At 48.9% G+C, this 60,948-nt stretch overlaps 3 protein-coding genes across 3 annotated transcripts; 1 reads left to right on the forward strand and 2 right to left on the reverse strand.

Annotated features, from left to right (window-relative positions):
• Window positions 1-36,548: 36,548 nt before the first annotated feature.
• LOC100844498 (40S ribosomal protein S18) lies at window positions 36,549-38,635 on the reverse strand. The gene is made up of 4 exons (XM_003557468.4): window positions 38,476-38,635; window positions 38,225-38,385; window positions 37,155-37,343; window positions 36,549-36,903 (listed from the first exon to the last, which is right to left on the reverse strand). Exons 1-4 carry the CDS (start codon window positions 38,476-38,478, stop codon window positions 36,798-36,800), a joined length of 459 nt encoding a protein of 152 aa, XP_003557516.1. The 5' UTR covers window positions 38,479-38,635; the 3' UTR covers window positions 36,549-36,797.
• A 958-nt stretch (window positions 38,636-39,593) lies between these two features.
• LOC100845556 lies at window positions 39,594-50,559 on the reverse strand. Its single transcript, XM_010230006.3, has 11 exons — window positions 50,353-50,559; window positions 47,307-50,163; window positions 46,896-47,010; window positions 46,706-46,800; window positions 44,488-44,726; window positions 44,099-44,185; window positions 43,267-43,366; window positions 42,726-42,939; window positions 41,598-42,624; window positions 40,889-41,098; window positions 39,594-39,986 (listed from the first exon to the last, which is right to left on the reverse strand). The coding sequence occupies exons 2-9, from the start codon at window positions 50,064-50,066 to the stop codon at window positions 41,624-41,626; spliced, it is 4,611 nt and encodes a 1,536-aa protein (XP_010228308.1). The 5' UTR covers window positions 50,067-50,163; window positions 50,353-50,559; the 3' UTR covers window positions 39,594-39,986; window positions 40,889-41,098; window positions 41,598-41,623.
• A 5,979-nt stretch (window positions 50,560-56,538) lies between these two features.
• On the forward strand, window positions 56,539-59,809 carry LOC100845864 (FRIGIDA-like protein 4a). Its single transcript, XM_010230007.3, has 3 exons — window positions 56,539-57,567; window positions 58,562-58,740; window positions 58,808-59,809. The coding sequence occupies exons 1-3, from the start codon at window positions 56,670-56,672 to the stop codon at window positions 59,438-59,440; spliced, it is 1,710 nt and encodes a 569-aa protein (XP_010228309.1). The 5' UTR covers window positions 56,539-56,669; the 3' UTR covers window positions 59,441-59,809.
• The last annotated feature ends 1,139 nt before the right edge of the window (window positions 59,810-60,948 follow it).

The following is a 60,948-nucleotide window of genomic DNA, read 5'->3' on the forward strand; positions in this document are numbered from 1 at the left end:
CACCGATCAGTGAGAGCGGGCGGCTCGGGCTGGGCGGAGCCGTTCCGGTTCGGTCCGGTTTGACTGGGTCGGTCCGGTTCGGCCGGTTCGGTCCGGTTCGGCTGGTTTGGCCGGTTTTTCCTTTTCTTTTATCTATTTTCTGTTTTTGAACCTCAAAAATGATTCGGAGCTCCAAATCACTCCAAATAAAATGCAACAAAATTTTTAAAATCATATTTTGATATGATCTAACTTTTGGAGCAAGAATTTTCTCAAAATAAAATATTTAAGAATACCTTTGCCTATAAAATGGCTTTTAGGGCCCTTAGGCTATCGAATCAAATTATTTTTTTCAAAATACTTTCAAAAGCCAATTATGGGATAGCTTTATATATGCATTAAATCCCTTTTTACCACAATACCCTCATGGGTTAAAAATTCAAATACTCAAGAGCAAGATCAAAGCCCAAAATCAAATAAAAGCATTTTTGCAAAAGGGTTTTCTGGGCAAACTTTAGGGTTTTGAAAGTGATCAAATGCAAGGGTGACATGCTGCTTATGATATGCAATGCATATGAAGAATTTTGAAAATTGGGATGTTACAAACCCCAAGTAAGGACACTAGACGAGCAATCTAAGCAAGACTTCTAATGACCAACTAGGGCAAAAATAACATGTGACATGGTAATAGGACATGGAACAAGACAACAGGCATTTGAGTAGAGCTGACTAAAGCTATGCAATCCTAGAGGCACCGTGACAAGAACTAAGAACGTAACTTAATGCAAGAATGAGAGAGAGGCATTGGCATAAACAACATGTTCAAGGAATGGCTGCTTGCCTGGATCCTCGGTCGCTGGACACCGAGAGAGGGGATCCGAAGAAGTGTAGGAGCCCAGATCGTCGACGGAGTAAGACGGAGTCGCTATCGTAAAGATCCAAATCATACAATATGCGAGTAAGTAACACTTCATAGGTGCAATGCACAATACAACATGAGATGGCATGTGACAACATGATGCGACCATATGCAAGTGAAAAGGTTCTATTTAGTAACAAAGTTAACCATTAGGTGATTAGATCATGGTAAACAGCAGCTTTAAAATACACAAATGGCCTAACCAAGTATGCTACTGTGTTCTACTAGTTACAGGGATCAACTTTGATGTTTACATTATCCACAGAAGAGTTACCAATTTGAAGCTAGAGACTAAACAAGTTCATACGTTTGAATTTCAAATCTGGATCAGATTTGAAATTTGAAACCTCAAAATGTAATTCTAATTGCACAGTTAAATTCCCTGCATTTTTTTGATTCCAAAACATATATGGATTGCCCAAATTGGATATAGCATGCATCTCCTAGGATTTAAACAAGATTAACTTCATTTATGCAATTAAATAAAACCAAAAAGAAAACCGCTCGGAACCGGCGCATGGACTCGGTCCATCGGGCGCATCGGTGCACCAGGCGACTGACAGGTGGGTCCAATGGGCCCACTTGTCAGTGGTCGGTTTCAAGCACAAAAATTTGGGGGTTTTACCCCTGCGGCCACGGGGATTCAAACGCAGTTCGCGCTGACCGAGCGAACGGACGAGGGAGCTAGCCAGGCGGGCAGTGGAACGGATCTTACTAGCTACAGGGCGCAAACCATTTTGAACAAAGACAAGACGGCTGCTTGGGGCACGCGCGGCGGCCACGGCAGGGCGCGTCGCCGGCGACCAAGCTAGCGGCGGAGGGGCTCCCTAACACTGAAAAACGGAAGCGGCGTGCGGAGATGAACTAGGTGACACGATGGTCACCACACAACTCCTAGCGAGGAGGCGGCGCGGCGGAGCTCAGAAGTTCGCCAGCAGCACAGCGGGGCGCGTGCTCACGGCTACGACAAAAAGATGCACCAAATCGAGCGCGGAAAGAAGAGGGAGGCAGAGGAGCTCACCCCGGTGACGTGTGAGGAAGCTAGCGAGGACTCGTGGACGGGCTCGCCGGAATTTGGCCGGAGACGAGCGGCGGTCGGAGTTGGGGAAGACGACCTAGGCGTCGGTGTAGACGTCCGCGCTCCAATTCCTTGCACCCACGCGTAGAGGAAGGAGAGGCGCGCTTGACGACGCAGTTGGCTTGCCGCCGTTTTGCCGGAGACGGCGACGCGATGCGGTGGTGTCCACGGCCGAAGGAGCGGGCGACGGCGCTGCGCAGAAGGGAAGGGGGAAAACCCTAACTAGGGTTTCCTAGAGGCGGCGCGGCCAGGAGGAGGTGCGGTGCGGCTTATGTAGGCGAGGGGGGAGGCGCGGCTGTCGCTGTCGAAGAGGACGTGGCCGGGGGGGCTCACCGGTCGGGACGGAGAAAAAGCAGAGGAAGAAGAAGGCTTGTGAGAGAACGCGCACTTTGGAGTTTACGCTTTCGTCGCGGGAAAACGGGAAGCGGGGCGGTGCACTGGCGGTTGGGCCGAGCTGGGCCGCGTGACGCGCACGGGACGCTGGGGCGAGGCCTCCGCTGCTGGGCTGCCTGCTCGCGCGCGCGGGAGGAAGGCGGGCCGAGGCGGCTGGGCCGGCTCAGCCAAGTGACCAGGTAAGGTTTTCTTCTCCCTTTTTTTCTGTTTTTGCAAATAGTTTTTGGATTCAAATTTCAAACACCTTTTTGAATAGCTGAGAAGTAGGAGAGATCAAATATGTTACTAGTATTTGTAAAATATTCAAATGAGTTAAAGGTTTGAAACATACCCATTTGACTCTCATTTGAAAAATAGAGGGAAAAGAATTCAAACTCGAAGGAGGGTGATTCATATTTGAATCTTCTAGCCAAATTACACAACAAGCATTTAAACCACAAGTTGAGATGCAAATTTAAAACTCATGTGACACAAATAAGTAGACATGGCATGGCATGGATGCAAATCTAACATGTTATGCAACAAAATAAATTACAACCAGGTCCACGCAGGGGCTTAAATGTAAAAGTTGCTCTTGGGCTGTTACAAGGAGTAATATTGATCTCGCCAAAAGGAGATAGGATGCGCTATGTTTTTTAGATGCACTTCCGCAATGCCTCCAACAATGAAGCCGAGTACGAAGCTATGTTGCATGGCATGCGGATGGCAAAAGCATGCGGCGTCACTCGACTAATGATCTATGGTGACTCTAACTTGGTTGTGCAGCAAACAATGAAGACCTGTGACGCAGTATCAAACACCATGATTGCTACTGAGATATGTACAACACACTGGAGGGTAATTTCGACGGTTGTGAGCTCGCGCATGTCAGCCGAGCCAGTAATGAAGAGGCTGATCATTTGGCTAACTTGGGATCCACGCGGGCAGCAGTTCCGCCCGACGTTTTCCTAGAAATCATCCAGCAACGAAGCATCAAAGAGAAGAGCGTCAGAGTTTCAATCAAGAAGGCACCCAACTCAGATACCACAGCCGATTCAGCAGTCTCACCTGACAACCCCGCAAATGAGCAAGCAGCGGCCGACGCAGTCGAAGTCTTGGCCATTGAACCAACATGGATGAAGCTTTTACTCGCATACATGCTCCGGCAGGAGTTGCCAGAGGATACAACCGAACCTAGAAGGGTTATGCGGCGATCGAAAGCTTTCACAGTAATCAACGGCGAGTTATACAAGCGTAGCGTCTCCGGTATTTTTCAGAGGTGTATCTCACCAGAAGAGGACCTGATATCCTCCTTGATATCCATCAGGGCACGTGCGGGCACCACGCCGGGAGCAAGAAAATCGCAGCCAAAGCATTCAGAACTGGGTTCTACTGGCCCACGGCATTACTCGAAGCCCAGGCTATCGACAGCAAATGCGAGGCATGTCAAATGTTCGCCACGAAACCGCATGCCCCAGCGTCCGAACTCAAGACAATTCCCATCGCCTGGCCTTTTGCGCAATGGGGACTCGACATGGTAGGCCCGTTGAGGAAGTCGCGTCATGGAGGACATCATTTTCTGCTAGTCTCGGTAGACAAATTTTCGAAGTGGATTGAGGCCATGCGAATCGCAAGTGCCACATCTGCAACGGCCACATCTTCAGGTCTATCGTCTTCGGTTTTGGCATTCCTCACAGTATCATCACGGACAATGGGAGCAACTTCAAAGCAGCCGACCTTCAAGACTTCTACGCGCAGATGGGGATCCGAATCAACTATGCTGCAGTAGCACACCCGCAGACAAATGGCCAAGTCGAAAAGGTCAACGGTCTGCTTACCGAAGGCATGCGGAAAAGGTTGATGACACACCTGCGGAGAGCAGCTGGTGCATGGGTTGAAGAACTCCCTTCAGTACTCTGGAGCCTGAGGACTACACCCAATTCTTCAACGCAGTTTACTCCTTTCTTCATGGTGTACGGAGCAGAAGCAATGCTGCCATCCGAAGTAAGGTACAACGCAGCTCGGGTCACAGCATACGCTGGACCAGATTGCACAGAAGGTATGAAAGATGCACTCGACGCAACAGATGAGGCACGCGACATCGCCCTGGCTCGGTCAGCAGTCTACCAACAGAGTCTCCGCAATTATCACGACCGTCGACTACGCCGTCGTTCTTTCGTTGAAGGTGACCTAGTCCTTCGGCTGAAACAAAAAGGTCACCACAAATTGGCATCGCCCTGGGAAGGACCCTACATCGTATCCAAAGTGATTCCCGGTGGAGCCTACATCCTGAAGGATCCAGCCACCAGCGTCGATTTCAGCATGTCGTGGAACGCCGCACAGTTACGCTATTTTTACGCTTAGTTTTTTCTGCAAACAGACTCAGTTTTTGTCGTCTTCAGTTTCTATTCAATAATATTATGTTCGTCGGTACGTCATTGAATAAAGAGTAGTTTTTCCCTCGCACATGAGCTGAATTACTACATTAAATATCTCCGTCTTTTCAAAGACCTGAGGGATGCATCTATATGACACCGCTCGAGTACGGCAACTCCAGTGTCGCAATTAAAACTCCGCGGGTGGCACTCACCCGACAATCAATCAGGACTTGGGGGCTGCGCGAGGCACCCGCGAAAACAAACATCGTACAAATCATATTTACACACCTCCAGGAGGAAACTCCAAACCACCAGCTCGACACCTTCATCAACGGACGGCACTCAGGCGCACGTCTATCACCCTTCGTCACGATACAAGATACTCAACATCCGCAAACAAGATCAGTCGATAAAGGTACGTATTCAAACTATTTAACTAATAGAATTTTGGTTGCAGAACACGACAAAGAAGAGGAAACACAAGCTGTTCAACACCTAATGACAAGAAAGGACTCGAGGGCTATTCCCCCCCAAAAAGAAAAAACCAGTGCTAAAGCTCATCAACACAGCGGAAGTCTATATCATCTCGACAAGGTTAACCAGTTCTACGGCGTCATAATAGTACTCCATGTTGACTTCGCCATCTTCAAAAAACGGCACCACATGCAGTCCCCCCAGATCGAGGCCGGGATATTGAAGCCTAACGAAAGCCAGGCCAACGGTGGCGCCAGTTACAAGCTGCTCATGTATATAGCTCTTGATGACAGCCGAATCCGTGAACAAGCGGACCAAGCCCCAAAGACCGTCAAGAACCGGCGTATTCGAAAACAGAGCTCGGTGAATATCAGTCATAATCTGGCGACACGAGCTCAAACAAGCTTTGGCTCGCGCAGCTCGATCCTGCAGAAGCGCCAGTACATACCCCCTATCGGAATCAAACTAGAAGGAAGGAACAGTCGGCCCTGCCCGTTGAAGCGTGTTCAGGCGATGACGAACACGACCAGCCTCTTCGTGGGACTCGGGGATAATCTCTGCAAACACAAAACAGCTTGTTCAAGATGGAAAGCAGTACATAACACGCAGTCACAACGGACAATGCTTACCACACAAATCAGAGCTTATCGAAACTAGCTTCCTATCGTACCAGTGGCCCACGGGGTCCCACTGCTACTGGTCGCGTCGGTCGCCTTTGACGGGGCCACATCAAGAAGGACTCCCAAGAAGAAACGAACCCGGGAAGCCTGCCTCAAGGGGACGGCCCCCAGTGAAGACAAAACTAGGAGCCAAGTACGGAGCGCTCCCGGGGACCCCGACCCCGGGAAGTCATAGGAACACCACCCGGCAACTAGCGGATGCGCTAGCCGGGAGGGTGCACCCCGGCAACCCGTGCTCGGGCATGCAGGCGGGACCCGCAGAACAGCGAAGACAGGACAAGACTGCGGACACAGTGCATTTAATGCACCGACAGGAGTCTTATCAGCAGGCCTAGTCTTGTTTAGCAAGCCTAGAACGGTCGCCCTAAGAGCTACTTTTTCTATCGTATACAGTAGGACGGGCGCTGCATGGCGTCCAGCGTGGATGAACAAATTTGTATTTCGTGTGGGCGTGACAGGCGCCCCTAATCATCAAACTCCAGGCAAAATCTTGTATTCCTGTGCCGCCACGAAATTTCTGCATCACAGCTTCGAGTCCAGCAGGCGGTCGACGCAGATGAAACAAGGATTGGTACACATGCTCCAACGTCGATCGACAGGAGTCGGCGAAATCCCCTATCTGGTCAACACGGTCTTGAATCAATGCCAGAGCTCGGCCCCTGTCTCTTTCATACCAGAAGGATGATCTGTTAGACGTGTTAAGCCTGCTCAGTCGGGCGTTCACCCGTTCGGCCTCCATTTGGGAATCAATTTGAAGGCCTGGAGCATCAGAGTCAATACCGACAACAGTTCCAAAGAAGACAGTCAATCGAAGGAAAGAAATTCAGTTACCCGCCAGTTTCTCGCACATCGTCAACAACTCTTTCATCAGAAACTCTTCGCAATCAGTGGCGGCGTTGACTTTGGTTCGCTGCACGGCCACCTCCCCAGTTATCACCTGAAGTTTCTGCTCGAGACCCTTTAGCTAGTCTCTCAATATCGTCGGGTCCAGAAGAGAAGCGGGGGAGGGCCCTGGAGTCACCATGGTAGCGGGCACTGGCTGCAACTACGCAGGAACGGCTTGGGCAACTGGTGTTTCACGCATTTCATCATCATCGCTCTACAGCGCCAAACAAGACAAAAATGAAAATACATCCTCAAAAAAAAAGACCAGGAGGGGTTCATGTTGCATCAAAAGAAGATATTACGGGCACCATAGTACGGAGTCATCTTAAATGAAATCCTGGCGAAGTTAACACTACCAACTATTACAGTAAAACAAAAAACAAACTTCACGATGAAGGACCAGCTCCCACCTCATCCGTAGCCTCCTGCGCGGATCGGACAGTCGCCGCGTTCAGCTGCTCGATCACGGTGGTGAACTTCTTCGCCAATTTGCGTCCTCGCTTAACAAAGCGCTTTAACTCGACGACTTGTCCATCAGGAGTCATGGTGGCGCCATCAGCAACCTTCTACAGCAGCGCTTGGTCGAGTCCATGCGCGAGCAAAAGGATGAATGCAGCCTCAGCACCTGCCTGGGTCTGCGCCCGAGTGAAGTCTTCAAGTGGGTCTTCACCATCGAAGAAGCTCAGCAACCCGTCGAGTGAGCTTGGTGCCTCGACGTCTAGATACATGCTTGTAAATAATGGCCTCAGCAAGGAAGTCACCTTCCCGAGCATGTCACCCGTGTGATTGCAAAACTCCTCGACGGAGCCCACCACACCACTCAATTCAGTGACTTGGTGTTTGCCACGAAGAGAGGACAGTGAGCCGAGGGAATCTGCGCAAAAATCATATCAGTCAAAGAAATCAAAGGGGCAAGGAAACAACGTCAGTTACAATTAAACTCACCGGATAGCGTGTCGTGGGCAGACGACAGTCGCGTCTTCAACTCATCATCTCGAGAGGCCATTTCCTTCTTCTCGACTGCCAAGCCCTCCTGCGCTTCCAGCTTGGCCTGCTTGACAGCCACCTCCACCTCGGCGCGAGCAGCAGCCAATTCTTTGGCAGAGTCAGCAACCAGCTGCTCGTACTTCGACCGCACTCTTGACTATTACCAACCGCCACGTCACGTAGTTGGTTGGCTTGTTCAGTCAATCCTGTAAAAATAGGCAAGGTTATCAGGAGCCAAGTTCGTACAAACATTATAGACAGGGATTCAGTACAAGTTCAAATTCATACCATGGGCATCAGCAGCGGCCTCTTTCGCCTGGGTTAGCTCCAGGCGCAGTTGCTGGTTTTCCTCCTCCAGTACTAGGTAGCGGTCGCCAAGGTCCACCAACCTTTCAACAAAAGGCTGCAGTGGAAAGAAATATGAGAAACAGTTATGAGCACGAAACGATGTTTCACTCAACACTCCAATCGGGAGAATACTCACATGGTTTTCCAGGGCCAAAGCCCCAATACGAAGATGGGATGCTGAAGTCGACGGTTGAGCAGCAGTCGGAGTCGGTGCCGTCTCGAGAAGCTTGGCAGGTGAGTTCCTCGCCGGTGAAGGATCTCGCGCCTCGCACCGAGCCAAGGAGGCACTCGTTTTTGAGGGACTCCGGGCTGGAGAAACGGCACGAGAGTTCTTGGCCACGGCGTCACCATCACTGTGGATTTCAGCTGCTTATTAACTTGGAAAGAAGAATTCTTAACCAACAAAGGAACTGGTCTCTGAACTTACCTGGAGAATCCACTCGAGGACACGTCAAATATGCGAAGGTGTCCTTTCGGCTTGACAGTGACCTTGGCCTTCTTGGTCAGGGGAGCCGACGGTGACGGTGATTGGAGCTTCAGTTCGTAAGATGCGGCCGTGGCACTCAACGGAATCGACTCCTCAGGCACCTCGTGCTGATGAGAGTCTCCAGTAGAATGCTCCACTTCACTCGACTGACCACGCTTCCGCGACTGATGATCATATTCCTCCTCATCCGCGTCGTCCTCATAAAGGGCGTCGGAGTTGGAGCAGTCGACCGGCTCATCATCATCAACTGGCACCCCTTCGTCCAGTGGAGGCTGGCTCATAAGCTCTGGGTGGCCCTGCAACAACACTTTTTCAATATAGACTAACTCGGAAGTTGTGGAGTAGTAAGTGGTGAGTGAGCAAGGAAAAGTCACCTCTTCACGCGATCGGTCGGGTCCATAAGGCGGCAGAGGCGACTCCAGATCTTCCAGGGTGATCTCTTTTCGGGTGACCACCCCTACTCGAGTCAGAAGGTCCTCGTCCGACAAATCTTGAGCACAGACGCGAGTGGGGTCTGACGACCCCGAGTACTCCCGCATGGAGTGGGCTCTGGCCTGGATCGGCTGAATCCGCCTCTTCACGAAAAGGGCAATGAGTTGCAGACCACTCACTTCTTTCTCTGGAGTTTGTTGAAGCCCAGCCACTTGCTTTAGAAGAACGGTAGCCTCGGCATCCTCTTCAGCTATCAGCTCGTGATTCAAAGACTTCAACTTTCTCACCTGAGCAGAGGCGGAGAACTCGGGCAGACTGAGGTCCTTGCCGTCGACTGGCTCATCTTGGAGATAAAACCATCGACTCCTCCACTGCTGCACTGACTCGATTTGGTGAAGGGAGAAGTACCGGACATCTCCGCGCACTTGGATGTTGGCGCCGCTGGTCTTATAGATCCAGTCGCCCTTACCCAGCTGCTTGATGAGGAACAGTTTCTTCCACAAACCCCAGTGATGAAGCACGCAATGTGAAGATAACTATTGGGCGTCAGATCGTGCATCTGAAGCCCATACGCTAGCAGCAGCGCATGGAAGAAGACGTGCACGGGAAGAGAGAGACCGCGAATCACGAAGTCATAGAAGACAACTCTCTCCCGAGGCTTGGGACGGGGAGTTACCTCGTTGCCCGGGACGCGGACCTTGCCGGAATCTTCGTCGGGAATGAGCCCGTGCTTCCGCATCACCGAGAGATGACGCGCCATGATCTCGGAGCGTTTCCATTCCCCAGTCTTCTTGTCGCCGCCAGGCGCGCCGTCAGTAGCTTTCTTGGATTTCTTGTCCAAGGCGAGGGGAGCGTCGCGAGACACCCTCTTGCCGTCAACAGCGGCACTAGCACCGGCAGCGGAGGAGATCTTCTTTCTGCCCATGGCAGGGATCGTGCAATGGCAGTGATGGAGGAAGTGGAGAGCAAGTGCGACAGAGTGGAAGCTAGGTTTCAGGCAAGAGAGCAGAGCACAGAAGGAGAATGCAGCGAAATGAGGGAGATAAGGGGGTGATTTGAGGAAGGAAGAAGACGATTGGTAACGGCACAAAGCGGAATCACCGCCGCACGATTTAGGATGGTGCCACGTGTATCACATCCTTGTATGACGCGTGGCCCCAACGGAAATGAACCATTCCCCCTTCCGTTGGTTCAAGAACCCACTACAGCTATCATTGCACCTAAAATCTCGCGCACGTCGTATGGTCAAATCAAACTGACCACATCCACAGTACTCAATTCAGTCTGTGCATAAAGCATAAGGTATGTCCCATCGACTGCCCATATTATTTCTTTAAATCACAACATCAGCTGAGACATCAAGCCAAGTTCTAGAAAACTCAGGATTGTCACCCGACGGGACAGGCACTCGAAGTGTACCCCATTCATGGGCACTCGACAGCAATATCCGGGTCGCACAGACTGCGAACCCGAAGCCACGTTCAAAACGTGAAGGTAAGACCCGATGGTTTTTCATTGGGCCTGGAAATCAGCATCATCAGGCGATTCCAGACTATCCATGCGCTTGCATGAAGAAAAGATGCCAACGGACGCGTTGGTTGATCGCCTTACAGTACTAGATTTCGAGTCTGTAAAACCCTCGGCAGGTTTGACTCGAATACCGCCAGTTATCCAGGCTCGAGCCTGGGGACTCGACTGCTGATGTATGCTAACAGAGTTTTTGCCCTGGTGCAATTAACTGGACTCGACCAATCGAGTATTCCAAGCGCGTTATGCAACCATCCCACACAGTATCAGTGCAAAACACAAAAATGCTCTGTGGCTTCTGAGTCACAAGTTAGGGATTCCCTTAACTCCGGGCTGGTAAACGTTCGAATCAATCGAATGGGGAACAGTTAAAACCAGAAGACTATCTGCATCTTGACATGTGATCAAGTTACTGAAACAAAAAACTCTTGAGTCCCTACCCGAGGATGCACCTCAAACAGGGATTAACTGACGAGGGAATAACTCTTCGAGTCCTCAACCTTCATATACCTGATGTAGCCCATCAGGGGGTCCACTTGAAGGCCCACCAGGTATATGCAGATTGAGTCCCTCAAAGTGCGGTTCAAGTCAAGGAACGTGATCTTGTCGTACCAGAATAAATTGATTTGATTTTAACCTTCCCGATTATCACGCTCGAGACCTAGCCGCCAATATATAAGGCTAGGAGGAGGAGTCGGGAAGGGTAACCTCTAGACACATGCCAGATCCATCTCGCATCATAGCTTCCCAGCTACTCTGTAATCTCGATTAATACAATACACCAAAAGCAGGAGGTAGGGGTTTTACCTTCCGAGGGCCCTGAACCTGGGTAAACCTTGCGACTCCCCTAGTCTTTGTTAGTCGATGAGATCGCTGGTGCACCCCGTGCTCTCCTTCAGTCGAAAACCCTCGAATCAGGGTATTGCCGAGGTAGCCCCTCGTCATTGACAAATTTATGCTTTCATTATTGTCATCAAGGGTTGCGCATTGTGGAAGATTTTCTCCAATGTGTGTAAACACATATTACCAATATGGATGCGCTTTTCTACACAAGTTTTAGTCCAAGATTGCCACCATCTGTGGAGAGAGTTCATATTCAAAATATTATGTCATTACATGGTAATAACCCCTGTACAGTCGTGTACACTCAGGCATTTTTATTTTCTCTATATTTGTAGTTTATACCATTATACTAAGGATTAATATCTGAGAAATTGAAGGTGCTCCCAAATCATTATGAGCCATTAGTTTTCCAAGATAGTATGTCGCACCAGTGGCACCCAGGGTACCACCGCTGCATGACGCGTGGGCCACCTCGCTTGCTCCCCGGAAGGATCGCACCCCGGGCAGCTCCGCACAAGCTGCCCGGCAAGTCACTAGCCCGGCAGGGCTAGCAGGGCTGCGGGGATTGCCTTGTAGGGCAGCAAGAGAAATCCCGCCTGGGCGCTTCTTGGGAAGGTTACCTGCCAGGAAGGGTGTTCCCGGGCGCAGGCGCTCAATACAGGAGCGGGAACGAGCGGGCAGGACAGCGGCGCCACGTGGCCGATCGGCGGAATCCCTGTGCGCAGGGTTCGTCAGGACGAGAGTGAACACACGCGAGCATTTAATGCACCGACAGAAAGGGGATTCCCCGTCCAGTCAGCCTACGGTGACTGGCCGGGTGTAATATTTAGGCGGCTAGGCCCCTAGTTGCAGGGCTACTCAACCTGCATGCAAGCCAGCGCACCGACGAGGAGCTACCCTAGCTCCCTGCTCGTCATTTGTCACCCATGCACCGTGGCACCTGTGGTATCCCCTTCGGTATAAAAGGGGGACCCCCGCCAACATCAAGGGGTGGGATGAGTTTCCAGTTCACTACTAGCAATAGCCAGACGTAGCAAGTAGCACTTAGCTAAAGAGAGGAAGCACCCGGGGACTCCCCCCGGCAACCTGTAAACCCTTATTCACTAGCTAATAACAAACTCAGAAGCAGTACGTAGGGTTTTACACCACAGGGTGGCCCGAACCTGGGTAAAACCGCTCTCGAGTTCATTGTGCCTCGCATTGGCCTCGCATTGGCCTCGCCGGCGATCGCCGGAGCGATCCCTGTCGCCCACTGCCGAACCTAAAAGGTGGTGCTCGCCCACCCCCAGTGTCTGAGCCTCGTGCTACGACATCCGGCACGCCAGGTAAGGGGCGCGTGAGGAGAGCTCGCCGGTGACCGCCGACGCCGTCGACTACAACTGCATCGGCTCCATCTTCCCCAACAGCCAAACTAGCCATCATGCCCCCAAAGCAGGCTAGTGACTCGAGGGTGGACCCGCGTGGCACCCCGGCGGCCCACATGCGGTCGCACGACGTGCAGCACACGTCGCAGGATCAGGGCGATCCTGATCCTGCCCGGGTGCAGCAACCGCGGTCACAGCTGCCACCACCACCCCCTCGGCCGTCAGTGGACAACCGGCTGAGGGGGCTGGCGGCTCCTAGCGCCGGAGCCAGTCGCACGAGCAGCCACAATGCCACATGCGCCGGTCAGCGAGATCTCTCACGGGCCGAAGACCCGCAGCCATATCTGCGCCAGGAACACGGCGCGTCGCGGGCGACGCCGGCCGATTCACGCCCTACTCAGCCCAGGGCGCCGGGGAACAGGGTGGAGGGCAACCGCTCCGAGAACCGGCAGCCTCCCGCCCAGACCCCGGCGGAGGCTATCATCGCCGCGCGTGTCATGGTGCGCTATGAGCCACCGCACGGCACGCCGGTGCATGAGGCGTGGAGTGCGGAGCTGGAGGCGCTCCTTGCGCTCGCCGCCCAGCAGCCGCAAGGCGAGGGCGCCCTGGTTGGCTCAGGCCGCGGGCAGAACCCGGGACACAGAGACGCGGCCCGCGCCTCGGGGCAGGGAGAAAACCCTCCCCCGCAGGGAGGGCAAGGAGGCGGGGATCCTGAGGGATCCTCGGATTCGTCACCAACCGTCACACGGGGTGACGCGCGCGGCGTCCTGAACGCCCGCCAACAGGAGGATCTCCGCCGGCGCCGGTGCGAGGCAGAGCGCCAGTGCCCGGAGGAGCAGGAGGATGCTCCCATGGGCGCCGAGGACGGCTGCACCGCGTTCACCCGCAAGTTGCGCCGGGTGACATGGCCCCGCATGTTCCGAGCGCCCGCGCTTGGGACGTACGACGGGACCGTGAACCCGAAGGATTTCCTCCTAACCTACACGTTGGGGATGCACGCCGTCGGCGCCAACGACAAGGTCAGGGCTAACTGGTTCCCGATGGTCCTATGGGATCAGCGAGAACGTGGCTGCTCAACCTGCCTGCCGGGTCCATAGCCACCTGGGCAGACCTGTGCGAGCAGTTCGTGAGCGCGTTCCAGGGTGGCTACAAATGCCTAGGAACAATGGCGGAGCTGCACACCGTGGTGCAGAAGCCGGGAGAGACGCTGCAGAGCTTCGTTAACCGCTTCTCCAGCCTTTCCTACTCCATCCCGGAGGCGGAGGCCACCGCCATCGTCAACACCTTCGCCATCAACGTTCGCGACCCCAAGAGCTCCGGGAAGCGTAACGGGAAGCAAGTCCTCGCCACGGAGTCGGGGGCTACCGCGAGGCCTGCGAAAAAGGCCTCGCCCGGTGGCGGGTCTGGCGGCAAGCCAGGCAATGCGTCCCGCTGCCCCATCCATGCCAACGCTACCCACGACGCGCAGGATTGCCGCATCCTATAGGGCATCAAGCAGAGGCGCGAGCAGCGTCACGAAAAGCGCCGAGTGGCCGGCGCCTGCTTCAATTGCGGCGACATCGGGCATCTCTCCCGAGATTGCCCCAACAACCCCAGAGCGGGGACGAAGCCTGCCGGTGGGGGCGCCGGCCGAGGAGAAGCCCAGGGGGGACGTGGCCAGGCCCATGTCGGCAGGGAGCGCCCTCCCCGAGGACGAGAGAAGGCTCGCACTAAGGAGCAAGCGAGTCGGATTGCAGCGGGGGCAACGAGCCCGGCTTCCAGGAGCCTCGTGGCGTCACCTGCATCCCTGGGGGAGCTTACGCTCTCTCATCCCACGCCGCGGTGAAGGGCCTCACCCAAAAGGTGTGTGCGCTGCTGCCGAGCACGGAGGCACAGCAGCCGCTGAAGTGGTCGCACATGCCGATCATTTTCAGCGCCGACGATCACCTACCCTGGCAGCTGCGTTCAGGGGTTTTACCCTTTGTGGTCTCACCGATCATTAACAACATGACGGTGACCAAGGTGCTAGTGGACAACGGAGCGGGGTTGAACCTCCTGTCCGCCAGGTTAGTGGAGAAACTGCAGCTGCCGCTGGGGCAGTTGAAGCCCACTGATCCGTTCCGGGGAGTGAACCCCGGGATCGTGCGCCCCTTGGGGCGCATCACGCTGCCGGTTACCTTCGGGTCCCAGAAAGCGTTCAGGACCGAGCACCTAGTGTTCGATGTGGCGCACACCCCGTTGCTCTACAACGGGATCCTTGGTCGGCCAGCGCTGATCAAGTTCATGGCGGCGACTCACTGCGCCTACGGCGTGATGAAGATGCCGTCCACGTATGGAGTTCTCTCCATCAGGTGCGATCTCAAGGACGCAGCCTGGTGCATTGGCGAGGTCGTCAAGGCCGCCGCCGCAGCCGACTCCGGTGACGAAGACGTTGCCGAGAGTGAAGGCTTGCTGCCGGGCGACGGCCCCGCAGCGAAGAAGGCCCGCGCTACCCCGCAAGAACTTGCCGGGGGAACTGCAGGCCCGAGCTCATGCCCCGGCAAGGGCCAGAAGCTCAAGGAGGAGGCCGCCAAGGTGAGGAAGCTGCCCCTCCAAGCCGGCAATGAGGAGCGCACCGTCACCGTCGGTGCAAACCTCATTGCCGAATAGGAAAGCGCCCTCATCACTTTCCTCCGGGAGAACGCCGACGTGTTCGCTTGGGAACCGTCGGACCTTCCCGGAGTCCCTAGGGAGGTGATCGAGCATCGACTCGCGATGCGTCCGGACACCCGCCCTGTCAAGCGGAAGATCCGCCGACAAGCATAGGAGCGCAAAAATTTCATCAAGCAAGAAGTAGACAAACTTAAAGTTGCGGGAGCCATCAAGGAAGCACTGTACCCCACTTGGTTAGCAAATCCTGTAGTAGTACCCAAGGGGGAAAATAAACTTCGCATATGTGTGGATTTTACTGATCTAAACCTTGCGTGTCCTAAAGATCCTTTCCCTGTACCTCCCATTGATCAAATAGTAGATTCCACTGCCGGTTGCGATTTATTATGTTTTTTGGATGTTTTTCCGGCTGCCATCAAATGTTGATGGCGGTAGAAGACGAAGAAAAAACGGCATTCATCACCCCTGTTGGCAGCTACTGCTACACGTGCATGCCTTTCGAGTTGAAGAACGCGGGCTCAACATTCCAGCGTGCATTGCACCAGTGTTTGGGACCTCAACATTCCAGAGGCCTACATGGACGACATCGTCATCAAATCCAAGCATGGGGACTCGCTGATTGATGACCTACGGGAGACGTTTGATAACCGCCGCAGGACCAAGCTCAAGTTGAACCCTAAGAAATGCACCTTTGTTGTGGACTCGGGTCAGCTTTTGGGTTTCTTGGTTTTGCTCAGGGGGATTCAAGCCAATCAAAAGAGGATAGAGGCTATCGAGAAAATGGAGGCTCCCCGCAAGGTGAAGGACGTTCAGCGCCTCACCGGCTGCGTTGCCGTGCTGGGGCGCTTCATCTCGAGGCTGGGCGAACGCACCCTGCGCTTCTTCAAGGTGATGAAGAAGAGGGGCCCGATCGATTGGACCCCCGAGGCTAAGGTGGCGTTCCAGGATCTCAAGCAATACCTGAAGTTGCCGTCCATCCTCGTCGCCCCCAAGCCGGGCGAGCCACTGCTACTCTACCTAGCGGCAACTGACCAAGTGGTCAGCTCGGTGCTGTTTGCCAAGAGGGAAGAAGACCACCCAGGGGCCGAGGTTGCGGGGCAGGGGGCTGAGCTGCCCCCGGCAACCGCCTCTGACCCGGGGATCGCCGTCAAGCCCGCGGCGCTAGCACCGCGCAAGCGGCTTGTGCAGCACCCGGTATACTTTGTCAACACGGTGCTGCGCGACGCCCGCACGCGATACCCGTAAGTCCAGAAGCTCTTGCTGGGGATCCTGCTTGCCTCGCGCAAGCTGCGCACTATTTCCAGGCACACCGCGTCACGATTGTGTCGGGATTTTGCATCGAGCGAGCCCTCACCAATCGTGAGGCCACCGGAAGGGTGGCCGAGCGGAGGATGGAGTTGTCGGAGTTTGATCTGCACTTCACCAACAACAAAAGCATCAAGAGCGCGGCTCTGGCTGATTTCGTTGCGGAGTGGACTTCGACGGGCATAGAAGAAGAAGAGCCGGAGACCAGCCTGCCCGACAAGCTGGACGAAGGCCACTGGGTCCAGTACTTCGACGGTGCGTTCAGCCTGCAGGGGGCTGGAGCCGGGGTTGTCATCGAGTCGCCCACGGGCGATCTGCTGAAGTTCTCCATTCAGCTTGACTTCCCCAACTCCACCAACAACACAGCCGAGTATGAAGGGCTGCTCGCCGGGTTGCGGGCGGCGGTCGCCGTGGATATCAAGTGCCTGGTTGTTCGTGGGGACTCCCAACTCATGATCCACCAGGTTAACAAGGACTATGACTGCCCACAGATGGCGCCGTACGTGGATGAGGTCCGCAAGCTGGAACGCAAGTTCAAGGGCCTGCGATTCAAGCACGTCAAGCGCAGGGATAACTTCGTGGCTGACGAGCTGTCCAAGTTGGCAGCAGAGCGTCGGAAGGTTCCGGCGGGGGTGTTCTGGCACAGGCAGACTGCGCCTTCGGTTGCCCCCAAGCCGGCTGCCGTGGAAGCCCCCCCGGCAACCGAAGGAAACCCCGCAGCGGCGAAGGTCCATGCCACTGATGTAGCAGCATGCATGAGCAGGGAAACCCCGCCTTGGGCGGTGGATGTCGCCCGCTACCTGAAAGGGGAGGCCCTCCCAAAAGATGACGCTGCCGCAGAACGCGTAGCCCAGCAAGCCAAGATGTACGCCCTGGTGGACGGGAACCTCTACCGGAGATGTGCAAATGGAGTGAAGTTTCTTTGCGTGCCTCAGGACGAAGGGCGCGCGCTGCTGGAGGAGATACATCGAGGCGCATGCTCACACCATGCGGTGTCTGGGCTCTGGCTGGCAAGGCATTCCGGCACGGCTTCTACTAGCCTACGGCACTGGCTGATGCCGAGCAGCTGGTCAGGACGTGCGAGGCGTGTCAATTCCACGCGAAGAAAAGCAACCAGCCGGCGCAGGCCCTGCAAGTGATCCCATCTTCCTGGCCATTTGCGGTCTGGGGGCTGGACATCGTCGGCAAGTTGCCAACGGCGGTTGGCGGCTACGAGTACTTGTTCAAAGGCCACGGGAAGCACTGGGTCGAAGAACTCCAGCCCGCGCTGTGGTCGATCAGGACGACACCTAGCTGGGCAACAGGCGAAACTCTTTTCGCCCTTGTCTACGGGGCAGAAGTGGTGCTGCCCCTCGAGCTCAAGCATGGATCCCCTCGAGTACGTGCGTACGGCAACCATAGCCAACACGAGCAGAGGGTTGACGATCTAAACTTCATCGAAGAACTTTGATGCCGGGCTGCTATGCGGGCTGCACACTACCAGCAGGGACTCCGCCGTTACCATGACAGGCGGGTTCGTCCCCGAGAGCTCGAGATCGGAGACCTTGTCCTGCTCCGGATACAAGGAACGAAGGCCGGGAACAAGTTGGCTCCGAAATGGGAGGGCCCCTTCCATGTAGTGCAGGTAACCAGGCCGGGAGCTGTCCGGCTGAAAACTGAAGAAGGCTTGCCGGTGCAAAATAGTTGGAACCTTGAGCACTTGCGTAAGTTCTACCCATAAAGCGGCGGAGCCCAACCCACAGGTGATGCTCCGGCAGCATGCCTCTCGAGCTAGTGTAGCCGGGCAACCCCCTATTGTAAACCGCTAGCTTTTATGCATAAAGATAAGTACTTTCCTCCGAAATTTAAGCTGCCTCGATTATTCGCATATTTTTTCTCCTTGTGTCTCCTGCTTTAGGTGCACTGAAGTCTCTTTCCATCCTTGGTTGTGAGTAGGGGCTGCCGGAGCCTCGAAAAAGAAAAACCCGCTGCCGGATTACTCCAGCACGGGGCCATGCCATTGCCGGGCTCCCCGCAACGCGCATCACGCAGGAACTACGTGATGGAACAGAAAGGTGCTCACACCCAAGTTTGGTATCGACCCTTCTGTGCCCGGGGGCTAGGAGGCAGGAGGGTTACCTGTGCCTTACCCATGTTGCATCTTTTTTCGTGTATTTCGAAAAAAAATTGCAGCATTTTGGGCGCGGCAAGAATCTGACATGCAGGGCAAGGACGGAGTTGTGCGCACTGTAATGCTCATGGGCCGCTCACGGGCTGTGTCATTTAGCGGTGTCCGGTTGTGCGTAGCAACCGCACTTCGAGGTTCTTACGGCACTCCGAGGTTCCTGCAGCGGGAGGGAGCCGCCACGTGTGTTGCGGCGACTTGGCACGCGCGGTGGCGGGGCCCTTACTGCACTTCAAGGAGTGTGGCACCACGTGTGCCGTGGTGACTCGGCGCGCGTGGTGGCAAGATTCTTCACCGCGCCTATAAAAGGGCGCGGTGGCCATGGAGCAGCTCAGAGCGAAGCCAAGAAGGTGGTTGCAAAGGCAAGGGAGGCCGCAGAGACGCGATGGTGGTGCATGCCATCAGCGCTCAGTGCCGACGGGTGCACTGCCATCGCGTCCTTGTCACATCCCTCCACCAGGCAGTTTCGAGGTGAGGGTTGCCGCGGAAACGCCGTGGTGGTGCATTCCGTCAGTGCACATCGCTGATGGGTGCACTGCCACGGCGTCCCTGCCGCATCCCTCCAGAGGGCGTCTCCAGGAGAGTGTTGCCGCGGAGACCCTGTGGTGGCGCCGCCACCGGTGCTTGGCGTCGGCGGCGGCCCCGCCACAGCGTTCCTGCCGCATCCCTCAAGCAGGCGGGTCCAAGGCGAGGGCTGCTGCGGCGGCGCTCTGGTGGTGCATGCCATCAGTGCCTAGCGCCGATGGGTGCACTGCCATAGCGTCCTTGCCGCACCCCTCCGGCAGGCATTCTGAGCGCAAGAACGAACAGCTAAGTGCATGATCTTCGACGCTGAACTTTTTGACGCTTAACATTGGCTCGCTGGTGTGGCTCGAGCCCTCCGTGTGGCTGGGGTGTTAGAAGGACGCTTGCGGGGGGAGTGCGCCCCTCGTGCCGCTCGGGGGTCCGTCCCGTGAGCGCATGCTTGGGGGTAGCTATCCCGCAAGCGGAGTGGCTCACCGGCGCTACTTGGCCCCAGGTCGCCACAGCGGGTCCGTCCCGGGTCCCTGGTCCGGTTAAGTGTGCCGCGCACGAGTCCCTGGCAACACAATGCATAGCACACGGAGGCTACTAGATCCGCCCCACAAGTTAATCCCGGGAACAGCAAATAAACGCCAAGTAGAACCAAAGAACGAAATTTATAAAAGCAGTGAACGATTACATAAAACACTAATTGTTTGAACGGCGCCAAGCGTGACACTTGCAGGAATCAAAGATAAAAACAAGATAAAACGAGGACCGGCAGGGGACTGCAGCGACTAGTTGCCGGCATCTTCCGCTGGGTCCGGCTCCAGCTTCCTCTGCATCCGGTCCACCACCTCGTCGACGAACCTGCTCACCGCCTGGCAGTGGGTGGGGCCGTCCTCGCTGTCAAACCAGGCGTCCAGCAGCGTCTCGAAGGGGAAGTCCGGGTGGCAGAGGTGCACCCAGGGAAGGATCGTCCCGGCGATATCCCTGCCGCACGTGGCGATCTCCTCGTCGCAGAACTTGGAGATCCACACGTCGAGCGCCCCGAGCTTCCCCACCATGTCGGAGAAGAACGGGATCAGCGTGCTGACGTCCGTGCCATCCACCTACGCGACTTGCAGCTCGAATCGCGGTAGCAGGTCGTGCACCACCTAGGCGATCTCGAGCAGCTTCAGGGTCTCCCTCCGGTGCTGCTCCACCAGCATGGCATGGTTGCTGCGCGCCAGCGCCACAGCGTGCTTAGACTTGCGGAGAAGGTCCGCCTGCCGCGCGATCTCCTTGGCCTTGGCCACGTTGTCCTCGCTCGCTTTGACGAGCTCCTCCCGGGCGACGGCCAACTCGGACTTGAGCTGGGCGCTCTTCTCCTTGGCAGAGTTGAGCTCCTTCTCCTGCCATACCGATGCCGCTGCCGCGTCCTCCGCAGCCTTAGCCTGCTCCTCCAACTTGGTGCGCAGCCCCTGGAGTTGGGAGAGGTAGTTGCAGACCAGCTCGCTCTTCTCGTTGAGGCGAGCCTAGGCCGTAGCGAGCACCTCCTCGTACTCCTTCCCGGCCTTCGTGGGCGCTGCGACCAGCGAGTCCAAAGCTTGCCAGTGCTCGGCACGCTGGGCCTCCAGTTGCCGGTGGAGCTCCACCTCGGGGACGACCGGCACTGCGGCTTCGTCCCTGGCTTGCCGGGCCAGGCGTGCCTCCTCCCGCGGCCGGGAGAGCTCCTGCCGCTCCCTCTCAACAGCCTGCCGCACCTCGTCAAGCTAGCCCTTCGCGAGCTCATGGCGCTCCCTCACCTGGTTGAAGGAGGTGACGAACGCCAACTGCTGCTCCTTGATCGCGTCAAGGAACTGGTGCCCCTGGTCGTAGATGCTTGGGTCCCAAGTGATTGGGTCCCAAGTCGGCCCGGCGAGGATGCCGAAGTCCGGGCCGAAGACAGCAGCAGACGACGACGAGGCCCCCACCACCACTGTTTGGCCGGGAGGGGCGTCATCCACTTGCGGCGGAGCCTCCTGCTGCTCCCCTACCGCAGCCTCCTCCACGCCCACGCCCATGGGTTGCGGGGGTGGAGGAGTTGCCGTTCCCCCGGCAGGAGGCGCCTCCTGCTAGGTGACCGCGGGATCCGCGTCCCTGGCTTGCGCGGCCCAGGATGCGCCGCCGAGCTCCGCCTCGGTAGCGACGGTGGGCGCCACGTTGTGTCCGCCGCGGAGGAGCTGGGCGCAGGAGCCTCTTCTGGCTCCTCCCTCGAATCCGCGTCCTCGGTGTCAGAGCCGAGGTCGACCACCACGTTGCCCGCTCCCGTTGTGAGCACGGTCGGGACTGCGACAAAGAATGAAATTAGAATCTAAAAATAAGATGAGTTGCCCGGCGATGAACGCAAGGAAGCTTTGAATGGGTACCTTGCGGGGCCGCCGAGCTTGTGAGAGGAGCTTCCTCCTCTTCCGTCCCGGCCGCTATTGCCGGGCCGCCTGCTGCGGGCAGGACTTCGCCTACGAGTCAAGAAGGCGGCACGGTTGCAGGTCAGCAGGCGGGATTAACATGTGCAATGGGGGCAAGAGAGGGGTCAGTACCTGTTGCCGGCTCCGCCTCCACTGGGGTTGGGTCGGCGACGGGCACAGTGGCGGCGCAGCCAGCCCCCGCGCCGGCCGAGTCGGTGCTGGTGCTGCCTCGGATGCGCGTCCTCTTGCTCGGCGCGGCGGGCGGCGAATCGACTCTCCCCCTCTTGCCGGCTCCCGACGGGGCGTCGTCCTTCGGGGGGTTGAGCTTGAACTCGAAGCCCCGGAAGAGCCCCCGCTTAGGCGGGGCCGTGGGCGCCCGAGGGGTTGCCGCAACCCCAGTCGTCGTGGAAGTCGCCGCGGCGCCGGCGGCCGCCGTGGAGGTGGCTGCCGTCGTGGGCGCCCTTGATCTTCACACGATCAGGGGCACGTCGTCTTCGTCGTCCTCCTCCTCCTCCACCGCCGGGAGTAGGACCGCTCGGACCCCAGCAACCTGGGCCACCTTGTCGCCGGAGGACTCTAGGTAGGGCCAGCTGAGCTCTGATTCTCCCCCACACTCCACGAGCGCCCGCTTCCCACGGGTTGCGGGTGGAGGGGGGACGCGGGGCCCGGGCGGGGGAGTCGGACATCAGCCCCCACTTGTCGCAGGGCGGGTAGGAGCTGATGATCTTGTGCAGCCCCGAGACGCCGGCGTGGAGGGAGGGAGCCCCTGGCGGCAGCTCCGTCACGGGGGCATCCTCGCCGGTGATCCCCTTCACCCCCGCCTGGATGGCCTCCAGTGCCACGTCCCCGTGTTGGAGGCAGGTAGTGTCCCCGGACCCCATGTACATCCACGCGGGACGGGAGCGCAGCTGCAGCGGCGCTATACGTCGACCGATGTAGGTGCGTGCCACGTCGAGGTCGGTGAGCCCCGCTAGCCGCACGGCCTTGATCCGCTTGATGATGGGGAGGAGTTCGGTGTCGCGGCTGTAGCGGTTCCGCCAGGTGTCGTTGGGCATCGGCAGCTCGGTGGGCGTGAAAATGAACTCCTCCGGCTCCTCAACGCGGACCCAGCACCAGTCCGCGCGCCACTCCTTCTCAATTTTCTTCTCCGACCGGACGATGAACTCTGATTTAATCCGGTCGCGGGCGCGGAAGACCACCCCCGAAGACATCGCCCCCGCCTGCTCAACGCGCGGGTAGAAGTTGTGCTGGAATAATGCCACCGACGGCATCACCCCGACGAATCCCTCGCAAAGGAATTGGAAGACAGCGAGGAGAAAGAGGGAGGTGGGGTGGAGCTGCGCCACCCGGAGCTGGTATGCCTCCATGAGCGCATGGAGGAACAGAGAGTACGGAGGCACCAACCCGGCAAGGATGAAGTGCGCGAACACCCGGGAGTCGTTGAACCGCGAGGCGACGGCATGCCAGACTTTGTCCAGCGCCTCGCCGTTGTAGCCGGGCCGGAAGAAGGCGCACGTGGCCCTCAGCTCCCTCCTCTTCTGGTCCTTCTCCGAGGCGGGCTTCTAGGGAGCCGTCTCGCTCCTGCCAGCTGCGGGCCTCTTGGAGCCTTTCCCTTTCTTGGGAGCAGGGCACGCCATGAGAAATGCGGGCGGAAGCAGGCGGGAGGCAGGAGTGCGAGGAAGATTGGAGATGTGGGGGAAAAGCTGGGGGGCTAAGTGTTTGCTCCCCAACATAGCTGCGGGGTCTTATAACGCCCCGGGGCTAAGCAACGGTCACATACGCACCCTACGGGTGCGCTGGGATAACTACGCTCCAAAAGGGGGATAACGCAGGGCGTGGCCTTAACCACCCGTGTTTAATGGGGAGGTTAGGGCGGAAATCTCGCGCCCACTACTCCGCCCGTAACGGCAGAGTCCTTGAAGCAGTGCATAAACGGGGCCCCAAAGTGGCTCGGGACCCACGCGTCGGTTAAGGGCGTAGCCCGGCAATCGACCAGGGAAGGGTCTACCCGGGAACAGGTGTTGCCAGCCCATGCTCGGGGGCTACTGTCGCACCAGTGGCACCCACGGTACCACCGCTGCATGACGCGTGGGCCACCTCGCTTGCTCCCCGGAAGGATCGCACCCCGGGCAGCTCCACACAAGCTGCCCGGCAAGTCACCAGCCCGGCAGGGCTAGCCGGGCAGCGGAGGTTGCCTTGTAGGGCAGTAAGAGAAATCCCGCCTGGGCGCTTCCCGGGAAGGTTACTTGCCGGGAAGGGTGTTCCCGGGCGTAGGTGCCCGTTACAGGAGCGGGACCGAGCAGGGGACAGCGGCGCCACGTGGCCGCTCGGCGGACCCCCTGTGGGCAGGGTTCGTCAGGACGAAGAGTGAAGCACATGCGAGCATTTAATGCACCGACAGAAAGGGGATTCCCCGTCCAGTCAGCCTACAGTGACTGGTCGGGTCTAATTTTTAGGCGCCTAGGCCCCTAGTTGCAAGGTTACTCAACCTGCATGCAAGCCAGCGCACCGAGGAGGAGCTACCCTAGCTCCATGCTCGCCATTTGTCACCCATGCACCGTGGCACCTGTGGTATCCCCTTCGGTATAAAAGGAGGACCCCCGCCAACGGTCAAGGGGTGGGATGAGTTTCCAGTTCACTACTAGCAATAGCCAGAAGTAGCAAGTAGCACTTAACTAAAGAGAGGAAGAACCCGGGGACTCCCTTCGGCAACCTGTAAACCCTTGTTCACTAGCTAATAACAAACTCAGAAGCAGGACATAGGGTTTTACACCGCAGGGTGGCCCGAACCTCGGTAAAAACGCTCTCGAGTTTATTGTGCCCTTGCGCCTCGCATTGGCCTCGCTGGCGATCGCCGGAGCATATATCGCACCCCCTTTTAGGTTCGCCCACTGCCGAACCTAAAAGAGGGTGCTCGCCCACCCCCGGTGTCTGAGCCCCGTGCTACGACATAGTACAATTGTTGATATAACTATCACCACCTGAGAGGTGAGAGATATATGCTCACAGCCTCACAGGCATGCTAGGGTTCGTAAAGATATTCTACCACATCAAATGTGGAAGCAAATAAGGGGTATTGATGCCTACCGTTTAAAACCATATAGTATGGCTACTCATATTATTTGGTACGGAAGTATATATATTGTAAGTTTCATGAACTCCTTATACGGGGCAACTTAATTTGTGGCTGCATGATTTCCTTACTAGCTAGTTATATTTTGATAAGGACAAAGCTAACCTTCATCAATCAATATATATGGCTCAGTTGGAGTAAAACAGAGACCCTTAAAAGAGCTCCTCTTCATCTGTACAAACCAAGTAAATGAATAGCGCCGCTATATCATTTGAGATGAGTTGTCGCTACGTTTAGACCATTTTTTCTCCTACAACCACTATCATGAGATAGCACGCTAATTAATTGGCTTAGCGTTTAATTGGCGGCGCCAGTCGAGAGTGTAGGCTGTTCGATGGACCGTTTTTTGCTCCTACAGCCACAATAGTAAGATAGCGCGCTAAATGGCTTAGTGTTTAATTGGTGGCGGCATCCGAGAGTGTAGTCTGTTTGATGGCCAAAAAACTAAAGCGCATTCGATTTGCAGCCCATTTTGTTCCTAAATCCATACTTTGTAGGCCTAAAACAACATGTGTATTACCCAAAAACCTAATCCTCCTCCATACCCCAACTCTTATGAGCTCACCTCTTTGGTGGCGGTGTGTTTTTTCAAAAAGAGAAAGGGCCTCCAGCCTCTGCATCAACCGATGCACACAACCATTTTTATTGCAAACTTGCTATAAGTCATACAAATCACTGATCAAAGATCGTGGATGCAAAATGAGCTAACGGAAAAGATCAAGCATAATGAGTCTAGGCATCTAGCTAGCTAGTACACCATCAGCCAACCCCGGTTGAAGATATCCCGAGAGACCATCTCCATCGGGTTGCATGCATGCAATAGCCAAAGGTTCTAGCTCGCTGTGTGCGGTAACGATAGGATTCTTCGTCCCTGTGATGGAATAGGCGGCGAGGGGCACCACGGCTTCTCCGCCCTGCTCCGTCACTCCATACCCGCTCTCAAGACTGCCGCGGTTTTAAGTCCTTTAGTTTTATAGTGTTCGGTGTGTTCAACTGTCTGGGACATTAGCTATATATCCTCCATGGACTTGTGTTTATGGAGTCAGGTCATTTGGACAACTGTTTGCTTATGTGGTTATGCATGTAATAGTCCTCGGAAAGTATTTATATCATGTCTATGCTAAATGTCTACTAAAATCCCTTGTTTCTGGGCCATATTCGCTTTCCGTTTACAGAATGCTAAATGATCTGGCGGTTGCTGTAGCATATGTAGCGCCTAGAGGAGGCCGATGCTAAATTATTTAACATGCTATTTTTTCCCTTTCTACAAACCCTGCTGAAGAGTACAGATAATAAAATTGTATTCTGTAGTGTATCCTGCAAATTTGCAAAGCATTAATAGTCTTCAGTAATAAGAGCTCTGAGTTTTTTTTTCTTTTGGGCATTTTTTTGTACCAGATTTCATCTATTAACCCTCATGTAATTCTTACATGCTCACTTCGAATGGTGATGTCTAGTTAAGCATAAATACTGATACATGCACTGGTTTCATTCTAATAAGTGTACTTCGATGGGCTAGCTTTCGCTACGTCCTAATTCCATCTCTTTTTGGAAATAATGTCTTACAGTCTTACAGAAGTTCAATAAAATAAGTAACTTTCAGTAAATATATTAAGTGAATAATTATAATCTTACATTTCTGGGAGAATTCTTATTAATTTACTTCAGCCTATATATTGATCAATTATGAGACATCGACAATTAGATTATATATCCTGATTTGACTTAAGTCATGTATGCATTTATATCGTTCTAATTGTTTTCTGTTGCTGGTAAGTTTTCTTTTTTACTTTCACGAATACTCAAAGTCAAATGCAATAACTTAGGTTCATGTTCCATGTGCATTTTGAACTGTCATGATAAAACTGATAAAGCCATTGATTATAGGAAAATTCAATTGACAAAGCTAATTCTGATTTTCTCAGGTTTGGATATGGCTTGGAGAATGTTGCGTACTGCAAGCGCAATACTTGAGACTGAGAAGAACCCAACAAGCAAATTATTGAAAAAATTGAAACATTTTCTGCTCTTGCTGAAGTCTCCATGCTAAGAGGTGACCTCAGTTATCTTAGTTACTTATGGATATTGGTGAATGGTTTAAATACTCATGATCTCCATTTTATTTGCAGGAGACATAGACTACTCGTTAAGAGTCTGCCTCAAAGCCTTAGCCATCTCGGAGCATTTGACTGAGCCTGACATTTATCAAATTATCAGACTGTATCCTCCTTCTAGTAACAATGCTAGCTATATCAGTTGTCTGCTATTTTGAAGTATAAATTAAGAAGCATATTTGCAACATACAGTATATAGGTATTTCAGTGCCTCCGGGCATGTGTCTCTGGATTTTAGGCGTAAATGTTAGTTAATTAACTTAAAAATAGGTGGCTAATTAAGAGTAAAAATGTAGAATATGATATAGGTTCCTTCACATACATAAATCATTTGGTGTACGCATGAGCCATGTAGATAAATTGTGATCTCCATATAAAATGTCAGGTAGCTGATGCTGGTATATTTTCGTGGTTCTTCATTCCTTTGTTGATTTTCTTAACTCACTTACAGAAATGTCGTCATATGTTCCAACTTCAAGTTGGGGTCAAAGACTAGAGAAGCAAAACAATACTGTACCAAGGCTATTTTATTATGCAAGTCATATATACAGACACTGAAAAAGGCCAAGGATGCTCTGCTGGCTCGAAAAGGTGATAATGCATCTTATCCAGATAGCATAGAAAAATATGATCTAGACGAGGAGATATTGTTTTGTACTAGCGCAATGTTGCCTGTACTAGAGAAGAAGGTAAACATATTAGATCATGTTCTGCTTACCTACTTGCTTTCCATCATGTACCTCATGCATTAGTATGTAACATGCATGTGAAGATCTTGGATGAAATAATGACATTTTTTAGCTTTTTTAAATCAGCATCAAGACCTGGAGCAAGGAATATCAACCCCAATGTCAGCAGCAAGTGCTGAGCAGAATATGATTGGCTGTCCAGTGCCTAGAGCTGCATCTTCAAGTTGGTCACATATTTTTGTACCAAGAAATTCTGGGAGCGTCATCATCCCCCCAGCTCAAGTCTCAAGATGATGGTGATGATTCCGGCCGGGACGAATTAAGTAGAGTACCTTCTGTCAGCAAAAATACGAGCCATCAAGTCTTTCAGAGCTATAACAATCTGTAGTCTCTTGTACTAGTGATGAGTGAATTTATCAAGTGTCAGAAACTGCCCGGGGTAGCCGAGCGGTGGCTAGCTCCGTCCATGGTTGGATCCATAAGACCCTTGGTTAAGTTACTAATCTACCCTTAGTGTAAGTAATGGTTGGTGCTTTGAGATTGTGGCTGTCCTCATGTAGGCGTGTCGGTGCCTGTCCTGCGTTGGTTCCTTTTCCCTGTCACCTTCTTTTCTGTAGGTTCTAAATAATCATCATCCCCCCTTGCAGTTCATCTCTCCAATTTGTTATGCCTTCGTTTGGACCTAGTTGCCTTGTGGATGAAGCAGCATATTATTTGGCGAAAGCATGATTTCCCTTGATATTCTTGATTCAGTCCTTCTCTTGAGCTGATGATGATTTTCCACCACGGGCACATTTAGAAGATAGTTAGATAAACAATCCCAGAGAGAGTTTAGGTTGCACGCTCCTAGATAAATTGGTAGGTGTGGTCCCGAATGATCAAAAAGATACCTCTATTTGGAAATGGTTGAAAAATGAAAAATACACTGTGAAATCGATGTATGCCATGCTAGCTACTGATGGACCTAATAGATCATTTAAACACTCATGGAAATTCCAAAATTCCACTATAGATCTGATGAGGACATCCCTAGTTCACCTCGTTCATCATCTTCTCCTCACGAAGAATCACCGCTGAAAGTTGAATCATCAACAAAGAAGACATATGTGGGCCCCATGACAAGGAGCCGTGCTAATTAAACAAATACAACAAGAGGTGAATTCGCTCCTTGCTGCTCCTAATGATAATATCAACGAGAACTTTATACTACCTGAGTCTAGTGTGCTACTTGTGCTCAGGTTTACAACACGAAGTCAAGCATGCTGCCCCGACCACCAAACGACGCACGAGCAACTCCAGAATTCGTCCTCAACCTTGTTGCACCATGTCACATGATTATGGACGTGTCAAACACATTTGGAGGATGAAGATGGACAGCATATGAAGTCATTTGAAGCCTTGAGTCTGTTGGAGCTGCTAGCCGCTGCTGCTCCTCTTCTACTCTCTGCCGCGTGGCTGCCGCGGCAGAACTCCCTCCTGCCGCCAGTCATATTCCTGCCGTGAGGCTGCCGCGGCAGAAATTATTTCTGCCCCGGCAGGACTTCTTCTACCTCCAGCCAACCCCCTCTCTCTCTCTCTCAGCAACACATGAACAGAAAAGGAAAGCAAGATTTTGGGCCTCGAGCTGCCTCTCACAGCCGAACTTTTCTCTCCTTCTATTCCTATTTCTTGTTACTAAAAACCAACGGGATTACATGCCTTATATAATAGCCAATCTCAGGCCATTAGCTCCTAAACTCACACCATAATTCAATTAACATGCTAACCGAGTCTTCAACCCCTGGATTCTCCAACAATCTAACAATTCCACCGCATGGCATCTCCTTGACTGAATCTATCGGGCCTGCATGCCATGGCTCCAACCCACGCATGGCGCCGCATCTCACAGCCATCCTAGGCATCTCGCCTCACATGCGTTCGATCAAAGCTCCAATGGCCTACAACTCCTATGAGCTAAACTACAAAAGATATGAGAATTCCAATGCAAGTTGTTTAGGACATTAAATGCTGCACGAGACTCCATGTGGCTGCCCCCTCTCCAAGCTGCTGGTTACCACTCTTTTAAGCCCACATTTTGGACTGGTTTCACACCTAAGCTAGGAGGGCAGTTCCTAGTATAAATAACCCTTACCCCACTTCAGCCACAACTCTTTGGCAATTTGATTTCAGAATAGGTTAGTTATGAGCAACCTGAATCTTGTTTGAGAGTTCTCTACCCCTTTGCTCCTGTAAAACTTGCCTTGTGAGATTGCAGAAGCGGTCGTTCGACAGCAGCCTCTCCATGCTTCCAACTTCGTGCATGGTTGTGTGGATTGGAAACTTAGACTGTGGTTGGGCGAATACTTGTTGCAGGTCATTGCATAGGCGGTGGTTGGCCTGATCAAGATCGTCAGGTTGCACTATTATCTTGGTTGTTCGCAGTTAGGAACCCTAGAGTGTCGTTGGTTGGAGTCATTGTTCATCACCGTATCCCTCAGGTGGCGCTAGTTATCGTGCTCGTGGAGATCCTACGTCGTGAAGATCGGGCACCCCCGCATCAAGATCCAGGTCCGGTTTTGGCTTATTTGGCTCGAGCCATATATAGCTACTAAAGACAACATGATGCGTGGGAACTAGGAGGGAGATACGACATGTAGATTTTGCCCCAAATTAGTGACGCTCCATCATTTGTTCTTTCATCTTGTTGCTCTAGGTTCAAGGTGTGCATAAGAGAACGGGAACAGAAAACAAAGCAAAAATAAACCGCACCAAAGCAAAAAAAAAAAAAAAAAAAAAACAACAACAACGGTTTTTGCAATTGGTTATGGTTACAGTTACCAAAATAACTAACCATAAGACATTAGGTTAATTTGTTTAATCCGAAACTGAAATAAACTGAAAGATAACCTTCACCAGATTCCAACTTGATATTTTTAGTTATTAATTCTAGGCAACCTGCTTCAAAAGGAAAATTTGACTAAAAAAGAACATGGATGGGTATTTCTGGGCTAATTAATTTATAGTTCGATTTTATGGTGTTCAAAAATTGGCGTCAATTTTTGCTATTTTGGTGACCTTCAGTCCTCCATGATTTCTCATGTATTGCATTTTACTCTGTGGCACACTAACAAGCAACATTGATTGCATTAACGATATCTTGATCCCTCCTTTGCAAAGCTCGTGATAAGTCATCTGTGTATCCAAGAATGATAATCATCAAGTGTGCACTAAAAACAAAAACAAATTAATGACTCAAATACTCCAACCATGTAATGTATTTTTGTCCACTCAACCTTTTGTGCTGGATCTTTTCCAATTTTTCTGAGTACTTCAAGTATTGTGGGATACATATCAATAATATGCGAAATTGTTCTGTACTGAGAACCCCATCGAGCCTCCCCTGGCCTTGCTAACCTCATTTCCTGATTCAGTCCAGTCCCACTTTCTATTTCACCTGATTCAAGTGCTGCCAAAATATTCTGAGCTCTAATATCTCGAAGCATGTCATGGGCCTCATGGCGCTTACAAGAAACTCCAATAATGTTCAACAATAGAGTAACTTGATAAAAAAAACCAGATAGAATCAGTATTTCCCTTGGCAACAACAACAAGAACCGATTGGATCGAGTTGATGTGCAAAACAATGAAAACAATGAGCAGAAGGTGACTCTTTCATAATTAGCGTCTTCAGCCCTTTAATCTCTCCTTTCATCTTACTTGCACCATCATAGCCCACGAATTTGAGTGAGAGTCAAACCATGAGAAACAAGTAATGACTGAATTGCTGCCTTAAGTGACAAAGAAGTTGTACGCGGTACATGAACTACCCCAAGAAAATGGTAAACAGTCCTTCCAAGTTTGTCAACAAAACGCAAGCAAAGAGCTATAGCTGTTCTTTATGACACATTGCTAGACTCATTAGCTAGAATAGCATAATAGTCGTCACCAACTTCTGTTTGACCCGAACTACGGTGGGCGTAAGCCAGCCTGCACAAGTTTTATTAAAATGAAAGACAACGAGAGGGGAGGGAGAGTTTACAAGGATTACGGAGAGATTACAACCTTGCCGGTAGGTGAGATAACATAATGGCCCAGTCATTGATAATATTTTTTTATGACGAGTTACATCTGTGACACCAAAGCGCCATCTGTGGCACACCTGTTGATGACTAAGTGTGGATCTTCGAGAACATCGTTGAAAACCAATGTGTTCTCCGTTTCCAAATATTCCAGAGCACGGCTAAGAACACAGTGTAGCGGACCTTGTTCGACGGCTGCCGATCGGTGGCTAGGGTGGCCAAGTTGGGGCAGGCCGTGGCATCCTGATGAAGAGGCTGAAGCGCTGTCCAAATTTGTCGAATAGAGCAGCACTGGAGGAGCACGTGGGCCGTAGTTTCCGGAAGGTCGCAGAAGGGCAGTTGTCAGAGCTGGACAGTCCCCGACGGAACCGCCGATTGTTTGTGTAAAGTATATTCTTGCATGCCAACCACATGAAGCGGTTGGGGACAAAGTTTTCCCAGACAGCGGGGGCAACCGGATCGTTTCTTTTTTCCGCAAAGTAAGCCGAGTATGCAGATTTTGTGGAGAGGGACCTCCCGTCCAGTTGACCCAATCGTGTGTCCTGGACCTGTAAATTCAAAACAACAATAGCCAACAAAATTTGCAAGTCACCAAATTCGAGAAGCGCTGCATGGGACAGTCGGGGGCGAAAAGTCGTGAGGCTGTCAAAAGAACGCATTGCCGCAGCCATAGAGATGCTGGGTCTTAGAAAGTGTTAGAACAAAGCAGGAAAACGAGAGGCCAAAGTGTCAACAAAGATCCTGCCAGAAGGAAGTTGAAAGGCCATTCCCGATGGTGACTTGGTAAGGTTGCGGAAAAGGTCTAAGCCGGCAAGGAGTTCCTTCCAGACATATGGATCGAGACAATTGGAATCACCCAAGTCACGGACAGGGGACCATCCATAAGACGACACAAAACGCTGCTCCTAGGGGGACGCACCAGGCAAGTGGACTTTGGCAAGATGATTAAGAAGGAGGCAAATATTATGGGTGCGAAGGCATCTGAAACTTAAGCCACCCTTTGCAGTCGGAGCACAAACCTCATCCCAAGCCACCTTACAGTTTCTCCCATTTGCATGGTCCTCCGTGGTCCAAAAGAAAGCTCTCTAGCTACAATGCTTGTCTATTTCCTGGATCGTGCCAAGATAGTCCTACCGCCAATGGACAAAAAAATTCCCTTCCACCCGGCAAGCCGACGGTCCATCTTATCGATAATAGGGCGGAAGGCGGACGACCTAAGCTTGTGAAGTTCTTCAACAATTTTCTTTCTAGTTTCATCAGCCCGAATTGAATAATTTTGCTTTTATATTTTTGGGCTAGTCAATGTGCAATTTCTAGGAGCGTTTCCCATAATGAACTTATTCACCTCCTCGCATTAGCAGCAAGCTAATTAAATAGTTCAAGGAAGTTACACCATGGCCACCATGGCCACGAAACACCAATCCTTGACGCAAAAGAAATCTCAAACATTGCAAGGAATATCTCAACCTGATCTTGTAGAGACGTAGATCTTCAGCAGATACATTCACAATAATATCATCAATGTTTGCCTTACGATTCAGAAACATGTTGTATTCTCTTCAGCTTTATGGTGAGCACTGTTTATTTTACCCTCATGCTTCCTAAGTGCATCATCTATGTTCCAGTTTCTCCAGCCACCAGTGACAAACTTTTCTCCTCCTTTAGATTTTCCTTTGAACAAATAGCATACAAAACAAAAGGCAGCATCTTTCTCGTCACTATGTTCAAGCCAATAGTGGCGACGCTGACGTGACGATCTTTACCTAGCTCCCAAAGGCTTGGAGTTAAATTCCTGTGCATAACTTTGGCGTGGAATGTAGGCTCTCCGGACTGCATCCCTGGTCATTCACAGAACCACAGGATAGCTTGAAATTGGCACCCTTAGCCCTTGATCAGACTCAAGAAGATCAAGATCATAAACCCTTTCTTGTTCTGGATCAACTCGATCTTCAGTTGGAGATTTCCCTTCCCGTCTACAGGAACAAGAGGAGGTGGTGCTTCTTCAGGTTCAGCAACCGGAGATGGTTCTGCTGCTACAAGTTCTGTTCCAGCCTTCCAGGAACTGAATTTGTAGGAGAAGAAATAGTCTTCTTTGCTTTAGCTGCGTGCTTCCTAAAAAAATTTGGGGAATGACTAGTTTGATAACTTGCCACGATTAATCTGTGAAGCCTGCCGTGAACTGACGGTCGACGGTGTCTGGAGAGGGCGCGAGGCGGCGATGTGCGCCGGCACCGCCCAGCCTCTCCTTGGCTGCGTCCATAGGCCGCCGACTCGACGAGGGGCTACAACCTACAGGATCGCGAGGCGGAGGAGCAGAAACGAGAGAGACGAGGAGTTGCAGAGCAGAGGAGGCATACGAATCGCTTCGGTATCATTTTTTTTTTTTTAGGGAAAATCGCTTCGGTATCTCTCTCGGTCTGGGGACTCGCTGGGCTGGCTTTAGAGGCCCAATCCTACTAATTAGCACTCCATCTTTTTTATTTTTTCTTGGTAGTCCAGGTATGAAAGTCCGGGTAAGGCCGATCTCCTAAATCCCGTTAACCAAAAGAAACAGGTGAAAAGCACCGCAAACATCTCCGTTTCAGATTCCGGCCAAGTCGCCGGCCTTTTCTTCTTCTTCTTCTTCTTTTTTTGACTACGGCAACCAATTGCATGCGAACGGAGAAAAAAACATACTCCCTATGTCCATACATAAGTGTACATTTGGATTTAAAATTTTGTCCTCAAAAGAGTGTATTTCTCATTTTCCAGAGCACTTTAGAGTAAGAAAAATTGCTTCTCTCTCATTACACGAAAATCAAATCCAACAATATTTCTTCATGTGCATTTAAATTATTGGATACGGGAGAATTAAAAAAAAAAGATGATGGTTGACACCTTCCCAATGCATTTTTCATCTCACTTCTTAATTTTCTTAAAATTCCCATATGTACACTTATGTACGGGGAATAGTTTCAGCCAATGCGGGAGGGAGATACGGGAGAAGAGCTCACGTGAGAAGGAGAGATAGGGGGAGAAGTTAACGGTAGTTAATGAGACGTGGGCCACTCAGAAAAGGCAAATTACTACACAAGGAAATTACTACTCCTCTCGGTCGGGCTTTCTAGGGAAAACGGCCCTACATTTGTGAATCAAAATTTCTACGAGATAAGTAGGCCTTAGATATTTGCACGGAGGGAGTAATTCCAGCTAAATGAGACTTGGTGTTAAACTGCCCCTGGCGCTGGTTGATTGTTCTGTTGAATGGCAAGATGGGGCTGGATTTTGAGCATGGTGGCATGTACTTTTAAAACTCTCACAGTGTGCATCTCTGTTCCGTTATTTCGAATCTGATCGAAAGATCGTTCGGATATCTCCACCACATGCGACCCCATGCAAGCCAAGCACGGTTAGAAGTTCATCTCCACCTCCAGCTTCAGCGTTTCAGAGGCTCGGTTGTCGGTTCTTTGGGTTGGTCATGTCTTTGTGAGCCCAGTCTCATTGTTGTATCCACTTTCAGGCCGCCTCGGCCCGACAAGGTCCAAGGGGCGTATATCTCCGTCCGGCGCATGACCATCTGTATCTTCAGCGCTTACATTCTTCCTTTCTCCATCTCCGTCGTGGAGAACAGCAGCGATGTTCGCTGCTAGCTAGACGGAGAAAGTTTTTCTTGCGTGCTCGGTAAAAAAATAAAAAGGTTTGGAGTTTTTTATTTTATATACGGAAAAAATACCACAGTTTTACAGATACTATGGTATTTTTTTTACAGCATACAAATACTAGGGTATTAATACTACAGTTTTTTGGGGTAAACAAACATGTCACAGTAATTCAAACTCTAAAAATTATAAAAACCGTAGTATTGCTAAAATACAGAGAAAATATTATGCTACCGAGTCTCTAAGGTATTTCCATCGTCGGCAGTGTCGTAGCCTGGACGTAAGGACGTTTGTCGTCCCGCTTAAGCTTTCACCACCGACTCCGACATCACTATTGGCTGAAGGGTTTGGCTGTAATTTTACGTTGTTTGATTTGCCCTTTTGTATTTGAGATTATACCTGTGGGGTCCTTTGCTCCACAATGGAAAGGGTGGAATGGAAGCAAATTATACGAGAATGCATGGTGCAAAGCACGAAAAATGATGGCAACATTAGTGACCAGCTTCCAGACTAAGGCTCTGTTTGGACACAAAGTTTTTTTTAAACCATGGTATTAAACTACAGTATTATTTATCTTGGACAGAGAATACTGCAGTTTCTAAAAAATCAGGTTTATCTCAGTTTTAACGAAACCACACAAGCGTTTGGCAAGTGCTATTTCTATTTTTACCGCATATCCTAGCTAGTTAGTTCTGTTGGGACAACCTGTAGCGGCAGTGGGCGGCGCGGCACGACGACCTGTAGCGAGGGGCGGCACCGTGACCAGCAGAGGGCAGCGGCACGACGACCCACGGCAGGTGCGGCGACGCCTGCAGGGGCGGCGGCACGGCAACCCGCAGCTGCACTAGCACTGGCGAGGGAGGCCACAGCTTGAGGGAATTGCGAGTGACAATAGCTGAAGACCACCGAGCAAAGCAGGATCTGTTTTTCCAACATGCTTGGTAAGATATAGAGAGGTCCAAGGCTCTTTATTTTATACAGCGAAAATACCATAGTTTTAGCTATACTACAGTATTAAAACTACAGTTTTTTGTTGTAGCCAAACACCTCAAAAGTATTTGAAACCAGAGTAATTTTAGAAACTGTGATATTCACACAAAACTCCTAAAATACTGAGCTACCAAACACAGCCTAAAAGACATCAATACTCGAAACAAATACCTAAAACATTATCTCCAATCACAAAATCTAATTAATATAATTGCCATCCAACAAAAACAGAACTGAATCCACAAAGAACACACGCAAGAGAGCAAACACAGACCATGACCTATCACTAGAGACATGCAGACATAATTCCCCAAAAACAAAACTGTCCAACTACGAGGGCACCAAGGTTTCACATCAACAGACGCTGAAAATAAGCAGCCTGATAGGCGTAGAGTTTATCTCTTCTTCGAGACACCGACAGTCTTTCCCCGCCTGCCAGTGGTCTTGGTGTGCTGGCCACGGACACGGACGCCCCAATAGTGACGCAGACCACGGTGGTTCCTGTAACAGAAAGGCGATATTGATTACACATGCAAATCATACAGTCAAGACAACTGCAAAACGAAATATGTGCAGTTTATTGCTGCTAATAAAAGAAAGACATTGAGCGTAAAGAGTGGATTACAGTTTTTAGACACAAATGAAGGAATTTTATCTGGACATTGTTATACTCATTTACTTCTTGCACTGGGTCAACTAGCATTCACCGAATCATCACACAGAAATAACCTCAATATAACTAGTGAACTGACCTGATCTTCTTCAGCCTCTCAAGGTCATCCCTGAGCTTCATGTCAAGGGCATTGGAGACAACCTGGGAGAACCTGCCATCCTTGTAATCCTTCTTCCTGTTGAGGAACCAATCAGGAACCTTGAACTGGCGAGGGTTAGACACCACAACCATGAGGCGGTCAAGCTCTTCAGTAGTAAGCTCACCAGCCCTACACAAAAACGATTGTCAAGATCTTTACTAGCAGATGGCATTGGCATCGCAACATTGAAAGTGTTTGCATACAGAGATTAGTAAAAATCATATAGCAACAGCTGGCCATTTGCCAATCCCAGAATTAGTAAACAATCAAACATATCAAATTAGCATGTTGCAAAAAGCCTAAATTGACGCATTTCTGAATGGGCAGATGACTTTTTCAGAGGTATATATTCCATGGAAACAAGTTACTTGAGACAACAAATACTAGACTTAATAAAATAATATTAGAAATAGGTGCTTCAGCGTAAGCAGGGATTGAGGTCATGGCTACAAGAAATTTCTGGGAAATCAAACATTGAGAGTGAGAAAAAAATTGGCAATATAATCTTATACAATTTTTACCATATAATACTGATACTACAATCATTCACTCTTCTCAATAATTATTCCAAGATGTCCAACATGTCGTACCAAATTATACAGGGGTTCAGATATTTAGTTGATCAAGGTCACAAGAGCTGATATTCAACAGCAGCGCTGCAGGCATCGTGCATAACAAAGCATCCCGCAACAGTCCAGCCAAAACAATGGAAAAATGCTAATAACACCTAATTTGTCCAAGTAAGCTCACTTCAAGGAAATTTAGTTCACTCCAAAACTCCGATATGAATGCCCCTCAACTAAAAATGCATGCCAAAGTGAGCTCTATCCGCCGCTAGTATCAACAAACAGACAGACCGCACCCTCAAACCATAAAACCAATTATACCCTGAACCAGACCTCTGATGGCCCAACGCAAAGGACAATCAGGTTTACAGAGACAACAGCGAACTCCGTGGGAATTTCACTCATACGGAAACGGTCTGAGCGTGAAAGGGATCTGCCGCTTACCGCTTGTTCATGTCGATGTCGGCCTTCTTGCAGACGATGTTGGAGTAGCGGCGGCCGATACCCTTGATGGAGGTGAGCGCGAACATGATCTTCTGCTTGCCATCGACGTTGGTGTTGAGCAGACGCAGGATGTGCTGGAACTCCTCCCCCGCGATCAGCGCCTGCACGCGAACGCGCGCACGGGCTCGTCAGTTAGATACATCAACACACAACGGAAGAGAGCGTGGGGGGAGAAGGTGAGCAGATCTTACCATGGCGTCGGTGGGCACTGCTCTCGCTGGAGGAGGAGGGGGCGGCGGCGAGGGGCGGTGATGGGCGTCTGCAGATGCGGGGCTAGGGTTTTGCAGGCGGCGCTGAGGGAAAGCGGCTAAATAATTCAGGGGGTCTGATTGGAACCCTATAGAGGCTAACATCGGACGGCTGATGCGGATGCAGAGTGCGATCTACGGTGTGGGTTAATTCGATTCCCGGGCAGATTTGTTTTTCTGGATAGCCGATTCGTGGGCTGATTACTTGATTAGTGGTACTTCGGCCCATCGACTGTATATCCATACAGAAGCTCTGCATTAGTATTTTACATTTCGCTCAAAAAAATTATACTTGCTGTATTTTACAGAGTATTTCAAAAAGAAGTGTTTTATGTTTTTGAGAACAAGATCTCCATTTGTACGTGCTGTCAAACAAACAAAAGATCTCCATTTGTCTTTCAAAGTTGTATAGGTGATGTCTCCAGTTTATGAGAATGAAAACATGATTTATTTAGTTTTATCTTTTGGAGAATAAAAGCTCAATTTGTTCTACTCTTTCCGTCACGTATCAAGTGACTCAAATTTATCCAAATATGAATATATCTATGCTGAAAAAGCATCTAGATACATGTAATAAAAAGTCACTTAATTTGAAAAGATGGAGTAGTTCTCTTTTTTTTAAAGGAGGAAAAGTCCTCCTACTAGTCCTAGTAGTTCTAAGGAGGATGAAAACCTAGATTGTTTGAACTTCCTCGGTTTCAGATAGACCTAACCATGTGTTATTAGATAATAATGAGGTTGGAAAAATTAAGGTCCTAAAACAATCATTATTTGTGTTCTTAAGTTCTGTCAAACAGCGACAAAAAACATCACAATACTTCAAATTTTCCAAGTTCCAAACAGTAGTTATGCTTCTCCTACGAGCAGTCTGACCATTGTGACCTTTAGAATTACTCACTCCGATCTTAAATTGTTGTCGAAATATTACATGTATCTGGACAAATTTTGGCAAATTTGAATCAAGAATTTAGGATCATAGGGACTACACAGAGCATTCAAAGCTGCTGCTGTACAATCTCAAACCTGAGTTTCGGCCAAGATACCCACATCAACAGGGAATCAAGTAAAGAATCAACACCAACATACTGAAGTAAAGAACAGATTTTAGATCTGTACAAGGGGAAAACAAACGTTTACATGTCTATAGTCTATACCATGAACAAAGCCTATTGACCAACCTTCAGAGAGAACTTAACAGGTGCATGAAAAGGATTATCAAAGGAGACCCGAAAAATCACATGTATGTATATATAAACAGCAAAATAAAGTGACCCGGTTGGGGTGTAACTGATGCGAACTACATTCGCCTACTGAAAAATATCAAGCTTCATGATCTGATAGTCTCGATGTCAAACAACCTAAGTCCTGAAGCTTCAACGAGCCATAGATACAAAATTGGAGTCTGATTGCTTGGATATAGCTGTCGACATGTCGTCTCCCAATTGATCAGCATGCTGTCCAGGTAGAACGTGCAAGAGAATATCATTTAAGTTTGCAAACCATGAAGAAGGACAATAAGCACAAATTTTGTGTGGAATTAAACTACAGAATGACATAAGCACCGTGGAACTAGAACCAAGCCATATTACCGAGAGCTTGATTTGCTAATATATAACCCTGTCCTGTCCCACCAGATGATGTAATCTAGAACATTTTATTTTCTAACTGATGGCATTAGTTGGCAATACCTAATTACTAAAAAACTAACAATGAACCCTATTTAGTTGGCAATAACGCATTAGCCATGATGGCATTACCTAACGGCTCCAGTGTCTAAGCACCACAACACATTTAAATCATAGATTAAATAAGTTGCTAAGAACAAATGCATTCCCTCTGCTCTTCATGTATTACAGGCTTCTTGCCCATGTGAAGGATAAGTGAAAACTACAAAAGGAATTTTCTAGCCGCACTTTCTTGTTAGTCCTATTCTCCTAACCATTGGTTCATTGATAAAGAAATATGTCAAAACGCCATCAAACTAACTGGTACTTAAGCAGTGCCGAACTTAAACCAATGCAAACTCGGTCATTGAGTGCTCAGTATTGAGGCCCAGAGCATGATCAGTGAAATGGAAAAGATGCTGCCAAGTAAAATCACTGATGTGCACTGACATCCCCATGCAAGTGTATACTGCTCTAACCGAAAAGGGATCCTAAGTTTTCACAAACTTGCACACTGTTCACACATGGACATGTCAGCCATGCTATGATATTAACTGAAATCGGCAATAACAAATCAGATGCTGCTGTGAGGTGCTATGAACTATGAATAGTAAACACTACCGTTCACAAGTTCTGCTTAGCTTATGAAGACCAAGAACATGAACAAGCATGTGATCAAGAAATTCTCTTACCAAAACAGCTCTGTCACTCAGCCCAACGATATCTCCTTCAGTTCTTTCGAGAAACATAGCCATGCACAGCATCAAAATAATGTCCCACAAAGTTGACGTTAACAAAATATCTCCTTCCAAACCAGAACATGATTGGCTAGCCTAACAAATCAACTCCGAGAATCCAAAACATCTAGAATGCGGAATCATCATGTATACCCATAAACCTACCTGTCCAAGTCAATCAAAGAAGTCATCAGTCAAGCAAGCATGAAAATGCAACTGCCCAAAAGGTGGTCTAAAATAGAATTGAGTTGCTGAAACTTTATCATCATTTTAATAGGTAATAATTCTTCTACCGGACATCGCAAGAAAAGCAAGTTGAGTTGTTGAAACTTTATCTTCATTTCAAGTATCATTTTTCTCCATCCCACTTTTTTTAAAGTAAGTTTTTCAGAACAAGTTTGTCCTGATATTGCATCATAAAAAACATGGCCAATAGTTGTGACAATTTCGCTACCTCAACAAAAGCATGGTAATTACGGATACAAGGAAAGATGCACTTATAGTAATTAACCTACAAAACAAACATTGGAATACATTTCAAGTATCAACTACACACTGGGTTCCTTTTTAAAGAAAACAGAACCATTGAAATAAAACAAATATCCTGGGGAAACAGGCATAAAAAGGAAACCGTGAGGAAAAATTGATTGTCTCTAGAGAATACCTTCAGCATTTTGTAGCAGAAAAGGCTCATGCATTGGCAGGTTCTTTAGGTGTCAAGCCTTCCATGCTATTCTTATATACTCCATCCACCCCACAAGTTAGAGTAGGCTTAGCGGTAACTTCACCACAAATGTCACTTGATGTGTCAAGTGCTGAAACTGTTATTCCTGCTTCATTAGAGCTCTCAACTATGATTCTCCTTTCAATAGTTGCATCCTTCATTTCACTCTTATCACTTTCAGTACACTTTGTTTCATCCGAAGATCTCTCTGTGGATATGACAATATCAACTGCGGAATCACTGTGGTCTTCGGGGGTAGCAATAGCTTTAGTTATACTGCCAACAAATGTTTGATCTTTAGTTGTACAGGCATCTATTGACCTTGCATTTACTATAACTGTTTGAGCATCACCATCAGCAATGGCAGTATTTAACTCATGATTATCAGGCTTCTGACAAATACTGACTAAAGGAACTTCAGTATTAGCAGGAACTGCACAAGACTTTTTATCTTCTTGAGTATCAAAGTTGGAAGAGATGGAATTGAGATTAGATTCAGTTTTGTTGCTTATGGGAACAACCTGAACAGAATGTTCACTGGATGTGCAATTTTCACCTTTCCCAGGCTCGTTAGATGAGCATGGATCCACTATCATTGGAATAGCAGATGAATCTGCATAACTGTTAGATTTATCTTCAGGCTTCTGTTCAGCAACAATGTTATCAGCAATCAATGTCCCATCTGTTTCTGCATATTTCACTTCTGTATTGTCAGCTTCAACAACTCCTTCAACTTTACATGACGTAACATCATCTTTGGACAACGGAGATGACCTCTCCGGAGTTTTCTCTTCAGGGACAGGAGGTAGATTAGATACCAAGCCTTCATAAGCATAAGCATTATCTTGATCCATAGTTTCAAGATCATCACCCACAACAGATTCACAAGAAGCATGAACAGGTGTACGGGATCCACTTGCTTCACCAAACATTTGAGCATCCATCTTATCACATTCAACAGCGTTAACTGCATGAATAGAAAGCATTATTGAATGATAAATTACATATTTACGATACTTTTAACAACATAATTGGAGAAACTGTTCTCAGCGTAGTTTAGATTTTCACCTGCCGTAGCAATGGTTTGTTGATTTACTTGACCTGTCAGCAGCAAGCGCTTCTCTAGAAGACCGGTACCATGAATAATCAAGAGATTGACAGACTTGATTTTTTGTTTCTTCGTAGGTCCAACAGGCTTAAAACCAAAAACAGTAGACCATGTATTCTGCAATTCAGGTATGGCAGGTATTACTAGTCTTCGAACATTGAGAGAGCAAAGGGCCTACAAAAGAATCAATCCCAAAACATGTTAGTATGATGGGTAGAGATCAAAGATGTTGGCCCCTCAATTGGGTTAACAAATCATTCAGAAAATATACTGCAGTTTGTTTATGAAGTTACATGAAATATGGCAATACATCATTAGCCTACATGGAGCTGAATGGAGGAATATAACAAGGTAAAAGTATTTCTGGAGACGATGAAGCAAGAAATCTGAACTGATATTGCCCAAGTAGAAAATAGTGGAGAACAAACTACCACAAGCCAATATGCACATGTAATGTGGCTGTCTAACTAAGATCAGAAAATAAATGTAAAGCCAAATTACCGATTCAATTGCATCGAGTAGTCGGTGGCACATCCCTTGGTGCCTATACATGCCCCTTGTGCCTATGAATGGCATTTCTGCAAAGTCAGTTCCATGAATCCTGATTCATGCAGAAAAACAAATTAAGTATCAGTATCTTAGGACTGAGGTAACATTGATACATATAGAATGCAAGTGTGTAGGTTGCAAAATATTCATGATCATGAGCAGCAGTTGGTCTCAGCATTTACTGCTCATCCTAAACACAATATAGGAGATATATATACTGATATACATGTGTGTATCATGTGTTGTAGGAAACATTAAGTTGAATAATCATGATTGTTATGGAGCTTGGTCCACAACGGGGTAAATTGGGTAGGATAAGGTGTGAAGACCATGTGTAGGGAAGCCACCCTCTACTTTCCTACGACAGGGCTTGTCCCTGACAAGTCAGAAAAGAGGCTCTGTCACTTACTGGAACTATTGATTTGTTCATTGCTTGATCCAAAAGATTACATGCTAGTCCCTTATATATAGGATGGCCAACTTGATGCACGTTAGATCTCAATTCAAACTCAAGACCGAAAACCATATCTCTACCTTCCTAATTCAAATGGACTCATCCAAATTTAACTGGACTCTTTCTAATAGACCCAATAAGCAACAAGGATACATGCTACTTGATTTATTCATTTTCATAAACTTTCTATCTCCAACATCAGCCTTCCCGTATGTGCACCACAGAATAGTCAAACATGAGATCGGGAGACTGAGAGTGAGACCCATATGCTCACAAAAAAAAACTTATTAATCTAACTGAGAGTAACAGCATATGCATATAAAAGATTACCTGACAGTTGCTGCAGATATAACTTCATCTCCCCGCTCCAGAATAAAAGTGTAGAAACCACTAAAATTTAAACGACTGAAATCTGACCTGCCATAGCATATCACAAGATAAATGACAGCATTAGAAATGTCTGCTCCCCAAAATAAAAACTACTACTATACATCAAAACAATCTCCTTGACATGATTTGGACTTCGATTAACAGAGAATTTTAAGGAAATAACGTTCATATATTCTGAGTGTAGCCGAATTCCGTTGCAAGTGCAGCTAGTTCTTTTTTTTGTGGGAAGGTGCAACTAGTTCTGGACAATTATACATATAGCCAGGAAGCATACATTTCATTCATCCACATTCTTTCTCATGATGAAGCAAGGACAAAGATATACTTACCCGCAGTTATATACGACATTGTGAATTATATTAATCCCACTTCTCTCGTCGATACGTGGCAGAAAGCACTCATCCAAAACTGAGAAAGCAAGAGCCGTTTTTGAATTGCAATGTACCAATTGTGCTTTCTTTTTGGTGGATGTGGCCTCAGTGTCCGCAAAACAGCGAACCAGACTCCAGGAAAATCCAGCCTCCAGATCATTCTTTAACCCAAGAAGCCTTTTCAGTCGTTTATAAATCTGTATTGTTTCAAACAAAAGAATAGCCTCAGTTTCCACGCATTTCGACAGTCAGAATGAACATGATAAATGATAAACTAGATAATAACAAAAACAATACATCTTCGCCAAGGCAAGGCATCAACAAAGGGACATATATCATGCTATCAGTAAGAAAGACGACGATTTATGGATATTATACTGCAGTTGCAAACTTGCTCGAAATTTAGGGATGACAAGCTTTAAAAGAGCCTCTGAAGAATATGCTAAGACCAAAGCAACATCAACCAGATAATGATAACAACAACGAGAAAATATTTATAAGCTAGCCAGAAAAACATAACATGTCAAGAACAAACAGTAAAGCCATAAAACTTAAAATGGAGCACTTTAAACATTCAAACAATCCAGAATGTAGGTAACGGGGTGGCATGTGTTACCGTAACTACATAATCTGGATACAAGTTATGGGGATACAACCAGCAAGAAAAAAACATCATATAGCTGTAGATTACAAGCAGGTGAGTATTTTCACTCAATTAACAGGCATACATCCATCAGATTCACATGTATATCTTCTAGCAAAATAGTCAAAAACATCACTTCACAACAAATAGACGTAGGAAAAAAATCATCTAGCTCGATTAATAGCCACTCAATTCCAGCACGTCAAAGATTTACAGTTCGTTTGGATGTAGGTATTGGCGCAAAGAATTGGGACTTGGAATTGAGTTTTCTGAATTCTGTTGTTTGGATGTATTTGGAATTAGGGAATAGAATTGGCCAATACCGTGGTATTCAACCACTACTGGCTCTTCTCCAAATCAGAGCCCCAACCCTCCGAATTGGATGGAATTGCATCTTCCGTCTTCGCCACCTCACGAGTATCTGCTAATCCGCCGCCGGCCACTGTCACCGCCAACAGCGCGTGCCTCGCCGCCGGCCACCGTCGCCACCGCCCGAGACGACGACCCTCGCCACCGATGTCGTGAACGACAGCTCTCTGCCGTAGACAGCATGTGCCCCCTAGCCCACCATCGGAGATGAGGGACGACCCCTACTGCTCTTTATCTGTTGCCGTGGAAGCTGTTGGGGATGGCCGGAGGAGCGACAGGAGGAGAGGTAGGCAGGTAGGAATGAGGATGGGGGTGAGAGGAGGACCTACGGGAAGGAAGGTTGGTAGGTAGCAATGGGGATGGGGAGGAGATGTGACGTGAAGGGGATGGGGATGGGGAAGATGGATCAATTCAATACTGTGTACATCCAAACGTAAATCGGTTTTGCTTCCTCTTTTGATTCCAACCTACAATTCTATCTACAACCAAACAAAAGATTCGATATTGTAGTCCATTTCCAAAACTGGACTGATTTGGTATTGCCAACCAATTCAATTCCAGATGCCCAATATCTACATCCAAACGAAGCCTTAATGTATTATACTCCCAGCATACATAAGTAGCTCAAGAGTAGCCTTCTTTTTAGTTTCCACCAAACAGAATACAATAAGAAGGTACTTGAGACTATGGGCAGTTAAGAAATAAGAACAGGTGAATAAAAGTAATTGAAGCTTCTGTTTTCTTCCCTATACAAGCACACAAGAGGTACTCAAGATTTGGTTCAGCCAAATTATCGCAGCATTAAAAGCCAAAACACAGCAACAGAAAACTATGCAAGCTTAAACTTAATAACAATCGAGTCATGGAGTTGAATTGATTTGTTTAGACATCAACCTGGACAACGTAGCATAACTTTATGGGTTCCTCTAATAGAGAACAGGAAGGAATGGATACCTCACCCCCTATTTCTACAAGAAAAACTGCCAATAATTGAATCCTGTGAAAAGTAATGCTAAGGGCTAACCCTACGTAGCATAAGGATGCAGGGAGATGTTGCAAATGCTACGCAGAATAGAAGGGGAACAACCAAGTGATCAATTCAAACTGGTACAGGCAATTACCAAAAACAATATATACATAAATGAATTCTGTAGCATTTCATACCTTTGTACATCCTGGACTGCAAAAGCAATCAATAGAGGCACTAGGTGTGGTAGAAACAAATTCTCTCTCAATCCCTTGTGCACAAACCTGGTGATCTGCAAAAAAAATGATCTGTAAGACACTGACCAATACACAAGTTCTTTTGCTTTTGTCGGTGTGTGAGGGAAGGAGGGCATGTCATGTGCCTTACATTTTCTTGAACATTGCAAGCAAGAAAGCAACTCAGCAGGAGATGATGTCCTTTCTTCAGCAGATCCACAGAACTTACATATACAGTTACGGCAAAACCAATCTCCAGAAGGCATCTGCAGAGGCAGTTGGCACAAAAATAAATACCACCATAAAAAGCATGTCACAACAGACAAAAGACGTTCTGAGAAGTGCATATCATCCTACCAAACAGTCATCTAGTTCGAATAGCGACAGGCTCAAATAAGTGGAAGGCTATAAGTGCTTGTATTCTACCACGGTCAGCATTTTATCATACTATCCTACTCCAGGTGTTCAGATAATTGTTAATTCAGATATGTATTATCTATATTTCTTAGAAAGATAATACTGTATAAGAGTGCAACCACACATAATATGCTTGTATGCTCACCTCAATTCCCAAGCAAGCCACATGAAAAGTTGAAGTGCAGCGATCGCAGCAGAGCAAGTCACCTCCATCACCGCAAATACCACAAGTATCATCATCAGGATCATCAGCAGGATCAATCTTGTAAAATCCCTTCTTTTCATTTTGAGCTTGCTTATCCCATGCATTGAGTAAGCATTGAAACAACGAAAGCCCACCATCTTCTAGAAAGATGTTTGCATAGGGTTGCTGCTCTTTAGAACCAGCATGAAGTTCAAACTTTGCAACTGTGAGGATCTTGGAACAGCAGTCACAGCAAATACCTTCCCTAGTAACTCTACCCACTAATCTTGCCCTTGTTCCCTTCTTATTCATGTATTTGACCTTGGCATCTTTTGAAACAACCCCCAGATCTATCATCCATGATAAAACCGTCCTCTTCCATTTGTAAGGAATATAGTCATCCATGTCTTCCATACTCCGAGTACTACCGCGGACAAGAAGTGCGGATCTCCGATGCTTAATTTTTACCTTCTCTTTGTTGTTTTGGTATTTGTTTCTAGAACTTCTACCAGCAGAGGCATCTTTCATGTTTCTACTTCTGTTGTCCCCACACTTATTATCAGCAAAGTGTTCTTTCTTGCTCTTTCTTTTCCGCACATTCCTTTGTAGCATTGCTAGATCATCCTGTGAAATGGCATCAAAGGAAGCATCTGCAGCTCCACGATTATTAAGTTTAGATGATCGAGCTGTAGTCTTCTCATCATGTGAACTTTTGAACTGTTTTTGGAACACTGCATAAGCTTTCGTAATTGACCAATAGCCAGTTCCTTTTGGAGAAACATACACAGAATCGTCATAATCTTTACTTCTCCTAGGTCTTAGGTCAATTGTCCACCCATTATCTAAGAGAATGCCCTTTATCTGATCCCTGAGTTTCTGCTTCATTGCAATACGAGGTCCTCCTCTTGGCTTCTTCATGACACGCTTCGTGCGAGTAGGATCAGATGTGCCTTCTTGTAGATCAGTGACCATCGATTTTGCTTTCTTGGATAAATTCGCTGGTGAATCTTTATGCTCAAGTGATCTCTTTCTCTCATTTTTGTGTTCATCTTTCAGGCTCAGAGAAGGCTGGTGGTTGTCCTGTGAGGAGATCTTCAGTTGCGCCTTTGAATTTTGCTGTTTCATTGGCTGGCCTGAAGAAACACCCACCACACTTGGATCACTTCTCCTCAACATGATAGAGGAGACCAGCTTTCCTGCAACAGATTTCACGCCATTTGCATCCTGCTTTTGAGATTCGTCAAGAGCACTACTTTTCTCCTTATCTCGTCTATGGCCATCACTAGTTTCTCCATCCACCCTACTGTTTCTTGCCGGATTCTTGCCAGCACCAGTTTTTATATCCACCATACTGTTCTTAGTCGGCACACTGTCATCACCACTTTCCCTGTCCACCTTACCAGTCTTTGTCGAAATCTTGCCATCACTGGTTTCCCCATCCACCTTAATGTTCTTCTGAAGAAACTTTCCATCACTGTATTCTCTGACCATCTTATTGTTCTTGGGAAGAAGCTTTAAAACACCACTCTTTGTCACAATCTTGCCATCCCTGGTCTCCAACACCTTAGCGTTCTTTGGCGCGGTCTTGCTATCACCGGTTTCACCATCAACCTTAACTTTCTTCGACAGAATCTTGCCATCACCAGTTTCCCTGACCACCTTATTGTTCTTTGGCAGGATCTTCAAAAGGCCACTTTTCCCTTGCACCCTCATAATCTCCCGTTGGCCAGAGTCAACCAAGTTGCCCTTATCAGTCTTCACCGGCCCATGTTTCTCATGTCTCAGTGGTTCGACATGTCTTCTCTTGTCATCCAAACTCGAGAACCGCTCCTTGACCTTTGCCTTAATCTCCTCCCCACATAGCTGTCGGCAAGAGTCAACTGACGGCTTGCGTTTCTCATGTTTCAGTGGCTCTACATGTCTCCTTTTGTCATCCAAACTCAAGACCTGCTCCTTGACCTTTGAGACACTGCTTGCCTTCATCTCCACCTCCTCTACACCTTCAATCCGACCGGCCCTTATCTCCGGCTTCTCGAACCGCCATGCTGGAAACCCTCGGCGCAGCATTTTCCCACCAGTTACATTCTTTGATACACTTCCACCGTTTCCAACACCACCAGCTTGGACATCCTCAATTTTGCTCCTCTTGGAGCCAGGCTGTGAGCTACCCCCGTTCACAGCATCTCCCTTATTCTTCTCTGAATCATCTCCTTCAGCAGACTTCAGCCCGGAGAGCTTCTCAGAACTAATAGGCGCCACTTTGTGCCCAGACTGGTTGCCAAGGCCACTGGCTCCGGCACTACACCTGTCCAGCCCGTCTCCCTTATTCTTCTTCGTACAATCTCCTTCAGTAGACTTAAGCCCCGAAAGTATCTCAGAACTAACAGGCACCACTTCCTCTCCAGACTGATCAGCACTGCCTTGGCCGCTAGCTCCCTCACTACTACTCTGCAGCTCATCTCCCTTATTCTCCGAAACAACCCCTTCAGTAGAGTTAGCCCCGAGAAGCTTCTCAGAACTAACAGTAACAGGCACTGCCTCCTTCACTGATTGATCGCCCGCAGCGACGCCAGCATTGCCCGTGGCAGTGGCAGCGGCGTCAGGCTTCTGCCGCGTCGAGATGCAGTACTCGTCCGCTTCAGAGTCGCTGGATTCCAGCACCATCTGCCTCTTCCGTCCCTTCCTCGCCTCCGAGCCACCACCTTCCCCTTCCAAGTCCATCTAAAACCCTCCTCGACCCGATCCACAAGACCTCCCAAAACGGCTCAAACTTGTCGCTACAAAACCATCGCCCGGCGCAACGCCCCTGAATCAACAACTGACAGAGAACACACACAAAAAAAACAAAGTGCTGTTTCAGCACCGAAGCTATCCGCGACAAATCCCCATTCGAAACAACGGCAGAAAAACAAAACACCGAGTTCTCGCGCCGGCGCGTCCCCGGCCACGGGTGACCGGAGCCGTTTCGGATCGGAATTCGGCGTAATGGGGCCGAGCCGGGGCTTACCTGGATCGGGGGCTAGAGGCGGAGGCGGCGGATTGGGCGGCGGGGATTAGGGTTTCGGGGATCCCGAGGGAATTCGGAGGGGAGAAGACAACGAGGCTGTACGCCGCTGGATTGGCTGCTGGCTGCGTTGGTTCTCGCTCTCGCCGTCGGGAGGGAGTCCGAGGGTGGGTGTATGTGGGTTAATATGGGGTTCCGAGAGGGGGCGTCTGATAAGAACAATTTTGGGCCGTTGTTCTATCCCTTCCGTATAAGACCCTGTTGAGTTAAAGGATTTATGTACCGGTTTTGTTTTGCGAGTTTATCATCATGAACATGCTGTTGGTGGAAAAAAACACAGATGTACTGTTTCCTCCGTTCCATAATTTTTGTTTCAAATTTGACAAAAATTAATGTATCTATTCTTAAAATGTCTATATACATGTAATATTTCGACAAAAATTATGAAATGGAGGAGTACAAAATATACGATGTTGGCACCAGGGGCGGAGCTACATAGCCTCTCCCTGGTGCACAGGCACCACCAGGTTTCAGATTTTTTTTACTAGCTATTAGGACAAAAGTTTGCAATGTGCACCAGGTTAGATGAAGAAAAGTACACCATATCCTGAAAATTCATAGTGTAAGCAACCCAAAAAGACTACTGTGCACTGGGTCATTCTTTTCTCTAACTCTACCCCTGGTTGGCACAGTATGTGATCTGAAAAATTATAATTTAAATTTGATCCACATGTTAAGCAATAAAAAAGGAATTTTTGATTCAAATTGTTCCTCGTTGGATTTTTCTTTTTCAATTCTCGACATGTTAGTTGAGTTTGAATTGTGTATGTGTAAGTCATGAAGCATTTTTCAATAAAATTATATTTGATATGTCTAACACGGATGAGCTACTAACCAGCCTCGGTACACACTACTTTTGTCACTGCCCCTATTTTCCTTGTTTTATATATATTTGATCCTTGTATCCCCTTATTGCAACCCCCACCCGTCCCATCGATTGCGCAATTGTCGCCACCTCTACGCCTTCACTCCTGCTTGTCAAGGCATGCCAACATGACGTCGCTTTTGTAAGCATGATGCATACATAATCACCGTTGTCATTCTCTGCCGCCTTTGTTGACATCTTATCTGCTAAATCGATGTGGCCCGACTAGCTACTAACAATCTCCTTCATTGTTCAGCCGCACACACAACTTCGAGCCGATTGACATGGATCTCGAGGTCAAAAGTTCTATTGATTTCTTAAAAAAAAGAGAGTTGTTGTCAAGCACATATAAAAGCATCATAAGCACATACATGTAATTTGTGCATTTCTATTCACCTTTTCCACCATTTAGTGTATAGAGGATAAGTTGAAAAACCTTTTGTTAGTAAAACCCGTACACCATGACATGCAAGAGCATGCCATCTCGTTGGTAAAATTAGATACATAGAGGAATGTTGACAAAAAATTGTTCATATAAAAAAAATGTTGTCCGAGAAAAAATAACAATAGAGGGACTATAAAGAGTAATGGCACGAAAATTGTTTCTCGTGGAAAGCATTAACTTATAGACATTTTTGTTGTAAGGTTGAGCAGGATGCATGTGAAATGATGTAAAATAAGATTTGGAATCAAACTAAAATGGTACAAATTTAAAACACAATAAAGAGCCATTAAATAGATATAGCTGTGACATACGAATTGTGGCCAAGTATAGAGCTGGCAGCTATGTAAGTCCCTGATTTTTATATTCCGTGTCAAAATTGTGATGAAAAGTTTAGATATTCACGCGCTAGCTGTCACCGGCCCCCTTTAATTAATAATTAATTTGTACAAACTTTTCAGGAAACAAAACGAATCGGGCTCCGGGGATTCAAAGAGAAATATATATATATCATAAAAACATATTGTTTTGTTATGTATAATTCGTCTGATTTTTAATTAGCGATAAGTCGATTTCTAGACCATCGGCTTTATGATCTGGAATAAAAGAAGGAAAGAAGAGAGCAGTGATGATATCGAAATACTGATCACGGTTCTGGTACAGTCAACAGAGATTTAAACATTTTGCTTAGAAATCATCCTTTTGAAAATTAGCAACACACAAAAAGCATACAATTTTTTTTATCTATACATATCTAAAAATACGGACCGTTTCCTTCACCGTCGTCTATCAAACTTCCCATAAAATTTGTGGGCCCTCAGGATTGCATGTATATTAGGGCTATTTAGCCATCTGGCCCATTACTTACACCGAATTTATTTATATATATCCCATAAAATTTGTGGGCTCTCAGAATTGCATGTATATTAGGCCTACTAAGCCGGCTGACCCATTACCTACACAGAACCTATCTATATCTATATCTATACCAATGTAAAAAATACGGACCGTTCCACCTTTTTTCCTCCCTTTTTTTCGTCAAGCCCCCGAGACCCACCTCGTTCACCCGCACGCAAACCACTCCTTCGTCCGCTCCAGACGGTCGAGCTCCCTTCTCCTGGCACAGCCCAATAGGAGATCCTTCCTAATCCAACAAAAATACTTCCCCTGACTCAGCGGAGAAAACACAATTAAAAGCTCAAAGATATCTCTTCATACATTCGACCTTACTCACCTGCTTTGGTGATGCCCGTTATCTGCAAGTGCAACGGCAGATTGATCCTGCGATGCAGCATATGGTCCAGAATGCGGTGCCTCCTTCCATCTGAGAGTCGGTGGCTCTGGCATGCAGGCTCCATCTTGTCATACATCGTTTAATTCCAGAGAAAACAGGGGAACAACCTCGTTCTCTCAGCCCTCATCCCCGCCGTGATGATCTGAGCCACTTTGACTTAGTTCGCATCCCACCGGTTCCTTTCGGACTGAGCTCGTCTCTGACTAGGTTAGACCCTCACATAGTAACACTAAGATAGGCAGAGCTGAAGGCTCTTAGGAGTTCAAGTAGCTAACCGGGGAGCCATCCCCGGCAACCTGTAAACACCCTTAAATCAATGGAATCCAAGCACAAAAGCAGGATGTAGGGTATTACACCTCCGGGTGGTCCGAACCTAGGTAAACTCCCCAGTGTCACACTTCGTGTCTTCGCCACGTCGACGATCACTCGGGAGCCGCTACGACAACGCGCGCTAAGACGGTTCAGCCATGATTATGGGGGATGATTGAGGAGGGGAAAGGAAGAAAAGGGCCGTGGGATACGGTTCAGAGCACCTGGATGGGTCGGCCGAGGAGGCATCATCGAGGGCGGAGATTGCGGTGGCTGGCGCGTGTGTGTGCTGCTTTTGGCACGAGAAGAAAGACGGGCACGGGCGCTCGTCCGAGTATGGACTGGACGTTCTCGGGAAAGCTGACCCAAAAAGAAAAACGGATGTGGCTTAAGAGGAAAAAAAAGAAAAAAAAATCTAAAAGTGGCTTGTCTGCACCGTGGGAGCGCACGGTCAAGAAGGATAAAAATATGGAATCTCCGGCCTTACCCTCGCTCGGGGAGTCAGGCAGTACAACGCTGACATGACGATGACCCATTGGCATTGGACACGTGATTAAAAAAGAAAGAAAGATCCGGCTCCAAATGCAGTAAGATTGGATTCTGCCGCTGGGGCATCTTCTTCCTCGTCACATTCTATTATGGGTAATCGGAAAGCAACTGTCCACGGATTAATCAAGCTCCGAGGTATCTGATCGTCTTTGATTCTTTTTAATCGCGGAGGCGCTGGCGACGGACGACCACGTGCCAAGCTATACTACCATCTCGCAGTCAACGTCCTTTGGAATTAAAACCCACGAAAAAGCACGTCATTTCGAATATTGGACAAGATTTTAGCTGAATATATATACCTTGTGCTTTGCCACGCGTAAAAACCGTACTGTACACATTCTCGAGGTTTTTACGCGTACAGTACTGTACATATTGAACCGTACTGACCAATCAAAACCATATAAAGACTTAGGAAGACTTAATTGTTCGATAAAAAATCTTACACTTGCTGACAAAAATAAAAGCTTTACGATCACAGCAAAATTACCGCAGTAACCTCCTCTGGACAACTCCCCAATTAGCACCTAATGGCTGCCTCTACGACATGCATCAAATTCACTAGTGTCTGGTGGCGGTGTTGCGGGATATCTTCGCATCGACCATTGCTGTGTCGGGATTAGAGGTGCAACTTGATGATCCTCAGAGTACCCGTTGATACTGGTTAGTTCAAACAAATGAACTAAGTTTTTTAAAAATTATGTTATTTTAGCCATGGCCGGGATCCTCTTCTTTCCGGTTTGACCTCAACGATATTTCTCCTTTTTCAAGACTTTCCGAATCGCAGGCCCAGTCTCACATCCGGCCTTTTACCTTGGAAGAAATCAAGAACTGCGTGATGTCCATGAGCAACAATGCCAGCCCAGGCCCAGACAGTTTCGGCCCAAACTTTTTCAAAAAAGAAAAGAAAATTGGACTAAGGCCCGTTTTGACTTGCTTGGTTTTATGACAAGCTTCTTTTCTCGCTATGCAGACCTTCAAGGGAACTAAAATACGTTGAAAGAACAAACCTTTCTGTTTTGCTGGAAAAAAAAACAAGGGGCGTCTTCCCCGTGCTAGTTTAGACCGGTATCACTCCAAAATATGCCTTAGGATCACCTTAAAATTGCTGCATTTGAATGGCAATCCGACCGCAGCCCATTATTCCTTCTCCAATCTTATCCACCAATATTTGACTAGTTTCTCCAAGGCAGATCTATCTCGGAAAACTTTGTTTCTCGGCTTTCCACTCCACCATTTCCATTGATTTGCTCGGAGGGTGGAGAGGAAATTTGATTCCCACGGGAGAACTATTTCGGTCAGGGTAGCTTTTCATGCCATGGATACTACGCTATGGGCACTTTTCTATAGGGACTCTTCTAGAAATTGATAAGCATTGTCATGCTTTCTTTTGTTGTTGACTGTATATTATCACATAAGTAAGTGTTTTGGGGTTTATAAGTCAAAAGGCACAAGTTAAGCCTAACGAAACAAGGTCTTAGTCATCCATCAACTTGAATAAGCAGGAGCAATTTAGCCCAAGTGGCCATTCATAGGCATAATTGTGCCCCCATGGCACGACACGCTGCCAAAGCACACATGCAATATTTCCGTATAACCCCATATGTCTTTCAGAATTGCCAAGTATTGCTCTTGCTTACCAAGTTGATGGATGAATAATTCGGTTTTTACAAGTTTTTATTTAACTAAAACACTAATAGCTACTACTAAGTTCATGTATGTGTAATGTTATTGTCTCAACCTAATTCGATTTACTTTTCAACTACTATTTATAGCTGATCATGTGATTTCAAACATTACTTCAAAAATCCTAAGAGCAAAATTTCAGAAACCCACACGTTTTGTGTTTAGGGTTTCACTGAACCCTAGTTAACGCTAATTGTCTCAAAAAAACCATATTTTTTTTTAGACAAACTTTCTCAGAAAACCTAAATCTATTGGATTAGTGTGCTTGACAGCGAACCTGATATTCCAACGCAAAACAGAGTCTGGATCGATACGAAGTTTTTCAAGGCAAAATAAGTGCCGTGTACCAACGTTGAAGTGGACTTATTTTGGATCTTTTCCATGGCTTTTAAAAATTCAATTGCACAAAATTGGACCGGTTCCACCTAGAAAAAGGCGACTCCCACCCGAATAATCACAAGTCGGACTATGCATCTCTTCTTTGCGAAGAAATTATGCATCTCAAGAAGACAAGACAGATTAGCAATTCGACTCGACACGGTGAGTTGCGGTTGCTCTATCGTCACGCTTCGGTAAATCACCAGCCCATGCTCAGCGAAAGTGCAAAAACCACGAGTGAACGGAAGCGTCGGCAGCCGGCAGGCACCACCAATAGCGTGGGCTAGCGGGCGCTACCGGGTCTCGGGTGCGCTCTGCTCCTCCCGCCACGCCAGAGCACGGCAGAGATCCCCAGCTGTTCCCGCCACGGCTAACTCGCACCGCGTCCGAACCAACCCACAGTAACCGACACAGCTGGTCCACCTGGATACCGGCCTCACGCGTCAGCGGATCGCACCTCCCGCTCCCCGCGTAACCACGGGCCGCCCCGGCCTCTGCTCCCCGCGACCACTTTACAGTGCCGCAGCCCGCCACGCGTCGGCCTACCATTGGATGCTGCCTCCTCCTACCGACCCACCCCCTCTCTTTATCCCCACCTCTCGATCTCTCTCTCTCTCGCTTTCCCCTCCCCATTCCGTTCGAGAGGGTTTGCACGCATCGGAAGAGCAATCACGCACCTGCACGCACGCGCGAGGGGGATTTCGCGCTAGGGTTTCGGGGCGGCGCTGCGGGGGCCCTTCATGGCCTCGCCGGCGGCGGCGGCGGGGGATGGGGCGCTGACGGGGGAGGCGGTGAGCGCGGGGTTCGCGGAGCTGGAGCGGCAGCAGCAGCTGCTGGCCAGCTGCACGCGCCTGTACCAGCAGCTCTCGGACCACTTCGCGTCGCTGGAGCGCGGGCTGGCGGCGCGCTCCGACGCGATCCGCCACAAGCGGCGCGCCGTGGAGGCGCGCACGGGCCGCGCGCTCGACTCGCTCCGCCGGCGCGAGCTCTCCATCGACGGCTCCGTCTCCCGCGCGCTCGAGCAGCTCGACTCCCTCGCGGCCGCAGGAGGCTCTGGAGGCCAGGAGGGGTCGTCCGTCTCCGAGGACGCCGCGGGCCTCGCCGACGGCCTCAGGGCGCTCTGCGCCAGGATGGACTCCGCGGCCTTCTTCGGCTTCGTCGCCGCGCGCCGCAAGGAGGCCGACTCGCTGCGCTCCGAGATGCCGCCCGCGCTCAAGTGCTGCGTGGATCCGGCCAAGTTCGTCATGGACGCCGTCGCCGACGTCTTCCCCGTCGACAGGCGGGAGGCGAAGAACCCCGCCGACCTGGCCTGGGCCTGCGTGCTCATCCTGGAGGCGGCCGTGCCGGCGCTGGCCGACCCGGACCCGGAGATCGGGGCGGCACGGCCCTTGGTGCCGCGGGCCGCGCGTGAGCGCGCGCGGGGCATGGCGAGGGAGTGGAAGGAGGCGGTGGAGCTCAAGGGTGGGGTGGAGGGGGCCAAGCCCCCCGACGCGCACGCCTTCCTGCAGCTCGTCGTCACATTCGCCGTCGCGGAGAGGGCCGACCGCCTGCTGTACCGGAGGATCGTGGTCAGCTTCTCCTGGCGCCGACAGATGCCCCGCCTCGCTCTGGCCGTCGGACTCGACGAAGATATGCCTGGTATATATGCTTGCTTCTTCGCTATTCCTTGCTGATGCATTGTTGCTGCGTTTTACATTGTTATTGCTATTATTTTTGTTCTTTTAGTTGTTTTTGTATGCCAAGTGCTGAATTCTGAATTTGGGGATACAGAAGGTTGATTGAGAGACTTGACCAGATGATCAATTGACAAATTGTGTAGCTTAGATCTAGCATTGAACTGTCACTAGCAACCACTGGTTAGCATGGTTAACTGTAGATCAGAGTAGTAGCAACAGGTCCATTGCTCAAGGCTTAGAAATATATGTTCGATTGTGATAATTAGCGCAAAAGTACCAATTACTGTGTAAAGTTATGTCAGTACTATAATTAGGATGGAGTATGTTTTTGGAGTGTGAGCTCTTTTGCTGGGATGGGTGGTCACTGTCATCGCCATGTGCTAGAAAAGGTTGTCCAGTGTTTGTCATGTGGCTAAGGATACCTGTATCTTCGTCCTGATCGCCATCATTCTTAGTGGCGCTAGTCTTGGGTCCTTTGCTTTAGCCTTTAGATGTCGTCAGATTCCTGTGTCTACAGTTCTGTTAACTTGGAGTCAAAGGGAAATTCCGTCCTGCAGTACCGTTAATATCAAGTTACTGCATGTACTGTTCCAGTGGAAGGCATCTTACTGCTGTGTCAGGAAGTGCCTAACAGCTTTCTTTTCTTACACATATGACATTCTTCTCCATTGGCTTAAAAAAACATTCTGCTCCACTAGTTTGTCATGCTGCTGCAACATCTTAGTTTAATGCCTCTGCTCTGCTGCATCTTTGTTAGTTGTTACTTTGACCGCCAACTTCATAGTGCTCATTGTTTGGGTTTGCTTTCCTGGCCACCTTCACTCTACACTGGTGCTTCTGCATGGACAGTTCTCAATTACTTCGGTCAAGTTTAGAGTGTTTTCTTGATAACATGTATAAAGTCATTCTCTTGTTTGGACTTGACTAGTGACTACATTTCCCCCTTCTTTTTGCAGATATCATCGAGGAACTAATTGCTAAGAGGCAGCAGCTTGATGCAGTGAATTTTGCATATGAGGCTGGACTTCAGGAGAAGTTCCCCCCAGTTCCTCTTTTGAAATCCTATTTGGAGGACTCGAAGAAGACATCATGTACTGTTTCAGATAACTTGAGCACCAGCAGTGGCCAATCTGGGGTATGTCCTATAGCACTTCTGAACTATCACTTGAATCCACATAGAATCTAACATATTTGCCTTGCAGAGCAACACAAACAAGAAAGAGCAGTCAGCGTTGAGAGCTGTGATAAAGTGCATTGAGGACCGCAAACTGGAATCTGAGTTTCCACCAGAGGATCTTCAGAAGCAGCTTGAAGACCTGGAGAAGGCCAAGACCGAGAAGAAAAAGGCATCCTCAAGCGCCTCCAGCGGCGGTAGCAGCGAGCCTGCCAACAAGCGCATCCGGGCAAGCAATGGAGGCCCGATGCCTCCTGCTAAGGCAGGGCGTCTCGCTAACAACACTTCTGTGTCTTCGTTACCAGTGGCCGCCACATTTGTCCGCTCCCCATCTCACACATCATATGCCTCCCCATCTCAAACATCATATGCCTCCCCATCTCACACATCATATGCCTCCCCACCTCACACATCATATGCCACAGCCTCTCCCTACCCTTATGATAGGCCGGCCGCCCCTGGCCTCTACTGTAACCGGAGCCCTCCGGCGATCAGGGAGCCATATATCTACCGTGCTGAGGAGCTACCCAGTGTCAGCTTTGGAATGCCGTACCCCTCCCCTCCCATGACCTACCCTGCACCCTATGGCGGATACACCAATGGACTGCCAGCTTACAACAATGGAATGGCCCCTGCATTCCACCAGGCTTACTACCGGTAGGAGCAGTCAGGAAACGTCGCTGATGAATGACATGACAATAACCAATGATGCCGACGACTCAACACGCGTAATGGCCCTATTTTGTAGTGACTGACTACAACAGTAGGCTGGGTATCTCATCTCAATTCTCATATGTTCTTATCACTACTAAATGCTTTATTTTAGTTCTCTCATGTTAGACCACTACTCTGTAATACTAAGAAACCTGGATGTAAATTATGTATGCCCATCTGCGAGACTTACCACCGTCCTATTGTAATTCTGTTCGGGAACAAGGAGAAGACATTAAAAAAAGTACCATGTAATCCTTCAGCGCTCGATCGGCCATGGAATTATTTAAATCAATTCAGTTTTGAGCTTATGCAAAAAGTACCACGTAATCCTTCAGCGGTCGATCGGCCATGGAATTATGTAAATCAATTCAGTTTTGAGCTTATGCCTTACATTGCATGCACTTCTGATCTGTTCTGTTCTGGGTGGTTTTGGTACTTTTGAGACCCATCATTCGCCAACGGTGTTTGGTCTGCATATCTATTGTCTGTTAGCTATTGTGCAGCTGGAGTTGGTTTGGACGAGGAAGGTTGGGGTTCTCAATGGTGAGTGGGCAGTATGATGGTGCTCCTCATGTGTGATCATGATGGTGTGGGGCACTGTACTCATGTGGTCACATACATGGCAGAAGCATGTGAATGCACGAGTGCATTCTGTCTCCTCTGGCTGTCATGTTGTAACCTTATTCTTTTTTGCGTCAGTTTCTCGTTTTTGCTCCTAGTATCTGATTAGATGGCTTTTGCTGTTTTCTGTTTCTTTTCGATGAGACAGAAATGTGAGTTCTTTTTTCGGTTTGTAGCATTTTAGCACAGATTTTTCTGTTCTCAACAAAATAGGATTGTTGCTCGTAGGCATGGTGATACCTTTTTATCTCGCTATTTTATTTTTATTTTTTTGAAGAGCGAATAGATTTTCAACATATTCTATTCATTTGGATAGCAGCAGACAGCAGGGGATATATAGTTCTGGACGCACGGTTCCCTTCCCTGCATTGCTATCAATACCATGGAACATGCACCCCAGCTGCAAATCGACAAACTTTTTTAATAAGGAAATCATATGATGTTATACCAAAGTCCGGCAAGGTCCAGCTTACGAGATACAGAAACAGCAGCTAACCATAGTTGAAGTCGTACCCCAACCGAGCTATCTGATTACTCCCCAGTGCAAAACATAGAGCAAGTAGAAGTAGGTCATGCGCATTGCAATTCCTTGACTGGGACAGCAGCTCCACATACTGGACATTTTGGTCATGGTAAATCAAGATCCTAGACCCTTCAACGTTTCCAGAGTCCAGGCACTAGCTAGGAGGAAAACTAAAAGGCATCAATTTCCTCCCAGAGAAAGGGACATGGTATGTCTACCCGTCGGTTTTGCAACGCATCGGAGAGATTTCTGATGACTGCTATTGCTTCCACTGCCCAGAGGAAGTTTCGGCAAAAGGAAAAGGGAGTAAT

The sequence above is a fragment of the Brachypodium distachyon genome, chromosome 1 (assembly GCF_000005505.3).
Source record: "Brachypodium distachyon strain Bd21 chromosome 1, Brachypodium_distachyon_v3.0, whole genome shotgun sequence".
In the NCBI taxonomy this organism is placed as follows: Eukaryota; Viridiplantae; Streptophyta; class Magnoliopsida; order Poales; family Poaceae; genus Brachypodium; species Brachypodium distachyon.

Excerpts from the sequence above, each read along its gene's own strand:
- LOC100845556 (XM_010230006.3), bottom strand. The coding sequence starts at position 50,066 with ATGGACTTGGAAGGGGAAGGTGGTGGCTCGGAGGCGAGGAAGGGACGG. Across the intron at positions 42,940-43,266 it reads TACTCGATGCAATTGAATCG|GCCCTTTGCTCTCTCAATGT; the intron begins GTAATTTGGCTT and ends ATTCTTTTGTAG. Across the intron at positions 42,625-42,725 it reads ACAAACCATTGCTACGGCAG|TTAACGCTGTTGAATGTGAT; the intron begins GTGAAAATCTAA and ends CTATTCATGCAG.
- LOC100845864 (XM_010230007.3), top strand. The coding sequence starts at position 56,670 with ATGGCCTCGCCGGCGGCGGCGGCGGGGGATGGGGCGCTGACGGGGGAG. Across the intron at positions 57,568-58,561 it reads ACTCGACGAAGATATGCCTG|ATATCATCGAGGAACTAATT; the intron begins GTATATATGCTT and ends TTCTTTTTGCAG. Across the intron at positions 58,741-58,807 it reads CCAGCAGTGGCCAATCTGGG|AGCAACACAAACAAGAAAGA; the intron begins GTATGTCCTATA and ends TTTGCCTTGCAG.
- LOC100844498 (XM_003557468.4), bottom strand. Across the intron at positions 37,344-38,224 it reads GACATCGACATGAACAAGCG|GGCTGGTGAGCTTACTACTG; the intron begins GTAAGCGGCAGA and ends GTTTTTGTGTAG. Across the intron at positions 36,904-37,154 it reads GAGAGGCTGAAGAAGATCAG|GAACCACCGTGGTCTGCGTC; the intron begins GTCAGTTCACTA and ends TTTCTGTTACAG.